Here is a 72,089-nt window from a genome sequence, read left to right as displayed (position 1 = left end):
GGCATACATTCTAATCTCTTACAAAGGTTGAATTTCAATCACAGAATTCCATTTCTGAGGTTTGGAAGCAGTTTATGTTGGGATCACTATAAAACCACGTACATGCTACTTTGGCCCTTGAGATGTGCCAATGACTCGGATGGCTTGCTGTCAGATGCATTTTGATCTTTTTGGGTGTCCAAGGGCTGTGGTCCAGATGATCACACACATTGTCTGCGAGTTTTAGATGCAAAAGTGAAGAAAAGTTTTCAATCACAGCTATTGATTTGTGTTAAAAACAGGGATTTAACTTTGAGTATTGTGTCATAAACCTGTTTTGATAGTAAAACATGCAAAAACTAAGCTCATTCTTCACCCAGAGAGGTGCTGGTGAGTCTCCACAACACTGGTGGCCTTTACCTAAGAGGGTTCCATTTAAATAGGTCTCATTTGTTTTGCTGCCTTTGTACACTGTGTGTACCTAGAAGTGAGTTTCTATACTTGTTCAAGTTCATGCTGTATTGCATCCTAATAAGATGGAAGGAGGAGGTCGGAATTGAAAAAAGTGCTGTAATTGTAGCTCTGCATCACAAAGGCTATTCTAGCAAGGCAATAGTAACAAATTTTGGCCTAACCAAGCCTACAGTAGTGTATACATTGCTCTGGTGCCAGCTCAAGTGTTTGACAATCTGGAAGACCCTGAGTAACACGGTAAAGCAAAGATTAGTTCCTATGTGTACAGAGTAAATGTGAAGAATCCTCCTGCACCTATAATTAATAATAAAGTAAACAATATGTGAGAAGCTCCAACCTTTGTCTCAGCAGAGCAATGCCATTTGTGTGACCATGACTTACATGGATGGATAGAGAGAAGTTGAATTGATTGCAATGGTCCAAGGATTAATCGAGTTTTAAATTTGTAAGCCTTCACTGAATGTTTACTCATTGACATCGTGGAGAACGTATGAAGTCAGTACTGATCAACAATTCAGTTCAATCTGCCAAGAGGCATATTAGTTGTGGGTTGATCTGCAGCAAGACAATGATCTCAGACAGACTTCAAAATATTGCCAATAGTAAGTCAATAGAGGAAAGAAATTTGGGAAACTGAAGAATATGGTCTGGTGAAGTCAGCCGCCTCACTTAAATCCCATCGAATACTTACGGGATGAACTTGAGGAAGGGAGATTAAACACTAATGTCCCATTGAAAACAAGGTTATTAGAGACGGAGCACAAGCTTGGATTAGGGAAGGATGGGGAGGGAAGTCTACTCTGCCCTTTCACAAGAACCATCACGGCATTGGCCTGAAGTGATTTAGGGATATCACAGAAAACCTAAATCAAGATGGCTGGACATGGGTTTGAACCGTTGTCCTCCCGAATGCAAGTCCAGTGTGCTAACCACTGCTCCACCTCACCCACTGGGATGAACATGGCAGAGAGATCAGAGAACTGGCGTCATCTAATGTTGAAAATCTATGGATTACAGATGCATGGGACTGTAATCTCTGCAAAAATATTATCTCCATAATGCCAACAGTCTGCGCAGCTGTTCTTAGCACGAAGGGTACTTAATGACAGAGAGAGAGAGAAAATATTTGTATTGTTAGCCTATTTAGTTTGAAGAGTGTAGTTGTCTATTAAAATAAAGTGCACAGCTTTTTTCATAGGTGATCGAATAATTTTGACCTGTAGTATATACTTAGTAACAACAATAAACAGATATTGAGATCCTTGTCAAGGAAGGTGATTTATTTACTAAACTAGAAAGGTTACAATGAAATGCATACCATTTACTCTGCTGAAAGAAGAAACTGCAACACCCTCAAGGAAATGGTCATTTTGGTCATACAATGTGACATCGCTGTAATTCAGGTCAAATGGAACATGTGTCACAGTGAAGGGTGTCCTGTCACATCACTACAATGCATACCACTCTCTGATGGCAATGCAGGTGTATATTCTGACACATAAAGGTGCCAAATGCCATCCTGTGATACATTGCCCCATAGCATCTTGGGCTGTTTGTTGGCACAATCTTTCATTAACTCACGATATATAGCGAAGTTTTGCTAAAGTTAAAAAGTGATTTTTACTGCTGAGTGTATAGTTTTTGTTTTTTTCAAAGTATGACAACAATTACTGCAAAATGGCCGATACACAGCTCAGTGGAGACATTGTCAATAATAGATCAACTCTACGCATTGTTTGAATAACATTACATACAAGCTACACATTGTAGAGACGACTTTAAAAAAAAAAAAAAAAAAAAACATGTTATTACTATTGATATGGTCATGACTCACAGAATGGATAACATAAACAGTTTGCCTACTGCAAGTTCTGTATCCCATGAAGCAGCATAGAATTAAATTACACTTGCTCAAACAAGTGAAACAGTAAATGAAATACAGAACCTAAATAATCCAGCTGTAGCAACTGACAGTAACATAGAGTTGCAAGATATGGAAAGTGGATCACAAGCAGTAAATTCTCACGATTTACCGGGGGCAGATAATGTTCAAACATTAAATTTCTCACAATTTATCAGTGCAGTCATGCAACAATTTCAGCAGATGAATACAAGTTGACAGAACAATGAGAAACTGTTTCCGGAAAAATTTCAGGAAATAAAGAAAAAACTTGACAGTAATGATGCTAAATTAACCAAAATTGGTACTGACTTGAACAAAAGGATCACTCAAATGGCCACCTAGTTTTCAAAACTAACAGTTTTAGCAAAACATAATGAAATCAATGTCAAACCTTTAAGTAGCACATGATGACAAAAGTAGGAAAGTGCATTACCCCTCATGATGACATCACGAGGCGTGTCACACAAGTAGAGGCAGATTTAGAAACCATGGCCAAGACAATCAAATCAGAGACAGACAGATGTTTTTCTAAAATGAATGAAAATAAACAAACTAATTAATTTCACACCACTTTGGCGAATTGTGCTTGGATGGGGATGAATAGGTGATTATCTGGACAACACAACACCCAGTCCCTGAGTGGAGAAAATCTCTTATCCAGCTGGGGATCAAATGCGGGCCCTTAAGATCGACAGTATGTCACACTCACCACTCAGCTAACGTGGGTGGACAATGATTTAATAGAAACAAGCAGACTGCAAACTGACTTATTCAACAACCTTGGACACTGGAGCCAATAATCAGTCTGTATTTATATGTCCAAAAGTATGTGATCCGTTTGTTTTGTTTACACAATCAATGAGAAACATCAGCTTAAAAAAGTAAAATTGCATCATAGTGTTGTCAGAATTTATTCTCAGTAACTACTCCTTTTCTTTGCTCCCCTTTCATTTTGCAGTCCGTCTATCCCCCCCCCCCCCCCCCCCACACACACACACACACACATCTCCACCATCTTCCCCCTCCCCATATATGCCTATCATGTACAATGCAGTTAGCTTTCAGCTCATACTGACTCCAAATGACCTTTTTTTTCCAGTAAATTGTGTCTTGCTGATTACCGCATCTTCCATCGTTAAGCTCTCAGGTTTTCAAATCTCATCCAGCGCAGGCACCAAGGATCAGTCTTTCCTTCTCATCCTGTCTGGTAAGTCTCCTCTGACCTATGGTTTTGGGCAACTTTTCCATAACTCTCTCCCTTTCTTAAGTCTTGCCAGTCTTCTTTCTTTCCCTTCAAATCTTCTGCTAGAAGGAAGAGCCATTGGCTCTGAAAGCTTCCACATTTCTATATCCTTTGCATATAGTTTCTGCTGCCACCAGTGTGGTGAGTAGATCATCTTATTTATCCAATTATACTGCAGCCATCTTCATGATAGTGCTGGCAACATGGCTGTGGATGAGGTCGTGTTTGGTATGAGAGTCAGCTACCATCTGACATCGGTTTACGAGTACTCAACAAAAAGCTTGTGAGAATTCAATTCCATACAGCTGGAACCAAAAGAAAATTGGTAGTTCATACCAGCACAAGACCATAAATGAAAAAGTTGTTATTAATAATCTGTGTCCCTGACACTCTGTCTACAAGTATGTTAAGTAAGTTTCAATATACCATTTCACACTTAGCACTTATTCTGCTTTTAACACTATTTTACTCAACCCCAGTTGCTTGTGACAAATGGACTGATGCATCAAACAGGCTACAGTACATTTTATTACATGATACATTATTCTCTTTTTCGCAGTTTTGGGAAAATGGTGTACACTGACACTTAAGTAAAATGCTAATCCGTGTGCATGCATAGAACTTTATTGCAGGTTTCCTAATACAAACTACTCTATCAATAATGTATTGGACTGAGTGTAATGGAGCAGCTTGTCTTTTATTGTTAGCCAAAATTAGCAGCAATGGCTTTGTGTACATGGTAGCTCCAAACTGTGACAAGCTTTGAGAGCACTTGCCTGCTAAAGGCAAAGGATCTGAGTTTGAGTCTCAGTTTTAATCTGCCAGGAAGTTTCACATCAGCACACATTCCACTGCAGAGTGAAAATTTCATTCTGTAAACATCCCCCACGCTGTGACAAGCCATGTCTTTGCTATATCCTTTCTTCCAGCATTGCAGGACAGCTTCTCTGAAGTTTGGATGGTAGGAGATGAGGTACTGGAGGAAGTAAAGCTGTGAGGATGGGTCATGAGTCATGCTTAGGTGGCTCAGTTGGTAGAGCACTTTCCCACAGAAGGCAAAGGTACTGAGATAGAGTCTCAGTACAGCACATAGTTTTAAATCTGTGTACACTTTACTGCAGAGAGAAAATTTCATTCTGGAAGCTTTGAGAGGTTGTGTGTTTGGGTGGGAAGGAGTGTTTTACGACTGTGGAACATGTATTGTGATTAGTTGGTTTATGAGCACAGAATAGAACTACTGAAACTAATAAGTTATTGGAGGTAATTTGTCACACTTTTTGTGGATTTTAGAAGCAGAGTGTTAACGACTTTGCAATACAAATATTCCGAATGAATCTCTGAGATTGTATTTACAAGATGACTTGAAGTTCCCTTGATACCATTCAGTAGCAGCAGACCACTTCTGTGGCTGGCCAAATATTTGACAAGTCTCCTTACACATCAGTGTAGCAACTGTGAGGAGAGAAACCTCAAATTGCCAAATTTTTCTATATGTGCTTAATTTTACTGGCTGTGCTCTGGATCTTCCAAGCTCTGACTGGGAAAAATGCTCCTCAGAGAGCACAACTCCCCTTCCCTGGGCTATGTTTTACTCGGGCAACCATTGCTTCCATTTCTGCTATACCCCTTGGAAAAAGTCATGCCTCACTATTCGTATCTCTCTCCCGTGTCAGTGAGGCAGCTTCCTTTTAGCTCTCTGTCACTCTGAAAAACATCAAGATGAACCACTGTCCAAAGGTCTTAAATCCCTAAACAAAATTTTTGTAAGAGTTATGTGTTTGGTGGCATTTAAAAGGCCTAGCTGGGAGTTCACCTGTAAGACAGCAATCTCTGGGACACATCCCAAAGCCAGATTTTCTGCATTTGGCAGTCAATTGCATCTTTCACAAACATTACTTCTCACTCCAACACGTAAAATATTTGTGTGAGTGAACAATGCAGAATGTCTTGACTCTTGTCCATCCACACGGTGGTGCCATTAGGGATCACAAAGACACTTACTGGGCCAGGCTGCCACAGTGAAAGTTTCCCCTCACCGCCGCTTTCCAGACGAGCTCAGCCAGATCCCCTTATTCCCAGCTATTGTACAAATCTGTTTTAAATTACTCTCTAAACTGACTATCACTCAGACATTTAATATCAATACCATGCTTCATTCGTAATTAATTGCACGGCTCAAGGTGGACCTCTACTATGAACTCACAAGAACTTGTGTATGTTGTATGACAGTGTTGAAAAGTTGTCCTGTAACGATTATAATAGCTTCATAGTTAGGTCTACATCATTTTATGGCCACAGAAAGAAAGTTCCTGTTTCAATTGAAATTTTAGCTTGGAATGTGAAATATTTTAAAATGTTGTGTAAATGCCCCATTCCATCACACGAGTCAGTTTAGGTGGTTGTTGGTCACAGTTTGGAAGAGTCCATTCAGGATAGCAGACAGCTGGTCATACGTCGTACCATGCACGAATAGAGTGTAAGGAGATTTGCTAGCTGATTCTCAAGGGAATGAAATATATGGTGGGAACTTGGTATCAGGATGACATACAAATGTACTAGCATATGGTTTAAGTTAAGTGATTAATAGCATACTGTTATTGGAAGCAAACACAAAATTTTGACCACAATATTCTTACTCCTCACATCAAGCTATGATGAAGTGGGCAAAGTTCTGTTGAAAGATGTAGCCAATTTTCACAAAGCCTGTAAATGTTGGTAAGTGAAGTATTCATTTGTTAGCGAGCAATGTAGTCAAATACATTGGGACTGTAATAAAAAACTATGGTTGTGGGATTAGACATGTCTGTTATCCAGCTTGGCAGCAAAATTCTGAGCCCTGTAAGAAACCACGTGTGATTTTAACCGACGCACATCTCGATGAAACATTGTGAGTGAAGCTCTCTGTACTGTGCTGTGTGGGCAAGGTTCAATAAGGGTGCACGCAGTCCTTGTAAGGCCAACTGAGGAGCTACTCGACTGAGAAGTAGCATCGCCGTTGCCAAAAACTGGCAAGGTCCGGGACAGAGGTGTGCTGACCACGTGCCCCTCCAATTAATTTGGTTAGCTGAGGATGACACAGTTGTCAGTCATCACTGTTGAGACGTCCGATGCCTCTTTGCATAGATCTTTTTTTGGGGGGGTTCTAGTCATGGCTGAAAAGTACTGATTGTTATTTAAATTTTTTTTTTATGGAAGAGTAAAATATATGATTATTAAGCTGTTGTTATAAAAGTGTGCTTGTAGTCCATCATATGTACAAAGACTCTCTAAAAGAAGGAGGCTAAAAGACTGACAGTATGCACAGGTTCCTAATATATCTAAACTTCAGCTAATGCTCAGTATTGCTGCATTATTCAGCTTTTCCGTAAATTCACAATGGGGCACTGACTGGCTTATAAATAAAGTTCAAAATTTCATAACGACAAAAATAAATATAGATCAACCCAGAGCACAATCTTTTTTAAATCTTGTCTTCACAAGAAACAAGTAAAGTTGAGTTACACACTGGTTCCAGATGTGGACAACAGCTAGTTATGTCTTTAGATTTTTCTGTTCTCTTCATAGATTAATTCTTAAATTCCATGAGTTTACACCTCTTAAATACAAGAAGTCTCACATTTTTGTAACTTTAAAGTGGAAATTCAGGCAGTGTGTAGCACAGTCGTCATTTCTCTTGAACGACTAACTACACTGCTAGGTTAGGCATGTGGAGGCTGGCTGTCCAGCCACGCCCACTCGTCTGTGTGTCACTCCTCCGACGGCATCTGAGTGAGCTCACCGGAGGAGGGGTTCACAAGTGTTGGACACATTAGGGAAATATTGTTCAGAGCCAGAAAGATAGCCAATATGCACTCAGTAGGTCTGTCAGGGAGCCTCATCCGAGATGGGGCATCTTTGCCTGTGGCTATTGAGCTTGCAGGGTGCAGTCATCTCCGAGGAGTGGCATCAGTTCTGACAGTGCCTTTTGCGAGGTTTCTGAGGTCATCCTCAGTTCATTCAGATGACTGGTGGAGGCTGCTGGCCTCTCATATGGAGTGCAAGAACAGCTCACGATTTGCAGCACAGTTTCCAGAGTTGACTGGGGTCCTAAGGTCTGGAGCCGAGTGGACAATCTCGGCCAGAGGCTTTGTTGAGTCTGACAGTCTTGGCTGGACCTCCATTATTGGGTGGATAATTGTAGGACTCTCCTAGACAGGTCAGGGTACACTACACAAAGGAAGCAGCTACTCAGTTAGGTAAGTACTTGCGGGGTGCACATGGTGGTTTTTAGCCTACATGGTAGTCTGAGATACTCTGATGAACACAAAGCAGTTGACATACAGATAACAAAATCAGACAGCATTCAGAGTGAAGACACTTTGACAAATTTTATCAGTTAACTGTTGTAGTTTTTGCAACAAAATTCCCAAACTTATTTATTTATGGCTTATTTACCCTGACTAGATTAGATGCTTCAGGCGCTAACTTACACATGACCAGGAACAATATTACACAGAAAACAAATAATAACACTAACATTAATAATGTATTATAATAATACGTTAAGACACAACAATCTCAATGCTAATAATTTGGATTATTAATGAAAAGTACACACCCCCCCCCCCCCACCCCAAGAAACATGGACCTTGCCATTGGTGTGGAGGCTTGCGTGCCTCAGCGATACAGATAGCCGTACTGTAGGAGCAACCACAACGGAGGGGTATCTGTTGAGAGGCCCGACAAACATGTGGTTCCTGAAGAGGGGCAGCAGCCTTTTCAGTAGTTGCAGGAGCAACAGTCTGGATGATTGAATGATCTGGTCTTGAAACACTAATCAAAATGGCCCTGCTGTGCTGGTACTGCAAACAGTTGAAAGCAAGGGGAAACTACAGCCATAATTTTTCCTGAGGGCATGCAGCTTTACTGTATGGTTAAATGATGGTGTCTTCTTGGGTAAAATAGTCCCCCATTATAATCTCCAGGAGGGGCCTACTCGAGGATGTCATTATCAGGAGAAAGAAAACTGGCATTCTACGGATCGCAGCGTGTAATGTCAGATCCCTTAATCGGGCAGATATGTAAGAAAATTTAAAAAGAGAAATGGATAGGCTAAAGTTAGATATAGTGAGAATTAGTAAAGTTCGGTGGCAAAAGGAACAAGACTTTTGGTGAGTTGAATACAGGGTTATAAACACAAAATCAAATAGGGGTAATGCAGGAGTAGGTTTAATAATGAATAGGAAAATAGGAATGCGGGTAAGCTACTACAAACAGCATAGTGAACGCTACTACAGTAGTACAAGTTTATATGCCAACTAGCTCTGCACATGATGAAGAAATTGATAAAATGTATGATGAGGTAAAAGAAATTATTCAGGTAGTGAAGGGAGACGAAAATTTAATAGTCATGGGTGAATGGAATTCGGTAGGGAGGAAAGGAAACATTGTAAGACATTTCCAGGGGCAGATGTGGACTCTGACCACAATCTATTGGTTAGGACCTGTAGATTAAAACTGAAGAAACTGCAAAAAGGTGGGAATTTAAGGAGATGGGACCTGGATAAACTGAAAGAACCAGAGGTGGTACAGAGTTTCAGGGAGAGCATAAGGGAACCAATGGGGGAAGGAAATACAGTAGAAGAAGAATGGGTAGCATTGAGGGATGAAACAGTAAAGGCAGCAGAAGATCAAATATGTAAAAAGAAGAGGTCTAGTAGAAACCGTTGGGTAACAGAAGAAATATTGAATTTAATTGATGAAAGGAAAAAACATAAAAATGCAGGCAAAAAGGAATACAAACGTCTCAAAAATGTGATTGTCAGGAAGTGCAAGATGGCTAGAGGACAAATGTAAGGCTGTAGGGGCTGATCTCACTAGGGGTAAGATAGATACTGCCTACAGGAAAATTTGAGAGACCTTTGAAGAAAAGAGAACCACTTGTATGAACATCAAGAGCTCAGATGGAAACCCAGTTCTAAGCAGAAAGGTGGAAGGAGTATATAGAGGGTCTATACAAGGCCAATGTACTTGAGGACAATATTATGGAAATGGAAGAGAATGTAGATGAAAATGAAGTGGGAGATATGATACTGTGTGAAGAGTTTGACAGAGCACTGAAAGACCTGAGTCGAACCAAAGCCCCAGGAGTAGACAACATTACATTAGAACTACTGACGGCCTTGGCAGAGCCAGTCCTGACAGAACTCTACCATCTGGTGAGCAAGGTGTATGAGACAGGCGAAATACCCTCAGACCTCAAGAAGAGTATAATAATTCCAATCCCAAAGAGAGCAAGCGTTGACAGATGAGAAAATTACCAAACTATCAGTTTAATAAGTCACTGCTGCAAAATACTAATGTGAATTCTTTACAGACAAATGGAAAAACTAGTTGAAGCCGACCTTGGGGAAGGTCAGTTTGGATTCCGTAGAAATATTGGAACACGTGAGGCAATACTGACAGTCTGTGGAGATTTCAATTTGAATTTTCAGTTGTCCACTGTCTGTAACTCATATGCAAATAATTTATTAAATTCATTTGGTCTTTATATTACAACCACTGAAATAACAAGGCTTCATTATAAAGGTACTGGTACATGTATTGACAATATATTTGTATCAAATGAGTTAGTGCATCTGAAGTCAGACGTAATTAAGACCTGGGTATCTGGCCACTGACTCAGTGCACATGGCAGGAAAGAGTGTATGTGTGGTCAATTATGATAATCTAAATATGTTTAAGTCTAATATTGATAAAAGTTATTGGTTGCAAGTTTATCGAGAACATGCAATAGGTAGAAAGGTGGAAGAACTCATATCTACTCTTTCTGTATATGCTAAGATGTCGTTTCCCATTAACGTACCAAATAATAAAAAGGCACTAAGAGTAAATAAGGTCAAGAGTGAAAAGGTGTTGGAGATCAAGAGGGAGCGTGATCAACATTATGCCTGTACAAAAGTACAGGTTCTCAAGTATTTAAAGACATGCTCACAGTGAAAAAGGAAAGATTAAGACAGGCCTTAAAGGAAGCTAGGTGTATGAAAAAATGAAGATATAATATCATTAACAGTCAATGCAACAGGAAAATGACTTCACAGGCTGAAGGCAGCAATCTGAATGCTGCACAGTTAAATACATCCTTCACTGAGAAGGTGATTGGCACTTACAATATAGTCACTGACCATAAATACTGCCTGAGAAACACCACAAAACCTGGAAGTACATTTAGCTTTAAATTTGTCAAGGTACAGGATGTTACCTATATACTGAGGAAAATGAAGAACAGTTTTACTGATGACGTTTATGGTTTAAGTTCAGCCATGTTAAATGTGATTCAGTTCAGCTGCCAGAATTGATAACACATGTAGTAAATACATGTATTTTGGAGGCTCAGTTCCCCAGGGCAGTAAAGTAACTCGAAAACACAAAAAAGGCAGCCTCCAAAGTTGTGATAATTTTAGGCCTGTTTCAATTGTGCCAGTCTTGTCTAAAGTGATAGAAGCTATATTAAATAGTAAAATACTTTGAAGGAAACTATATCTTCAGTGATAGACAATTTGGCTCCAGATCAGGGTTAGGAACTGTTAAATCTGCCTTATCACTTTTAACACAGTGTGTGAAGCAACTAGATTCATAATAAACTCTGTGATTTATGAAAAGCTTTTGACACTGTGTCTCATGAAATCTTATTGAACAAAGTGCAATTCTATAGCTTTACATGAAGTGCTCGGGAATTGATAAAATCCTATCTAAGTAATAGAGTGCAGAAGGTGGTTTTTAATGGTACAGAATCAGATTACTTACTTGTGGGCATGTTCTGTACTTGGCCCAATTCTATTTATTATTTATATAAATGACTTATCATGTAACATAGTTGGGCCATCAGCTAGGAGTTACTTATTTGCAGATGATCTTGCAGTCTGTATAACTGCATAAACAGCACAGAAGGTCAAATATTAAGCAGACCAGTGCACTGTCAAAGTTGAAAACTGGTGTAAAGCTAATTCCCTTTGTGTCAAAAAAAAAAAAAAAAAAAAATCAAGACCTGTATGTATCGTGGAATAATAACACTGAACTTGAGCAGAGCTCAAATGCTGTTGATTTCCTAGGAATCTCAATTGATTCAAAAAGGTGGGAAGCAGCATTAGCAAAGGAATATTTTCTCCAAGGAAGCTGTGTCTTTGTTTAAATGTGCCAGTACTTAAAGCAAAAGAAACCACAGTCACATTTACTGTGGGGACATCAAAGCAAGGCAGCTAATGTCTTCAAACTACAAAATAAGGCAATAAGACTGATATGTAGCTTGGCACCCAGAGCTCACTGTAGACCAAGCTTTAAAAAATTACAGATTATGACCCTGCTGTCAATATTTATACCATAGTGTGTAATGCATACCAAGGAAATCTATCCGAAGTATCAACAGTATGACATGCGGCATAATTATAACACAAGAAACAAGCAAGACCTAGTTTCTTTCTGATGTAACTATAAAAAACACAAAAGTGCTCTTTATACAAGCCCATAAAATTTTTTAATGCCATACCCCAACATATCACAGATCTTCCAATAAAAAAAAAGTAAAAGAATTTCTTCTTGAACTCAACATTTATGAAACGGATGAATTTTGAAGGGAGGCAAAGAATATGGTATGACCACACTTTGTGATCAGTTTTTACATTCTTCTATACATGAGTAAGTCTGTAATTGGCTAAAATTACTATGCAATATCAATTTGTACCAGAAGTTTCTCTGTTTTGTAATGCCTCTGAGGTCTCTACAACAATAAAAATCAATCAATTGTAGACTTCCTTGAGAGTTTCATTTGCTTTCTCTTAGAGGAGTTCTCTTGTTTTCTCACTGACTATAATATTGCTGTCATCAGTGAAAAGAATTTTTTCACCATGAGTAACACTACTGGGAAAGTCATTGATGTACATCAGGAATACTATTGGTCCTCATTTGATACCTTGCGGAAACCCCATATTAATGTATTTTTCGCCGGCCGTGGTGGCCGAGCAGTTCAGTCCAGAACCGCACGACTGCTACGGTCGCAGGTTGAAATCCTGCCTCGGGCATGGATGTGTGTAATGTGCTTACATTTGTTCGGGTAAGTGTTTTACTAAATGTTAAGCTCTATTTGAAGTATGTGTTATCACTATTCTTTGTACCCTATCTGCTAGGTATGATCAAAACCAGTCCTTAGCTACCACTCTTTCTCCTAATGCTTCTAATTGATTTAATTGAATCTTGTGGTCGACTGCATCAAAGGGCTTAGAAAGATCATAAAGGAACCCTCTGACAGACTCTTCTTTATCAAGAGCATCAAGTACAACTTTTGTGCATTCTACGACAGCTGACTCCGTATTTTTGCCACATCACAAACAAAACTGTGATTCACTTAAAAGATTGTATTTATTCAGGTAATTCATTAATCTGTTTTTCATTATTGCTTCTATTATTTTTGAGAATGGTGACAGCTTGTAATTTTCTGCATTACCTTTCTTAAACAAAGGCACAACTCTTGCCTGTTTTAACTGCTGTGGAAATGTCCCTGGTGTACAGGATTCATTTATTATGTGTGTTAAGGGACCTTGTACAACCTCTATGCATTGTTTTAGTACACACATTGATACTTCATATAAGCCTACTGGCTTTTTAGTTTTTCAACAGTTTTACTGGCTTCATTATCTGTGATTTGAAGTAACATCACTGTATTTATTGCAACATTTTTTACAGGGGTTATATTTGTTTTGGGGAATTCTTGCCGTAACTTCCCTAAAATACTTGAAAAATGCTCATTTACATACTTTAATAAGTGTTGTGGCTTATTTATTACCTTATCCTCCTCCCTTAGGAATATGTTATTCTGTCTGTCTTTCTTTGCCTCTCTCTGTTCCCGTTCCCGTTTTTATAACATCCCAGACTGCTTTGCTTTTATTCCCTGCATTATATATTACTGTGTCATTAAACGATTTTGTTGCAGCTATCAGCACCTTCCTATGGATCATTGTGACTCTTTTCCATGGAAGTGAGGTATTTAATTGTTTGGGAGGACTTCTTAGTACCTGCTGTTATCCATCTACTTTTGTGTGACGTTGATACAGACATGCATACTTTTGGAAATGCCTTTTCAAAGTTCAATTTAAATAATGTGGATTCTTATTCACATTGGTTTCCCTATACACTTCATACCAGCGTTTTTTTTTTTTTTGTTTTTTTTGCTAGTTCCTTTGAAAAATCTTTTATTTTCATTTCCAATGGATGTCATTTGTAGGCTTGTAGTTTATGGGATGATTTCATGTCTCATATTACTGTTGTTGTTTGACAGAGATGGTCTGATAATCCGAGATCTTTTACAGCTACATCACATTTTTCCCTGCCCATATTTGTGGCAACATGGTCAATTACTGATGAAGTCATTGTAGCAACCCTTGTTGCACTATTGACCAATAGGGAGAGGCCAAAACTTTGAAGTATATTTATGAAGGTGCTGCTGGATTCATTTATGATATTCATGTTGATTTTAATGTCCCCACACAGAATTGTGCTGAGCTTTGTACTTGAGACTTTATATAGAAATTCTGTTAATTTATTGAAAAACAGTGTCCACACTATCTCTGGGAGATCCATACAAACACAAAATTATTAATATCTTGGTGATATCAAGCCCTGTTAATTCAAACTGCTGGAGACACTCTTTAGGCAGGGGAACCTGTTGTCTGGATTTATCCTAAAAAAGACCTACTTCTCATACTGATGACAACAGGTATTTGACCATGTGTGGCCCGAGATCCACCCCCTATACTTTCACGAATCAGCTGTACCAATCTTCCTTTGCCAGTCCTGTTTAGGTATAGGCCACACCCAGTGAAACCCCATCTGTCGATAGTCCCGACGGGCATGTGAGCAAAGTTGGCTTCCCTAACCCCAAATTGATTCGCCTCACATCTCCATCAAGGTGTGGCCAATCGTGACACCGGAACAGCTCAACAAAGTGTACTGCCACAAGTCAGGGAAGCTATCTTGCCCAGGTCACCACCTATGTCATGTGCCCTATCCCTGTGCAAACTGTTTCCTGCCCCACCCACTATCACTACATGGTGGTCTTTTGTAAAGACCTTAAGTCCTCTATCACATGACTTAGCCCTGCATTTGGCTGGAACATACTGGTGGCCTGGTATGTTGCCCCTAAACATTCCTGTAACTCGGGGCCTACAACTCACCCATGCCTACTACCTAGCAGCAGCACTTTCTTCTTCCTAACATTTTGTATATTTCTAAGCTTCTTGGCCTCAGTTGAAGTGTGCTGCACATTTCTTGCTCCGTGTTCTACCAGAGGCTCTGGCAGTGGTAGACACACAGTTTTATCATCAACGCCAAAAACATCAGATCATGTTCTCTTTCTTCTTACCCTCCTACAAGCTGCCAGTTCACAACCACCCTCCTCCTCCCTATCTCTCTTGATCCTTATCAGTTCCTTCCTTGCTTCCTTCAACTGTGCCACAAGGGCACAGATTTTCCTTTCCTGTACCCCAACCAAAATGTTCCTACTGCATACTCTGCAGTTCCAGGAGAGAACCTCTTCTGTTCTCCCAAGATTCTCCCTCCCCCAGTGAAAATATTTCCTACAAGGTTAGCAACAAATCCCTCTACTCACAATGCTATAACAGCTTCCACATTTCCCACTCATGATCAGTTTCAAAAGAATAATTAAGTTTTAAATTTGTCCAGGACACGAGATTGGCTATATGTATGCAAAAATGACATGGAGGTCTTACATGCCATTGTTGTTGTTTTTGTACTGATTTAGAGATACAATGACAGGAGAGTGAATTAGTAATTACTTTGCTTTTAGAGAATTTACTTTAGTGTTTGGTCAGGTTTTAAATTTATACCTAGATCACCTCTAACTAGTGAACAATATGAAATGTGTTAGTTAAATACAATTTAAAAAACTTTTAATTATACTTTTATTGTAACAATAGGCACTGATGAAACTAGTAGCTGCCTTTCTTAAACGAATTTTCCGCTATCAAGAAAATTTTAATACAATTTTTTGTGTTTTGGAATGCAAAATTTCGCATTATGTCACAATTATCGTGACTTCAGATTACACAAAGTTTTTTTTTTTTTTTTTTTTCAAGATTAATCTCTATGGGGACGCAAATATTCAGTTTTGTGACAAGAATGGACACTACAGCAAATATACAAAACAAAGGAAATTTAAATTTGACACTATTTCCTCTCAAATAAGTTCTTTTAGTGGACAAAGAAAACACCTGTGATCTCACTCGCTGGACATCTTGTCTTCCTGTTTGTTTACTTACTGGGCGTGAAGGGTAAGCTTTTGGCTTAAAAAAGGTAGCTGGAGATTCCACACAGCACACCAGGTATGAGATTAATTATGTAATATGCACTATACTGAAATGCCTTGTGAGACGTCTATAAATTCAAATAAGCTCAATGTTACTTTCCTGTTTCAATACACAATGCCTGCATTCTGATTTAGTGTTTACTTATTTGCTTACAGGACCTGTCATTGGGTGTGAGGGATAAGCTTTTGGCATACCATGGCAGCAAGAGCATCCAAACAGCACGCCATATATGCAACTGATTGTGTGTAAGCACAATACTGAAATGCCTTGTGAGTCATCCCTATATTCATATGCCCAATGTTGCTTTCCTCTTCCGATACACAATGCCTTACAGGACTGTCAGTAAATGAGTGTGTTGGAGGCCAGCTCTGTCCATCACTGTGGCTGTCGGATAGAGAGACCAACAGCTGTGCAGGGGCTCCAGGTGCAATTCCTGGCCAATTTGAGAATTTATCCTCTCAGAGTTTGGGTGTTGTGTTGTGCTTATCACCATTTTACCATTTCTTTAGATGCAAAAATAAGCAGTATCAACTGATGTAGACTTGCAGTAGGCAGCCGATTTCTCCTGCATACGATCTCCCGGCCAGAAATGCCATACTGTCATTTCATTTCACGCTACGTATGAAACTGATTCTCTGATATGCACATTATTGAATTGTGAGTCATCTCTTAATTTGTATATGCTCAGTCGGTTTAATATTAATTTGCAGGGCTCTAGAGTAAGCAGTGTGTAGTTGTGTGCACTATGGTGAGTTGTCGTGTCACTTAGCATGGCAATACAACATGTGACTGCAACAGTGCCAACAGCACTGGGTAGTGTTGTCTACTTCACTGCATGAGAAATAGAGCTGTCACGATGGCCAGTCTTACCTCAGTACTACATGTTTGCATGTTCGCCAGTGGATACTTGGAGCAAATCCAGTAATACTCACATATGAAGATTCGTTTATCTTTAACATCACAGAATCATGTTTCTATATCTGCTCCATCCCCATTCCCCAGTGGAAGGGGGTCACAATTATTTTGTGCACATGAGGCTGCTAGCAATTGGATCCTTTCTACTTTTCAAAATTGCATTAACTTTCCCGTGCTCATCCATCCCTGTCCTCAATCCTTTCCCTTGCTTACATTGGCCTGGCTATCTTTTTTTTTGTCGATATCCCTTACAGTATTATTCCTCTTGCTTTACAATTCCCTTTTTGGAAATTTTGGTCCCTCTTTGGGGATTGAACTACTCTACATTTTGTCTCCATGGTGTGAGCCAGCTGTGGAACAACACCATACATGAAGTCTTTGGCATGTGGGCTTACCACCTCTTCCATTTTTTACCGGAAGCCATTGCCCTTTTTGTGCTGTACAGCTAGCACAGTAGTCATTTCGTGTGCTTGGGGTGTTATGTACTCTTTTGATGGAGTCCTCTGAAAACAGGGATGACAGTTCTGATACATGAGCTGCTACCTCCCTGTGTATGCCTAGGAGTAGTGGCTTGTCATTCTGAAGCATTGGAACTCCCAGCAACAGCCCCTATGGCATTGGCCCTTGGTGTGGCTGAGTAGTGCACAAGGGGAGAGCCCCTGATTGGTTTTGGTGCTATTAGGGTCTACACTTTGTATCAAACATATCAGACTTAAAAAACCGGCCGTCTTTGGCTGACCTTTAGTCAGGAACGACTTTTCATGGTACCCCTTTTCAACTTACAACTATCCCCTCATGGGAGGAGGGTCAGACTCGCTTGCTTGGGGTCAAATCTTTTCCCCATTACCTGGTCTGCATCAAGACTGACAAGGACACCTTCCCACCATGAACCCATTATTTTGGTAGAAACTATCAAAGACAAGTTTGGCAAACCATTACTCCTCACTAGCCTTTGAATATGCTTCAGGGTGTCTTTTTCATAGAGACCTCATCTTCCAAACTGGTGAAGCGTGGGCCAGTCTGGAGTGGCAAGGCATTCATTTTGTTCATCATATTCAGAAAGGCACTAAGGACAACCACACTGATAATGACCACTTTATTCTGGTCTTTGAAGGGGATACCCCCAAGACAAGGTCAAGGTTATGGCTTATCACTGTGCACTGTGATGTATGTCCTGCCACTGCTAAAATGTTTTTGGTGTTTATGATTTGTACACATGTATTAATCCTGTATGCAATGAATGAGGATGCCCAGGTGTGCCTTTGTTCTACTGACCACATGTATTCATTGTCACAACTGTCGCTGGATTGTAAGAAGGAAAGAATATATTGGGGTATACGATCAGCTTTGCCTTGTGTCTACAAAAATCTACTATTGACTCTGTTACATCCTTTCCCCCACCTTATCCCAGTGATGCCTCACTCTTCTCTCCCTCTCCCCTGAACTTACATCTTCCTCCCCTCCAACTGTATCTCCTTTCATCCACCAGAGAAGTGCCTCTTCTCTGGTGTCTGCTGCCATTAGGGCCTCCTCTCAGCCCAAGAGTCTGCTGGTACACATTGGCCATGGAACCGTCAGCTCTAGCATCCCCAAGGTTGCCTGGTCTCTCTTTATAGAACTAGCAGAAGCCTCTCTCCCCCCTTACCTCTCTGGCATCTAGCGTGTGTCCTCCTCTACTTCTGAAAGAGAAGAAGGGACATAAGTCCTGGGATGAGGACACTCCATTGCTGAGGAGGATGGCATTCCATAGGGTTCAGTGTTAAGTATCCTTTTCCTCATCACTATTAAAGGACTTGTGACCTCCGTCAAACTGTTGTTGGTCACCCCTGCTCTGCATGTGGATGAATTCTGTGTCTGAGTTATTTAACACTTGGTGGCTTTTGTGAAGTGATAGTTCCAGGGTGCCATGTGGTATGCTTCTGCATGGACCTTCTCACACAGTTTTCAGTTTTCTCCTCTTAAATTGTGGGTGGTGCATTTCTGTCACCATATTGTGTACGATACCTACTGGAGCTCTATCTCGAGACCCAATTTCTGATTGTGGTCCACCACTTCCATTTCTTGGGTCGTCTTATGACATTTACTTGTGTGTGTGTGTGGGGGGGGGGGGGGGGGGAGGGGGAGGGGGGCATGGTAGCCAAATTTAGGGCTCAGTTGCTCCTTCCATACTGATCCTCTTGGAGCAGGTCCACCATTGTGGTATCTATCTGATCATCAGTACCTTTTGCACTAGCCGTGTTGTTTCCTGGTTGAAGCTGGGGTTGTCCCCCACTCACTGCCCTTTTGGTACAACAGTCTAAGCTTCCTGTTTCCTATGCCATCACCATCTTCTCTTTCCCCACACATCCCTTATATTTTATACTTTAGCAGCAGGAAATTGCTCGCTCTTCAGGTGAGTTTAACAGTTGGGCTCCAGCTTGCAGTCCTTTGCCATGATTTTTATCTTCCCTCTTTGTCCTGTTCCCCGTTCTCTCCAAAAACCTCCTCCCCCTTGGTTAGTTCCTTGATCCCAGATTCAGAGGGGTCTGTGTTTCATTGTTTGTTCTGCCAGCTTTTATGGGAGTTTCAGGCTGCTGTTGTGTTTTAATGGAATGGCTCTAGGCTCTAAATCTGCTAATTTCAAGGAATGTGCCTTCTGCTGGCAAGTAACACCATCTCTTACCTGCCCCATGTAGCATGTGTACTGCATAGCTAATGGCCATTTACCAGGTTCTTTAGTATGTTTAACAGTCCTCTCCCACCCACGTTATGTGCAGACTCGATAACTGCCCTTGAGGCTATCAGACAGTGGTTTTCCCTCCCTCTTCTTGGTCTATGACATCTAAGACCACCTTACCAATCTTGACCATGCTGGTTGTTCAGTTGACTTTCTTTGGGTTCCCACTCATGTGGGTATCCCAGGTAATGAACTGCTGATCCTGTGGCTGGAGGGTGTGCCCCTTTTGTGTGACCTCTCTGGTGCTGGGTTTGCAGCCTCATGTCCAATTCCTTTTTGCTCAGCCTTGAGCTGACTCTTGGAGGCCAACCCCCTGCCTAATAAACTTATTGCGATAAGGGGACTCTTGCCACATGGCCCACTGGGGATCTACCATCCTCTGCGAACTTCGTATTGGTCATACAAGGTTGAATCTAAGCCTCTTACTCCATAATGATCTGTAATCCCCACATTTTATGAGACTCCCCTACCTTTTGCACTAAACACACTCTTCCATTCTCCATTATCACAGATGGTAGCATACAACCTTACATAGTTACATCTGTCTTTGGTTTTCATCATAAAAGTGGTTTGTTCCCTAGATTTAAGTACCTGAATTCTCTTCCACAATTGAAGGCTTTCATCATTGCTTTCATGCTGGTCAGGTTTTCCTCTCAATTTTGTGGTGTTTCATCACCACCCCCTCTTCTTGTGTCATCCCCCATTGTGTCGCAATCATGGTATGAAGTGGGAACTGGGGTGGGTTAGCAGTGATTCCAGCACCATGTTACACATAGCACCATTGGGGTGTCTTATGATCTCCCCCTTCCTCCCTCCAGTTCTTTAAACTTCCTGCCACCCCAGTGTTCCATCTTCATTTGCCTGTTTTGCTTCGCCATCAAATAGATTGTGCTGTTGGTTTGCTGCTCCCACAGTCTCTGCCACTTTGGATCTTGGGACAAATGATGTCACTGTTTCGTTCCTCTCCTCATTCAGACAATCAATCAACATCTGCAGCCAGCAGGCAAGCAGTGAGACTTGGTATCTGCTCTCTTAGCATCTGTGTCAGGGTGTTACTAGCATTAATGACAAGTTTGAAATTATTACTTGTTTCCAAATAAAAACAGCCACTTTTGTGCCCTGGTAAATTAGAACTACAAAATTATATGCTTAAATTTAGGAAATAATGGCCCGCTAAAAACAGAAAATTCTGGAATATGAGTTATTTGGTTACAGATAACTTTTCAAAAAGGGGATTTTTTTTAAAAAAAGTAAAATTATACTGCAAATTGGAACCTGAAAGGCTTTCAGTTGGGTTATATTGCTAATTCATAATTACTCATTCCTAATTCCAACTGCATGTGTTTGTACTGATACTGAAATTATTATTTATTCACCAAATTTATTTTTTGGTAAATGAGTTACATTATCAGGAAAATTGATTGTGAACAATCAGATGTTAGTGTATTTTTTGCTAGAATATGAAAATATTTAATCTGTTTAACAGTTGCACTAGTGTTACCCATCTAGCTAGATCAAAAATAAATATATATTACAAGTTGACGATTGCAACTCACTCTGTTGTCACGTTGGGACAGTTGTCAAATGTGTGGCCATCACCAGCAGTGCGCTGAGCCTCAGTCACAGTCATCACTGCCCAGCACGGCTTGGGAGGGGGCTGACCCAGTGATGCCAGCATTCTAGGCTGCTGGCACAAGCCGCAGCAGTTTCTGGTGGTCCCACGTGTCAGCAGAACTGCCGCACCAGAGGCCAGTGAAGAAGGAAGGAATATCGACATCTGACATTCTGTCAACAGTGAGGCCGTCAGAGACAGAGCATAAGCTCTGACTGTTTCAAGGATGGGGGAGAAAATTGGCCTTGGCCTTTCAAAGGAACCATCCCAGAATTTGCCTTGATTGTTCTAGGGAAATAATGGAAAACCTAAAACTGGATGGCAGGACACGGAATAAAGCCATCATGTTCCTGAATGTGAGATCAACACACTAGCTAATGTGTTGTAAACCTTCATCCAGAAGTGTTCACAGTTTCTTCTGTATCAGGAACTGCCATGAGTATGCAGCTTGAGGAATTTGTTTTCTTTGCTCAAAACAGTCTCCTCTGTACTGAAAGTTTTCTCTTGTGACTCCTTTGTGGGCTATTGAAAGAGATGCCACTACTGGCATGAACAGCACCTACACTAGCCTTCAGTGAAGTTACCATTTTGTTGGCCAGCTAAACTTCAGTAACTGAAATACCAGAAACAATTTCTGCCAGTACCTCTGTGTCACAGGAACAAACTGGCTTCAGAATTTTCCTCTCCAACATTCATAAGTAGTACATCTGGTAATTCAGAAATTTCAAACGGTTTTTCTTCTATACTCTCTACTTCATAAACATTATGTATATGCTTGCACGTATTTAACTTAATGCTATAACCAATACATGCATACTAATATCTATTAATTCTTACTTTACAGTCAGTGCACACTAATTTGGAGTTACAGTGGATAATATTTTCTTCCACAAGGTAAACTTCAAGTGATTTTGTGGCTGGTACTTTCCAACCTCTGCCTACCTTTCTAGTTGAGTCCTTATTCATCAAAATACTGGATTCGTGCTTATGGTGGATGTTTTCATTTTGCTTGTTAGTTTTTCTTTCACAATGACAATGAGCCTGTCAAACAGATTTGCTGTTACAAGCAACGTGAATGCAAGTACACCTTTATCCAAATGTTTCACCTGCTTTGCATTACCATGTAGAGTAAGTGGTGGTAATATGCACCCCCCCCCCCCCCCTTAATAATATTTAGCTGAACTCTAGTGGTGTATTAACATACCATTATTGGTTAATACTTAGATGCAACCTACTAAGTATTGGCAACACTTTCAAACAGATTAAAAGTATGGTATTATTGCATTTTTAAGCTGTCTACACTAGTTTACAAGGTGTATGTGACTGTAATGTGGACCCCAGGGTCCATATTATAAGCAGACCGTAAAATGTTTTTATTTCTGTTTTCAGATGCCTAGGACTAATCTGGCACCTAAATGAACCCGTAAAAGGCAGGTGTGGGATAAAAACAAAATGCGAGAGGCAGTGTCTGCTGTTGTAGTAAAAATCATGGGAGTTAAAAAAGCAAACATTGCGCTGTCCCAAAAACAACTCTGTGCCAGTATGTGTATGAGGCTAATACCTGACAGATGTTGAAACTAAAAAGTTTGGAAGAAAACCAGCTGCCCTAGAAAGAGAACTAGTGGTTTACATACACTATATGGAGGCCAAATTCTATGCTTTTACTAGTATGGATGTTAGAAAAATGGCCTACCAACTTGCAGTTGTGAATGGAAGGGCTTGTCTTGGCCATTTTCTTCGACGTCATCAAGATAAGCTTTCGATTAGAAAGCCAACTGGAACATCATATGCTCGAGCAAAACGCTTTTCGCATGAGAGAGTTAACTCATTCTACGACTTGCTATAAGCTGAATTCTGGAAACATAAATATCCAGAAGATCGTGTATGGAACGTTGAGGAAACAGGCCTTAGTGTAGTTCAGACTGATACTGCAAGCAGAGGTAAACGCCAAATTTGTTCTCTGACTGCTGCTGAGTGTGGGTCTCTAGTAATGGTCGTCTGTTTGCTGAGTGCAGGAGGTTCTTATGTTGCCCTGATGTTCGTATTCCCGAGAATGGATGAGGGGAAAGACCATTGTTTCAACTGATTTGCTGTACAAAAAAGAGTTAGAAGTCATTATTAAAGAAAAGAGAGGAAAAGAACTTTGCCAAAGACCCCCTAGTGAGATAAGCTTCTACATCCTTACATTTGTCCTCTAGCCATCCATGTCTGCGCTTCCTGTCGATCTCATTTTTGAGACGTCTGTGTACCTTGTTGGCTGCTTCACTTATTGCATTTTTATATTTTCTCCTTTCATCAATTAAATTCAATATCTCTTCTGTTATCCAAGGATTTCTAATAGCCCTCGTCTTTTTACCTATTTGATCCTCTGCTGCCTTCACTACTTCATCCTTCTACTGTATTTCCTTCCCTTGCCAAAGAAACACACTATATCATAGGATCCAACAAGTTTGCTTTCATGGAGCATCCACTGCCAAATATTCTCGCTGTAGTGAGTCTTAAGTGCACCCATAAATGTACGATCTAGCAGTTGCAGGACTAGAACAATTAGCCTCAATAACTTCGTCATTCTTGGGCGGCAGTTCATAGTTACAATTCGCTGAAACCTGCCAGCTTGGTCACCCAACCTGTTGGCGTCGTCTTTTTTACCTGGTGTGCTAGGTGAAGGCAACTCCAATCGTTCAGCTCCAGATACAATAACCTCTTTATCTGACGGCCTCTCAAGTCCGATGTCAGTTTTGTCTTCCGGGAGGAAATCTGCATCGGTGAACACGGACTGGTCCGTGGGCCATACTCCAGTAGCTTTCAAACCTTTAATAGCAAATAGCATTGTTGCACTTTTGATGAAAAAAGCGTTGAAATTTGAAAGACCACCGCGGCCTGCACATCCCTCGGTCCATACGCGGAGTCCATACGGAGGGGAGAGGCGACAGGTATATATACCACACCGCCCGCCGGCATAGGACGTCAGTCAACAGGAGTAATCTGATGATGATGGCACGCTACGCCGTGACTGGAACACGATAGTGGGAAAAGGAAGAGAAGGAAACGTAGTAGGTGAATATGGATTGGGGTTAAGAAATGAAAGAGGAAGCTGCCTGGTAGAATTTTGCACACAGCACAACTTAATCGTAGCTAACACTTGGTTTCAGAATAATGAAAGGAGGTTGTATACATGGAAGAACCCTGGAGATACTAAAAGGTATCAGATAGATTATATAATGGTAAGGCAGAGATTAAGGAACCAGGTTTTAAATTGTAAGACATTTCCAGGGGCAAATGTGGACTCTGACCACAATCTATTGGTTATGACCAGTAGATTAAAACTGCAAACAGGTGGGAATTTAAGGAGATGGGACCTCGATAAAGAGAAAGAACAAGAGGTTTTACAGAGTTTCAGTGAGAGCATAAAGGAACAATTGACAGTAATGGGGGAAAGAAATACAGTAGAAGAAGAATGGGTAGCTTTCAGAGATGAAATAGTGAAGGCAGCAGAGGATCAAGTAGGTAAAAAGACGAGGGCTAGTAGAAATCCTTGGGTAACAGAAGAGATATTGAATCTAACTGATGAAAGGAGAAAATATGAAAATACAGTAAGTGAAGCAGGCAAAAAGGAATACAAACGTCTCAAAAATGAAATCGACAGGAAGTGCAAAATGGCTAAGCAGGGATGGATAGAGGACAAATGTAAGGATGTAGAGGCTTGTCTCACCAGGGGCACCCAAAATCAGTTGCCTGTTACTTGTCTAGCGGCGTAGATCGGCGTGCAGTGGTGTACAATACGTCGTTTCTGTTCGTGAGATCCTTGTTGCCAGCATCAGTCACTGACATACTTCGGTATCTGGAAGTGCTGGATAACAGCGTTGCATTGCAAGAAAATTGCAGAAGACGAAGAGGAGCTATTTGCGGAGTACATTTCCCCATCATGTTCTAGTTCTGGGTGGAGATTTTAATTTGCCAGATACACCAGGTGACCAAGAAGTCAGTATAAATTTGAAAACTGAATAAATCACGGAATAATGTAGATAGGGAGGTACAAATTGACGCACATGCTTGGAATGACATGGGATTTGATTAGAACAAAAAAAAAAAAAAAATACAAAAGCTCAAAAAATGTCCGACAGGTGGCGCTTCATCAGATCAGAATAGCATGACAAAGCTAAAATGATGTTCGTTACAGGAAATGCTCAATATGTCCACCATCATTCCTCAACAGTAATTGTAATCGAGGAATAATGTTGTGAAAAGCACTGTAAAGCATGTCCGGAGTATGTGGGGAGGCATTGGCGTTGGATGTTGTCTTTCAGCATCCCTAGAGATGTCGCTCGATCACGATACACTTGCGACTTCAGGTAACCCCAAAGCCAACAATAGCACGGACTGAGGTCTGGGGACCTAGGAGGCCAAGTGTGACGAAAGTGGCGGCTCAGCACACGATCATCACCAAACGACGCGCATAAGAGATCTGTCAGACATTTTGTGAATTTGTTTTTTTCTAATAAATCCCCATGTCATTCCAAGCATGTGTCTCAATTTTTAACTCTCTATCTACATTATTCCATGGTTTATCACTTTTTCCAATTTATACTGACTTTTTGATCACCCGTTAGACTGGGAGACTCAAACGTTTATAACGGGTGGCAGTGACAAAGAATCCAGTGAAATTTTTTTAAAGTGCTTTATCTGAAAAACTACCTTGAGCAGTTAAACAGAGAACCGACTCGTGGCAGAAAACCCTAAGAAATTTTGGTCTTATGTCAAAGCAGTAGGTGGAGCAAAACGAAATGTTCAGACACTCTGTGACCAAAATGGTACTGAAGGCCGAACTACTAAATGGCTAATTCACAGAGGAAGACTGCACTGTAGTTCCTTCTCTACACTGTCGCACATATGACAAAATAGTAGATGTCGAAAGAGATGGCAGAGGGATAGAGAAACAATTAAAATCGCTCAAAAGAGGAAAGGCCGCTGGACCTTATGGGATACCAGTTCGATTTTACACAGAGTACGCGAAGGAACTTGCCCCCTTTCTTGCAGCGGTGTAGCGTTCCGAACGATTGGAAAAGGGCACAGGTCATCCACGTTTTCAAGAAGGGACTTCAAACAAATGTGCAGAACTATAGACCTATATCTCTAACGTCAATCAGTTGTAGAATTTTGGAACACGTATTATGTTCGAGTATAATGACTTTTCTGGAGACTAGAAATCTACTCTGTAGGAATCAGCATGGGTTTCGAAACAGACTGTCGTGTGAAACCCAGCTCGCGCTATTCGCCCACGAGACTCAGAGGGCCTTAGACACGGGTTCACAGGTAGATGCCGTGTTTCTTGACTTCCGCAAGGCTTTCGATACAGTTCCCCACAATCGTTTAATGAACAAAGTAAGAGCATACGGACTATCAGACCAATTGTGTGATTGGATTGAAGAGTTCATACATGACAGAACGCAGCATGTCATTCTCAATGGAGAGAAGTCTTCCGAAGTAAGAGTGATTTCAGGTGTGCCGCAGGGGAGTGTAATAGGACCGTTGCTATTGACAATATACATAAATGACCTTGTGGATATCATCGGAAGATCACTGAGGCTTTTTGCGGATGACGCTGTAGTATATCCAGAGGTTTTAACAATGGAAAATTGTACCGAAATGCAGGAGGATCTGCAACGAATTGACGCATGTTGCAGGGAATGGCAATTGAATCTCAATGTGGACAAGTGTAATGTGCTGCGAATACATAGAAAGATAAATCCCTTATCATTTAGCTACAATATAGCAGGTCAGCAACTGGGAGAACGCATTAGGAGTGATTTAAAATGGAATGATCATATGAAGTTGATCGTCGGTAAAGCAGATGCCAGACTGAAATTCATTGGAAGAATCCTAAGGAAATGCAATCCGACAACAAAGGAAGTAGGTTACAGTACCCTTGTTCGCCCACTGCTTCAATACTGCTCAGCAGTGTGGGATCCGCACCAGATAGGGTTGATAGAAGAGATAGAGAAGCTCCAACGGAGAGCCGCGCGCTTCGTTACAGGACGATTTAGTAATCGCGAAAGCGTTACAGAGATGACAGATAAACTCGAAGACTCTGCACGGAGACGCTCAGTAGCTCTGTATGGGCTTCTGTTGAAGTTTCTAGAACATACCTTCACCGAGGAGTCAAGCAGTATATTGCTCCCTCCTACGTAGGTCTCGCGAAGAGACATGAGGATAAAATCAGAGAGATTAGAGGTCACACAGAGGCATACCGACAATCCTTCTTTCCACGAACAATACGAGACTGGAATAGAAGGGACAACTGATAGAGATACTCAAGGTACCCTCCGCCACACACCGTCAGGTAGCTTGCAGAGAATGGATGTAGATGTAGATGTAACGAGCGTTCGATCGTCTGTTATGTTACAGCGTGTGTTAAGGTGACACGAATAGAACTGTTACCCGTTCCAAGCAAAGGGCTCCAATTTATGCAAACGTCTGTCACGCCTAAGGAAGGAACGCAAAAATAAACCGCGTGGTTTACAGGGATCGCCACGAAGGAAAACTAGTAATTTTGGGAGGAAACCCGTCGTCGTAGACAATTTCATAAAATCGATCCTTCCACAAACGATGGAGGGCTTTTACATCAATCTAAAAATAGTGCCGACATTACGGAAACTACAAATTGCCGTGAAACAAAAAAATCCAGTTTTACTCGTAACAGGCTCGCCAAAAGGAATATTTAACTTTTCTAAAATTCCATACTCTTTATGTAAGAAAGATTCTCTAATCTGTTTTTACACAAAACAAATAATCGTTGATGCTACCAAAACACATGTATCCTTTTTGACAGCTGACAATAGAGCAAATAGCCAATGGGTATAACATTGTCCACATACTTTTCACGTACGTTTACGAAGGCAGTGACAAAAAATGTAGTGCAAATCGGACTAGTACAACACAAGAAATTGTAAATTTCTTGTTACTTTTTAAACATTCATCGTGTTGCAAGACCTGTTAAGTTTCAACGCAATCCTTCAAAGAAAACTTCTATCCTTTATTAGAAACACAAAGTGAGAATAATTCTTAAATTCTACCGTTTCATTGCGCTTTATGGGGTAGCAGTAGAGGAACGTACATTCACATGAATAGGCATTCGGTTCCATGTTTGTAGTAAAATCCCGACTTACGTTCATATGTTAATATTATTTACTCTATAGCGTTATGTTTCGGAAGAAGTTATCGTCTTTTGTATTCTTTACGGTACTAAAACACTTGTCTAAAAATTAAAGCTCCCGGGCCGTGTATGCAGACGGCGTCGCCGCGGCAGGGCGGTACTGCGTCGTGAGACAGCCTGTGGAGGCGCCCCGTGACGTGGCTGGGTAGCCAGAGTGGGGACAGACTGTAAACGGGCACAGTGAGGATCCATAAGAAACGCATTGTCGTTGATACAATCTGTCATATTTCAGTGTCAGTTAATAACGTATCTACCATTAAAACTTTCAGTAGGTCAGATTCAATGTATGGCCATTCGACAGTCACAGTCGGTAGAGCGAAATGATGAGGTAGCTGGTAATGTGATTCTTGTTTGCGCCTCAGTGGATCCGAATATTTTTATTACTAGTCTTCGCTTTTTCTGTTAGGATCTGATACTTTCTTTTCAGTGCAATAAAAGTATATTCTCTAATATTCGATGTTACATATGTACGTTCCATCTGAGGATGGAGTTTGTTCGAATGGTTTAATTTACAAGACAGATTGCACTACATGCAGTAAGATATAACAAGAAAGTGTAAAACAATTCTTTTTTATTTCACATGTTGTGAAGATTCTGCTGCTGAATAGGAACAAATATAAAGTAAGACTTTGAATCGCGCTATTTGTTACGGAGCTTCTCTTTCTGCCTTATAACATGTCCGTGGACACTACACGCAGAACAACGTGACTCTCACGTGGACAAGAGAGGAAAGGCGCGTTTTAATAGCGCTAGCTTAAGAATTTTACGCCCATGCATTTTGTAAAGTGGGTGATAGAGAGAAACGTGTGACGAGGGCCTCCCGACCGCTCGCCTGGTGCAGGTCTTTCGACTTGACGCCACTTGCGCGTCCTTGGAGATGAAATGATGACGATTAGGACAACACGACACCCAGTCCCTGAGCAGAGAAAATCTCCAACCCAGCCAGGAATCGAACCCGTCTGTCACGCTGACCACTCAGCTACCGGGGCGGACAACCGGGTGATGTGTGACCCAGATGCTGCCGCTGCGGTCACGTGTACTACGTTGACACGCACATGCTTTATGCACAAGTCAGAGCGTTCGGCAGCACTTTCAACTTGGCACGCTCAAGACTGATGTTCACAACACCGTCCGTGTAGTGACGGCATTACACTTTCCTAAAACAGTGCACGGAGATCGGCGCAAATACTGTTGAGTGGTACTTAAGATAGGGAAATAAATTAGTGAAGTGAAGTAGAAATTTAAAATTAATGAGAAACTTCGTTTAGCTTAGAAGAGTCACACTCTGGCAAACAACGGGCAGAGCAGAAGAGGCAATGACCGCGAAGTCAGCACATTCAGGAGAAGCTATCGTCCTCCCCCACGTAAGCAGAAGCTGTCGATTCAGCCGTCAGGGCATCGCCCGTCCGGCTCACGTGTTTCTCAATTGTCACACGTGATCAAAGGCTCTCGCCTACATTCCGAGAGCCAATGACCGACGTTAAGAAGATTCTTCGCGAAGCTTTTCGACGTGACAAAAAGAGGCAACGACAGCGATGTTGTTCACCTCCAGTGAAGTGAAGTAAATAAGTACGCGAGACGCAGTGGGCCCGACAGGAGTAGCTTTCAGTTCAGTTCCGGTACAGTCGGTGCTCAAGACCGTCATGCAGGAAGATACTACATCGTACACAGAAGCACCGAGTCCGCCGCTGTAATGGAATAGCAAGCAGCAGCCTCGGCGCCAGAAGACAGAAGGTATTTGAGGCCAGATTTTTATGTACCCGAGTGACTCGTGAGGACGGGAAGGAGACAGCGCACATCCGAGTCGTCACCGTCCGATTCACGACTTCTTCCTCAATAATTAAACGGACCACCTCGCGATGCGCGTCTCCAGTCAACTGGGCGAAACGGCGACACGAGATACACACCGCCGTGCGTAATCAGACGCCGTCGCTCACGCAAGCAGAAGGCTTCGCAAACGACACAGTTGCCAGTATCCCAGCCAGAAACCCTTGTACAAAACTTTCAATAAAAGTTATCTTATGTAAAACTGCTGTTTCATTCTACCTCATACCTGAGCCAAGGATGAACCCACCCTGCAAAAATGTTGTTAAGAGAGAAAAAGTAATTTATTTAGTGTTTTTCACCCTGACATAATGCTTTAGAATCAAATGCCCTTTGCAGTAGTGCTCATCCTGACAGATGACCATCACAAACAGAGAAAACCCAGTTACAGTACGGAGTAGAGAGGAGCGGAGAGTATTCGTTGTGAAGGGGTGCCGTCGAGAATAGATACGATGTGTCAGGGGACGAAAAGCAGTTCGCTACAAAATTAACGAAGAATGCCAACAAGTTAGGAATTACTACAATAATAGTGATTGCGATATTTCTCTCGGCAGTTTAAACCGAGTAGGTGAGCGAGTAAGGTAACCAGGAAAATAACAATAGCTACAGTTGTATGCTATAGCATACAATGTAAAGAATTTCAGGCAAATAGTTTCAGATCAAGTAATACTACAGTTAACGGTAACAGTCGAAGACACTAGCAGGAAGATAATTACGGAATTACAGTTACAAGAACAATAGGTAAAGGCACAGAAACAGAGATAGTTGGAGAGTAGATGCAATTTCAAGATAGCATTCAGAGAAGGAGAGATGTTGCAAAAGATTAGTATTAAATTAAGGTGAGAGGTGCTAGGTTTTCGCTTTGGCTCGCATAGTTTCTCTTGATGCTGTTCAGTTCTGACACGTTTCTAAACGCATTCTTTTCAGGGGGGGGGGGCGGTCTTAATTATGCTGCCGCCCAGAGTACATACATTCTGAAGGCCGAAATGGGGTGTGGCGTTGTTTTAAATCCTTAGATGGTCCTTTGTACACTCCTGGAAATGGAAAAAAAAACACATTGACACCGGTGTGTCAGACCCACCATACTTGCTCCGGACACAGCGAGAGGGCTGTACAAGCAATGATCACACGCACGGCACAGCGGACACACCAGCAACCGCGGTGTTGGCCGTCGAATGGCGCTAGCTGCGCAGCATTTGTGCACCGCCGCCTTCAGTGTCAGTCAGTTTGCCGTGGGACACGGAGCTCCATCGCAGTCTTTAACACTGGTAGCATGCCGCGACAGCGTGGACGTGAACCGTATGTGCAGTTGACGGACTTTGAGCGAGGGCGTATAGTGGGCATGCGGGAGGCCGGGTGGACGTACCGCCGAATTGCTCAACACGTGGGGCGTGAGGTCTCCACAGTACATCGATGTTGTCGCCAGTGGTCGGCGGAAGGTGCACGTGCCCGTCGACCTGGGACCGGACCGCAGCGACACACAGATGCACGCCAAGACCGTAGGATCCTACGCAGTGCCGTAGGGGACCGCACCGCCACTTCCCAGCAAATTAGGGACACTGTTGCTCCTGGGGTATCGGCGAGGACCATTCGCAACCGTCTCCATGAAGCTGGGCTACGGTCCCGCACACCGTTAGGCCGTCTTCCGCTCACGCCCCAACATCGTGCAGCCCGCCTCCAGTGGTGTCGCGACATGCGTGAATGGAGGGACGAATGGAGACGTGTCGTCTTCAGCGATGAGAGTCGCTTCTGCCTTGGTGCCAATGATGGTCGTATGCGTGTTTGGCGCCGTGCAGGTGAGCGCCACAATCAGGTCTGCATACGACCGAGGCACACAGGGCCAACACCCAGCATCATGGTGTGGGGAGCGATCTCCTACACTCGTCGTACACCTCTGGTGATCGTCGAGGGGACACTGAATAGTGCATGGTACATCCAAACCGTCATCGAACCCATCGTTCTACCATTCCTAGACCGGCAAGGGAACTTGCTGTTCCAACAGAACAATGCACGTCCGCATGTATCACGTGCTCTAGAAGGTGTAAATGAACTACCCTGGCCAGCAAGATCTCTGGATCTGTCCCCCATTGAGCATGTTTGGGACTGAATGAAGCGTCGTCTCACGCAGTCTGCACGTCCAGCACGAACGCTGGTCCAACTGAGGCGCCAGGTGGAAATGGCTTGGCAAGCCGTTCCACAGGACTACATCCAGCATCTCTACGATCGTCTCCATGGGAGAATAGCAGCCTGCATTGCTGCGAAAGGTGGATATACACTGTACTAGTGCCGACATTGTGCATGCTCTGTTGCCTGTGTCTATGTGCCTGTGGTTCTGTCAGTGTGATCATGTGATGTATCTGACCCCAGGAATGTGTCAATAAAGTTTCCCCTTCCTGGGACAATGAATTCACGGTGTTCTTATTTCAATTTCCAGGAGTGTAAGATCTTGTCTTATTGTAAGCCCTGCCCTTGCTAACTATTTTTTCTCGTGGCTGAAGATCTGCGTCCTTTTTCGGTGTGAGACAAATTTGACAATTATTGGATGAGATTTCGAAGCACCTTATAATCCACGTACCATCCAGTGTCTACCTTACCTATGTCAATGCCTAATATTTCTCGTGCAACCTGTATAATGAGGTCATCTGTGTCTTCCGGCTCATCTCCGCCGCCGGCTATTTTTCCTTTTTATGTAGACTGAAGCGAGGAGAAAGGAAACGGAAGGAACTATTAAGGTAAGCTGCACTGAGACCTTGCGCGGAATCAGCGGCAATGAGAAAAAATGTATGCAACCCTGGAACTCGAACCCGGGGTCCGCTGCTACATGATTCATTGCTCGTAGAGGCGAATCAGTTATATGAAAGCGTGCTGTCCGTTTATTCAAACATGTCACAAAGAACAGACATCGCGTATCCCTAATATTTCGCCTTTACTGCCCTCTCTGAAATTCGTCACACACAAATTATTCTCGGGACCGAGAGCTGTATAAAGCTCTGAAATGTTTAGCGATTCGTGAAACGTGTAACGAAAAGACATGTTAAACGCCACTGATGGGGAAGCGTTTACCGAGGGCGACAAAAATGTTGTTTCTACTCAAGTCGGATTTCAGTGTGGCTGTGAAGTTATCTGGTAACGCACAACAGGTCTAGGTGAAAAGAAGGTAATTGTTGGATGTTATTAACGGCCTCCCGATTCCGTCGAGACAGAGTTATTCAAAGAAAGTCTACGCTCAGTAGTGCGGAAGTACCCAAATCGTGCAGTATTAGTTCCGAGCATAGACAAGGACACCGATGGATTCATTACAAGGTTTCCACATAAGTAGCCTTGCAGAGTACTGTTGAACATGTTTTTTCGAAAACTGTCTTGAGCACCTAGTTCGAGAGAGCACATACAATGGAAATACACACATAAAAAAAAATTGCGTGACCCCGGTTACCAGAACTCGGGAAGATAAACGTTGGCTGTGGATATCGTATCAGATACACAGTCCCTTTGACTTTTTAAAGATGTCACTAAGCCCGACCACAGATGTGAGCAACCGTGTATGAGCAGCGCCTATTAGACAGACGGGGTCCGACAGCCGATCCGTTCCAGTCATTCCACCACGAAGGAGGTACACGGCTCGTGTTGTCTGTAGTTCAACCGTGCCTACACCGTCAATACAGCGGTCCGCATTGTTCGTTTGTGCCAGGAAGGGCTCTCAACAAGTGAATTGTCAAGGCGAGTCGGAGTAAACGAAAGCGATGTCGATGACATGTCTCGCTCAGGATGCCCGGGGGCGACTACGGCAATCGATGACCGCTGCTTGCGGATTATGGCTCGGAGGTACCCCGACAGAAAAGCCAACATGTTGAATAATGCCTTTCGTGCAGCCACAGGACGTCGTGTTAAGACTCAAACAGTGCACAGTAACCTGCACGATGCACGTTTTCACTCCCGACGTCCGTGGCGAGGTCCATCTTCGCAACTACGACACAGTGCAGCGTGGTACCGATGGGCCCAACAACATGCCGGATGGACCTCTCAGCATTGGCATCACGTTCTCTGCACCGATGAGTCTCATATATACCTTCAACCAGACAATCGTCGGAGACGTGCTTGGAGGCAACCCGGTCAGGCTGAAAGCTTTAAATACACTGTCCAGCGAGTGCAGCAACATAGAGGTTCCCTGCTGTTTTGGGGTGGCATTATGTGGGGCCGATGTACTCTCTCGTGGTCATGGAAGGCGACGCAACGGCTGTACAATACGTGAATGCCATCCTCCGACCGATTTTTTAATTTCGTTTTTAGTGCAACGAGATCGGCAGTATACAGTATATGGCCGAGGCATTCGTCTTCATGGACGACAATTCGCGGCCCCATCGTGCACATCTTGTGGCTGACTTCCTTCAGGATAACGACATCGCCCGACTAGTGTGGCCAGCATATTCTCCAGACATGTGCCGGCCGGAGTGGCAGAGCGGTTCTAGGCGCTACAGTCTGGAGCCGGGCGACAGCTACGGTCTCAGGTTCGAATGCTGCCATGGGCATGGATGTGTGTGATGTCCTTAGGCTAGTTAGGTTTAATTAGTTCTAAGTTCTAGGCGACTCATGACCTCGTAAGTCAATTTGCATAGTGCTCAGAGCCATTTGAACCATTTTTCTCCAGACATGTACCCTACCGAACATACCTGGGACAGACTGAAGAGGGCTGTTTATGGCCGACGTGACCCTCCAACCACACTGAGTGATCTACGCCGAATCACCGTTAGGAATGGGACAATCTGCCTTGATGAACTTGTGGATCGTATTCCACGACGAATACAGGCGTGCATTAATTCAAGAGGACGTGGTAGTGGGTATTACAGGTTCCGGTGTGTACACCAATCTGGGCAACCTACTCTGAAGGTCTCGCTATACGGTGGTACAACATGCCATGTGCCATTTTTATGAGCAATAATAAGGGCGGAAACGATGTTTATATCGATCTCTGTACAAAAAATTGGAATAGTTTCCGGAACCAACCGAAGTGATGCTAAACTTTTTTTGATGTAAGTATTTTAGAGCATGTAGCTACAAAGATGCCTGGACTCACCGAGGGTGTCACTACAGAGACAGGCGTTAGTGATAATGACGTTGCCGTAGCGACGATGGTTACTTAAGTTATTAAATCAATCAAGAAAGCTAGGAGAGTAGTTGAGCAGAAAAGCGGTTGTTTGAAATTCTAACAGTGAATGGACATTATTTAGTTCCAGTATGATGGGTGTAGAGTAATTATAAGCCAAGTTTGAACAGATTCTAAATCGTGCTGTGGAAAAGTATGTGCCTAGTAAGCGAATGAAGGATGGAGAAGATACATTGCGGAAAATGATGATGAAGCAGAGACTGTTGCACACTCAGTTCAACAGAGAGCACGCTAACAACAATTCAAGGTTAGTAGAGATTCGTGCGTCTGTGGAAAGATCGAAGCTCGAGCATAAAGCTGCCGCCGTCATACCTCAACAAATTATCTTGAAGAGATCGCGAGACTATTCTGGTCCTGCGTAAAACCGCTGAGTGGGGGGCGAAGCTTCAGCCTGGTGTGCTAGTAGAAAACAACAAAAGGAATGCTCAAGTTTTAAATTTCATGTTTAAGGAATATTTCACGCAGCAGAAACGTAGAAACATGCAGTCCTTACACTCTCGTGTCGACACCACGGTAATGGACATTCCTAGCCTAGAGAAGCAGCTGGAACATTTGGTAGCAAATAAGTCGCCAGGTCCTGACCGAATACTGATTCGGTTTCACAAACAGTACTCTACGGCATTGGCCCCTTACTTAGATTGCATTTATCGTGAATCTCTCGCATAACGCAAAGTCCCAAGTGACTGGAAAAAAGTGACTCCTATGTTCACTAATGGCCATTAAGATTGCTATACTACGAAGATGACCTGCTACACGCGCGAAATATAACCGACAGGAAGAAGATGCTGTGATATGCAAATAATTAGCTTTCCAGAGCATTCACACAACATTGACGCCGGTGGCGACACCTACAACGTGCTGGCATGAGGAAAGTTTTCAACCGATTTCTCATACACAAACAGCAGTTGACCGGCGTTGTCTGGTGAAACGTTGTTGTCATGCCTCGTGTAAGGAGGAGAAATGCGTGCCATCACGTTTCCGACTTTGATAAATGTCGGATTCTAGCCTATCGCGATTGCGGTTTATCGGAGCGCGACACTGCTGCTTGGTCGAGATCCAATGACTGTTAGCAGAATATGGAATCGGTGGGTTCAGGAGCGTAATACGGAATGCCGTGCAGGATCCCAGCGACCTCGTATCACTAGCAGTCTAGGTGACAGACATCTTATCCGCATGGCTGTAACGGACCGTGCAGCCACGTCTCGATCCCTGAGTCAACAGGTGGGGACGTTTCCAAGACAACAACCATCTGCACGAACAGTTTGACGACGTTTGCAGCAGCATGGACTATGAGCTCTGTTACTCTTGACGCTGCATCACAGACAAGAGCGCCTGCGATGGTGTACTCAACGACGAACCTGGCTGCACGAATGGCAAAACGTCATTTTTTCGGATGAATGCAGGTTCTGTTTACAGCATCACGAAAGCGTGTATTCGTCATCGCCATACTGCTGTATCACCCCGCGTGATGGTATGGGGAGCAATTGGTTACAGGTCTCGGTCACCTCTTGTCCGCATTGGCGGCACTTTGAACAGTGGACGTTACATTGCAGATGTGCTACGACGGAAAAAATCGCAACACCACAAGCAGTTGTGAGAGATAAACGAAAGTTGGTAGGCGTGTTTCTACAATTGAAAAATAGTGTCGATTTAAATTTCGCGCCAGTCGCATAAGAATGGTGTTAGTAGGGGGGGGGGGGCACTGTGAGGGTGCAGATCAGGTCTGCTGTAAATACACGCCGTGGCGGTTGTGAGCGTTAGTTACCTTCTAGATTGGACGTGGTGGTTTGATCTTAGCCAAGAATGCCTTTGAGGAGACAGAGACGCCATTACGATCATCTTAACGAGTTTGAACGAGGTCGTGTAATAGGGACACGAGAAGCTGGATGTTCCTCCAGCGATTTCGCAGGAGACTTGGCAAAAATGTAGCACTGTATACTGGCAGCGGTGACCGCGAGAATGTACGGTTGCAAAAAGCTCGGGCTCCGACCGGTCACGTGGCGCTACCAAGAGGGAAGGCAGTCGTGTCTGGCGTACGTCTCTGGCACATCACATTTCTTCTGCAGTAGCAATTCGAACAGCAGTCGACGACATAACGAAATAATAATCGATTACTTCAGGGACAGCCCCGAGCCAAGGCGCCCAGTAGCATGCATTTCAGTGACCCCCAAACCACCGGCATTTGCGACACAAAACTGACATCGCACACCATTACAACACAATGCATGCCCGTTTCAATGTTTGCATTCAACATTCTGATCGTTACATCTGTTATTAACTTACCAGCATGTCACTTTTGCAACGGCTTATTTCGCGCTTACGTTGCCCTGTGATGCTGCAATGTTAATTACTTAAATATCCTACATAGACAGACGTATTCCCGAAATTTCATTACTCTACATGATTTTTTGTTCGTTTGTTGCTGTGATTTTTTTTTTTATCGCCAGTTCATTTGTCCAGTCGCGGAAGCCCTCAGGCTCTGATGCCACCCTGCAACATACCTCTGCCAGGCAGGCTGCATAGAGCATAGCCCCTGTAAATCAGTAACTGCACAGTCCAGCGAGCTAAGAAAGTTGCAGCTCGGTCCGCAGAGGTCCTTCGTGTACACGAGACACTAGAACAGGTGGTGCACGCATCCGCGACAGGGTCACTGCTGCATTCACCGTGACACGTGCGGCCACTGGAGTGTGAGTGTGCCTCCCGGGCAGTCCCGTCGTAGCCGACAATTGGTGCCCACCGCTACGAACCCAGCATCGCCTCCGACTGCACGCCGCCTTCGCTTCCTGTCCACAGTGTTAACTATACAGACGGCGCTTCTACGAAATCGGCAAAAAATCTCGTACACCATTTAAAGAGTATTATGTCTTTGCAGAAAACTACACTGTCAAAAATTCCCTTTAACTAACAGCTAAAATTAAAAACTTTTCCATTTCTGATGATGGTAATTCCGTATCCTTTAACGTAGTTAATTTACTTGTTAACATTCACATTTATGAGACTATTAAAATTACTGATGAGAATCTTCTCCAACACGAAAACCTAATGTACAAGAAATTAAAGATGTCATTAGGTTATTACTTCTGATACTCTCCTACAACTATTTCCAGTTTAACGCTGAAATCTTTTTTACGACCTTAAGCCTTTGCCGTGCCCATTTGTATAACAAGTACGCTTGCCAACAGTTTTGTTAAACATCACAAAAGGCAGTACTTTAAGAAATTGGTGTGACCTGAGCAATTTTCCAGTCTTTAGGTACGGATCTTTCTGTGAGCGGTTGTATATAATTACTAAACATGGACCTATTGTATCAGCACACTCAGAGGAACTTGACTGGTATACAATCTGGAACGGAAACCTTGCCTTTAATAAGTGATTTAAGCTGCTTTGCTACACCGAGGATATATGCTTCTCATTTTGGCACTTTCTGTTGACTGGGCTTCGGGAATGCTTACTTCGTATTCTTTGCTGAAGGAGTTTCGGAAAACCACGTTTCTTAACTCTACTTTAGTGGCACTGTCATCAGTGACTCCACCGTTACTTTCGCGCAGTGAAGGTACTGATTGCGTCTTGACACTGGTGTACTCTATGCATGAAGAGAATCTCTGGGTTTCTCGCCAGATTTCGAAACAGAGTTTTGTTGCGGAAATTATCAAGAGCATCTCGCACTGTAATAACCGCTATATTTAGAACTTCTGCAAAACATTGCCAGTCTTGCGGATTTTGGATTCTTTTAGATTTGGCATGCTTTTTCGTTACTTCTGCAACAGCGATTTCACCCGTTTTGTCCATGGGGGATCAGTACCATCACTTATTAATCTATGTGGTATATATATCTCTCAATTGCAATCGATACTATTTCTCTGAAATCATTCCACACCTTTTCTACGCTTACATGATCAGATCGGAAGGAGTGGAGGCTGTTTCCTTAAAAATCGTTAAGAGCATTGTCAGCTTTTTTTAAACAGATGTACTTTAAGTTTCTTTTTGATGGTTGTAGGTGTTACACTATTCAGTGTACAGGCAACTGACTTGTGGTCGCTAATCCCTGTATTCGTCATGATACTACCTATTCATCCAGGAATATTTGCTGCTATGAGGTCAAGTACGCTTAATTAACCATTTATGCTTCGAGTGGGCTCACGAACTAATAGTTGAAAATACTTTTTTTAGAAAGCATTCAGTACTATTTCAGGTGACGTTTTAAGCCTGCCGCCGGCTTTAAACGTGTAAATTTTCCACCATATCGAGGATACATTGAAATCACCACCGACTATAATTGTGTGAGTGGGGTACCTTTTGAAATGAGACTCACGTTTTCTTTGAACTGTTCAGCAACTATATCCTCTCACTCGGGGGTCGGTAAAACGATCCAGTTTAGTCCGATTGACAAGTACAGCCTCTACCCAAACTATTTCGCAGGAACTATCTACTTCAGTTTCACTACAAGGTAAACTACTTCTGACAGCAATAAATACTCCAGCACCAACTATGTTTAATCTATCCCTTCTGAACGTTGTTAGGTCGTTTGAAAAAATTTCGGCTTAACATATTTCCGGCTTTAGCCAGGTTTCCGTACCTATAACTGTTTGAGCTTCAGTGCTTTCTATTAGGGCCTGGAGCTCTGGTTCTTTCCCAACACAGCTACGATAATTTACAACACCGATCGTTTCTACAATCTCCTTACTGTGTGTTACCTGCCCCCTTTTAGACAGACGCCATTTCTATGTTTTCCTGAGACCCTCTAACCTAAAAATGCACCCCAGCCGCCCCCACTACCCGTGTAGTGGACTCCTGACCTATTAAGCGGAATCCAGAAACCCACTACCCTATGGCACAAGTCAAGGACTCTGAGGCCTACACAGTCACATAACCGCCTGAGCCTATGATTCATACCTTCCACTCGGCTCTGCACCGAAGGACCACAGTCGGTTCTGTCGATGATGCTGCAGATGGTGAGCTCCGCTTTAATCTCGCAAGCAAGACTGGCAGTCTTTACCATTTCCGCTAAACAAAAGGAGAGAGAATCTCCTCCAATCCAAAGCGACACAAGCCATTGGCACCGACTGGGGCCACCACCTGCAGTTGGGTGCACCCTGTACTCTTCATGGCATCCGGAAGCACTCTTTAGAAATCAGGACTGACTCCCCCACCTTGTGCACACTGCCATCCTTCCACACCTTGGCAGCCATGTTACTAAGGGGGCCCAATTACGCGCCTATTATTGGAGTTCCGAACCACCAGCAAACTCACCTTCTGTGAACACCACGAATTTGCGTTCCAAGAAGGTTCCTCTGGAGGCCCTACGATCGGCCCCTCGCAAAGTCTTTCGCTGCCTGCCATACTTTGGAATGATCTCTCACTCGACCACAGGTGAGGGATCAACCTCAGCGCTGCAGACCAACATAAATGTAGGATAATGACATCACTGCTGCTCAAAAATCTGCAGTCAGAGAAGACAACTCCAAATGCAAGGGGAAAAGACACAAGAATGCTATAAGTAAATATCAGAAACTTATCTATTATAAAGAACATTCCTAGATGTTGAAAGCGACCGAAATTGTTAATTCTACTTACGATGTTTTAAAAGAATTAACTTATATGGTAAAATAAACCAAGTCTGCTTTTCTTCATGGTTACGTGACGTTACGTATATATCTGTTTTGAATTTTTATTCGTCAATGCCTTTCGTTTAAGCACTCACTCAAGCTAAACAGGTCTCTGCTGCCAAGTCATTATCAATTGTCATCGATGAAGGGTGAAAGCAAAGGAAAGAGTATTCACTTTCTTTTGCCTGATGGCGGATTTAGGGAGTTGGGATGCATGGCAAAAGCGCATTCTTACGCGACTTTTATTTTTACCAAAGTACTTTTATACCGTAACAGCGTTGTGTACGTTGATTATGACTCTATGATCATACTGATATACTAAAAAGGACAACCAAACCAGCATCCACTGCAACGTGGATAGTAGTACGAATAGATTTGTTTTTACTTTTTAGACATTACTCCTGACTAGAAAATTCGAAGCGCAAGGGACCGTTAAAATCGAGTCTGCACAATTCGAAGTTCGAATAATTAATTCTATTTAACTCGACTTTAGATGAAATCAGGAAAAATCGAAATAAAAATTTTATTTTCTTTTTACTAACGTATTTCCAGTTTTCTTACATGTTATTTGCTTTAGTATTTGAAATGGAAGGTACACACAAATGTTCGAAAATACATACATTCAGCTTCATTCATTTTTCAATACTGAACAAACTGTTACGAATGGATGCATTTTGTGAACTAAATTTCTTATAAACCACCTTATGCCTTTGGATTTAGCGTGTCACTTCTTATTTGTATCTGAGACTTCGGTTCCCAGACTAACCGTTAATGATTTAGCGTTCCGTTAAGCTATAACCTCCGACAAATACCTTTTGTACCCTGCATTGAGTAAGGCAATACTATAAACTTTCGCCTCGCCCGGTCTGCTTGCTCCCGCTTTTTAATACTTATGAGCAACATTATCTTTCCGCTCGATGATCGTTTGCAGCTTGGATGGTGGAATCCCGAAACAATTCGTTACCTGCTACTTCTCGTTGCATTCCACAGCGTCGAAACTCGTTTCTGTTTTACGAATGTCGGAAACTTCCTGGAAAATATCCTAAAGTGAAAAACGTCTATTTTCTCCGTGGTCGAAGTTCCTTGTGTGACAAAATGGCGTCAGATTTGAATCACTATTAATTACGAGACTGACAGTGCGCAAACAAAGGTTAAGTCCACGTGGTTGTCACTTATTGCCTGTATTGGCATATGCGGGTCATTGTTAGGAATCATCTTTATGTAAAATTATAAACTGGTGAAGCTGTTAGCTAGGATTCTCATTTGTGTGTCATTGCGATGAACAGCTTAGGGAGCGCCGCTAGGAGTAACAGAAAATAAAAATATTCGCTGGAATATAAACGAAAATCTATATTGAGTTTAAACCTACGACACATAGGAAGAGTTCGTCTCAGGACTTGTAAATATGCTCTAAATTACAGAAAACGTGAGAAAAGCCCTCCCAGAAGCCTAAATAGGGCAGCGCTGAGGGAAGGTGACAGCTCCCTCAGAGTCGGAAAAAAAGGAAGAAATTGCGCAACGCGATAACGTATTGAAAGGCTATATCGTACCCCAGCCACTGAAAAGTCCAAAATTGTGAGTGTGACCACTGTAATAAAGATATTGTTAACTAAATTTCATATTAATATGAAACACATGTTACGATTTTATCCCGACGTTTTCACGAAAACTCTACGGCCCAGACCTGAACTGCACTGCACACACAGATATTTATTTGCAACGGATTAATAATATGCTGTGGTATTTCGTGCACTGTTAAAACAACTGATGAAACAGACAGAATTATCTGGTGTAAGCTAGGCGTTGACTTGTAATTATAGAATGTCTGCGGGTCGTTTTCATATGACAGTCGCCTCGATTAGTGAAGAAGTTGCTTCGGTTTTCTCGAGGCATTTGGGAACAGGTTGAAACAAACGATTAACAACCGTCGACTGCATACAGTCGCAAAGGCTGATTTCAAATGTCTTTGGTAACTGTAAAGCTACTTCACCTGGGTAGGGGGGACAGCTACTAGTCGGAGGTAAACACTTCCCCCTCACAGCGTTCTAATGTTGCCGGCTACACTATGCCACTCAGCGTCCAATGTAAACACAGCCGACAACAGGAAGTGTGACAGGACTACCAGACCGAGTTCAGAGCAGGAAACGGCCGGGGTCCCCGGTGGTCTAGTGGTAAGGGGGGTCTGGAACGTTCCAGCGCCTCGGCTGGGGCTATTCGCCCCAGCCGGGCCGGGGTTCAATCCCCGGCCGGCGCTGGAATTTTCAGATTTCCGAACACTAGCCTCCACCTCTGCCCTGGCATGTGGCGCATGCCGGGCACCCCCGTGGGGTCCGTGCTTCGGGTCCCACGTGGAGCTCACTCCCACACTACAAACTAAACCTGATTATGCTGGTGCAAGCATTTTAAATTTTAATTCACACACTTTCTTCACCAGACCACATCTACATATATTTTAAGGTACTTAATATATCTCACTGTGGTATCAGTAATATTTGTAGGAAACTATGAAACAAAAACCTTACCAAAAAAATGATTTTGTTATCCTTCGTGTGCTGAATACTTCTGAGGTACCCAAACATCTGCCATTTTCTTGTAGTTAACAATGAATATTCGAAAAAAGTTACATAATGTATTTTACTCATTCTCAGTGTTGAAAAAGCAGTAATTATTTCAAAGTCATAAAAAAATGCAAAATATTGTATCACAAGCCAACAAGGTGTTCTTTTTAGTATCATGATTTACTATGCGATTAATAAATTCTGTATAATAAATCGTTTCGTAACAATTGACAATACCTTTTAAAAATACATTGTTTTCACTTATTGCATTTTCAAAAACTAAAACAGGCCTTTTTTCTCAAATTATTCTAGTGTCAAAATGAGATGTTTGATATTACACAGGTCACTAATGACATAAACTGTTTTTTTTATAAAAACGATATTTCTCGTGGTTTTTGTGAGCTGAATGCTGAATCAAACAGATAACACTTAAAATTAATAAGAGGAATTTCTTGGTGATTTTACTAACACGCCCATATAGTTCATATAATATTTCGATTAATAGTTACATGACTACCTCTCTGCCTCTACTTTTTGTAAAAGTATCTTGTAGATCAGAGAAAAAATTGTATTACTACCTCTCCAGGTTAAGTGCAGTTCAATGAAAGAGATTTTAAAGGCCGTGCCGAAGATGCAGAATATTACGTTCTCTGCAAGGCATTTGCCATCAGTAATGAGTGAAACTGTAAAATAGAAAAAAGGGCTGACAAACGCCTATTACTGTTGTACTATTATATCACTAACGTTGCATTGCATAAACTTACTTACAGTTCTCGTTGCTGTTCAATATTCTTTAACTCACTATACCGTACGATTATGTTGTTAACATTTAATGTAACAGTAGTCCTGTTTCGAGCCACATATCCATTTTTAATGCTTAAAAGTGTGGACAAAACTATTAGTAATACTAAATTACGAAGAGGGAATGATGAATGTAACATGCTGCGTACGTTAATGTCGCTCGAGATGTAGTTTGCATTATATGTTACCAGAACAGAATTATTTTGTAATGTGTGAAATACACAAAAATACGGTAACAGACTAACCGAGCAGTGATGCCGTAATCTGTTTTGTAATAATAGTGTAAAGGAAGAAATAAACAGCAACTAGACATTTAAGTCACTCAATATTCGCGGCCATTTTGCTGTTCATCACTTCGCTGCTAGATGTCGCTACTAGTTCCTCACACACTCAGTTGTCTGTAGTGCAGGGCTTCGCCACCAGAAGGCTCTATCAGCACCGGCGAGGACTCATTCTATCGACGTTTGCTGCTTCACTCCTCAACATCTATGCTAACTGACGTGACTGCTAAATTTTCAGACTAAACGAAAAAAATAACACCAACACCAAATAAGGCAAATAGTGATAATTGCGGATACTATCGAACCATCACTTTCATACGTCCTGGCTGAAAATACTGATCCAAAATATTTACACAGGAATTAGAGGAGACGAGCTAGAGGAAAATCGATTTTGAGAGAACACACTAGCCGCTAGAGATCGGTTGAAGAAATTCAACCCATATTTATAACATCTATAGATGTTACAAAATAACTTCTGACAATTTTGAGCAAAATATACAGTTTGAATTTAAGATGATGCAACCAGCGATAAAATACAGTGAGCGGCATGTTATCTAGAGCTCTGCCAGAAATCAGACAGCAGTTTTAAGACTTAAAAGACATAAAGGAAAGCTGGCAGTTGATAGTTGAGAAGAGAGAGTGAGAGAATGAAAGTGAGAGAATGAGAGAGAGAGAGAGAGAGAGAGAGAGAGAGAGAGAGAGAGAGAGAGAGAGAGAGAGAGAGAGAGAGAGAGAGAGAGAAATGATGAAAATTGTCTCCATATCAAAAAGTATTAGGTACTGAGACGGTGCTTGGTTTTAATGATAACAATATACAGGAAAATTCAGCCATGTTTCTGCGAAGTTGCATTACGCCGAAATTCTGAAATACATCCGTATATTTCGAATGTCGTACAACAGCTGTAGGTAGGAGACGGGGTACTGCAGAAGTAAAGCTGTTTAGACGGGGCGTGAGTCGTGTTTGGGTAGCTCAGATGGTAGAGCACTCGCCCACGAAAGGCAAAGGTCCCGAATTCGAGTCTCGGTCCCGCACACAGTTTTAATCTGCCGGGAAGTTTCATATCGGCGCACACTCCACTGCAGAGGTATCTAATTCTGGAAAGAACTGTATAGTTAGTGGAGAGATACAGGATGTTGCAAAATTCCCGTTAAAAACTTCTAGGGAACTGAGTGACGATATTTTGAAGAGGAGCCCATGTATGGAAAGGTATATCCGTGCTACAGCCGTATAAATACACCTTCGCTAATGTGGTATGCAACAGGGTTATAATCACTGGAGGGGGGGGTTACTTACGTCTGATCCTATGCTGTCATTTGACGGCTGTCTCCTCTCTGACCTGGATCGAGTCTCGTTCATGTGTCTGTGAGTGTTAGAGCAACATTTCTGAGCACACTTTTGCCGAATACACCGACACGAGTATTCTGTGTGGCCAAAGCGCACAGTACTGGAAGAGCTGCTGGTCGCCTTTATCAAGATCGTTGTCCACAACGTCTGACTCCTCCCCACACGCTTTTCGTTAGCATTGCGCAACGTCTTCGAGTAAGGGTGCCTTCACCGTCAGCAGGTGCGTCTGTGGTGCCCCGTGGAGACGCAGCGCACGCGAATTGGAAAATATATTTATATGGATATTGTGTCTGTTCTTCCGGACATGTGCGAAAGGACGCTACGAATGTAGTGTGTGGACATACAAAGGTGAGAATGTGGGTCTCGCGGGAGGCGTGCGCGAGACAGTCCCTGTAGTCTCACTATCCTCTGTGCCGTCGGTGGCTCAGATGGATAGAGCGAATGCCATGTAAGCAGGAGATACCTGGTTCAAGTTCCGGTCGGGGCACACATTTTCACCTGTCTTCGTTGATATCTATCAACGCCCATCAGCAGCTGAAGGAAATAATATCATTCTAATTTCAAATTGGAAAACGCCCTCCTGTAAAACCAGTGTCTCTGAAGACCGATTTTTTTGATTCTTTGGTTATTAAAGAGTGAAACTGTAGAACAATAGATGTACTCGGCCACATCTACACTGAAATGCCAAAGAAACTATTATAATAATGCGTATTCAAATACAGAGATATGTAAACAGGCTTAATATGGTGCTGCCGCCGGCAACGCCTATGTAAGACATGTGTCTACCGTAGTTGTTAGATCGGTTACTGCTGCTACAATGGCAGGTTATCAAGATTTAAGTGACTTTGAACGTGGTTTTATACTTGGCGCAAGACCGATGGGACACAGCATCTACGAGGTAGCGATGAAGTGGGGATTTTCCTGTACGACCATTTCACGAGGGCACCCTGAATATCAGCAATCCAGTAAAACAATAAATCTCCAACATCTCTGTGGCCAGAAAAAAATCTGAAGAGAATCGTTCAGAGTGGCGATAGTGCAACCCTTCCGAAAATAACTGAAAATTTCAATGCTTGACCATCAACAAGTATCAGCATGCGAACCATTCATGGAAACATCATCTACATGGGCTTTCAGAGCCGAAGGCCCACTCGTGTACCCTTGCTGGCTGCACAGCACAAAGCTTTACGCCTCATTTGGGCCCATCGGTACGAACATTGGACTGTTGATGACTCGAAACATAATCCCTGGTTGGACGTGTCTCATTTCAAAATGTATATACAGTATGGACGTGTATGGGTATGAAGACAACATCATGACTCCATGGACCCCGCATGTCAACTGCGGACTGTTCAATCTGGTGGAGGCTCTGTGACGTTGTAGAGCGTGCGCATTCGGAGTGATGTGGGATCCCTGATACGTCTAGATACATCCTGTCTGATCACCTGCATCCATTCGTGTCCATTGTGGATTCCGACGGAAGTGGGTAATTCCAGCAGGACAATGGAGAGGCCCACACAACCACAGTTGCTACAGAGTGGCTGCAGGAACACTCTTCCGAGCCTAAACACTTTCGCTGGCCACCAGAACTCCCCAAACATACTGTACGTTTCTAGGAAATTTTATAGCATTAACTAGCATATTTGGAATGCCTTGCAACGTGTTGATCAGAAGAGATCTCTGCTCCCTCTTACCGTTACGGATTTATGGGCAGCTCTGCAGGTTTCATGGTGTCAGTTCCCTGCTGCGCGACTTCAGCCATCAGTAGAGTCCATGCCACGGCGTGTTGAGGCACTTCTGCGTGCTCGCGGGGACCATAAACGATATTTCTTTGGCTCCTCAATGTAACAAATTACTTGTCAAAGTGACAGCGTTACCAACATGTTTTCAAGTGGTTCTAGTATACGGTACGTCTCGGGAGACAGGTTACAATTTAAAATATGAGTATTATGTATTCAGTCCCCTCTACAAGTTGTAGCAGGTAGCAACTAGTGTTGCCAGAGGTGTCTCTTTTTAGAGATTCTACGACTCGCCCCACGTAAGCTTTAACAGGAAGACCAAATGCTCCAACTTCTGGCCTCTGCTAACATTTCGAAATACACTATCCTATCAGTGAGTGTACAGACACCTATTAGTGGACATTAATATGCAGTGCGTCCACCCTTTGTCTTTATGGCGGCTTGAACTCTGCTCGGGACACTAAGTGAGGTGCCTACCGACAATTTACGCACCACACTCGGATATCGTACCTACGTGTTTGTACACGCAAGGCAATACATTGCTCAGCAAGATCGCCATATCTCTCACCAATTTTCAACATCTGGAGCACAATGGGCAGGTTCTTTAAAGCAGGTCGCGATTTTGAGGATGTAACGAACCAACTGAACTGAATTTGGTACGATATCCGTCAGAAGGGTATCCACTAACTTTATCAGTGAATGTCAAGCTAGTAACTGCCCGCGGAAAGGCCAGAGGTGGCCCAACACGTTATCGACTTATCAATTTGTGAAGCTCTTTGTCTTGAATTAATCATCCAGTTTTTCTTCAACTCTAATCATTCATTTGCCCCTACACGTACAGTCATGCTCAAAACTATCCTAACGCCCGAATTGAATTTCGCCTGATTCACATGCAACCCACATAACGCAACTGTCTAGCAGGTCCCCTTATCGCTCCTTGGTACAGTCGTTTGACTATTGAAAATGGTTCCAACAAATCACCACCAGAAAACACTGTTCTGTATCGCAATAACTCAAGATGTAAAGTAATACCACGATACTACAAATATCACGGAACACCTTATCACAGATAAGACTGCCCTTAAGGCTTGTAGCTCACATTTATTACAATAAATTACATACCTGACATTTTACCACTCTCATTATTACGTCAGATAGGTAATACACGTAGTAAATTCGTCGTATTCATGATTTACTCTTCAAAGTAACATACCGTACTTATCATTGAACACAAAATGAGATTAAAAATTGAAGTTATTCACGGGCAACCAGTTGAGAATATGTATGAACTTCAAATGACACGACGAACCGTCTCGTTTTGCATATGGATTCAAACCCAGGTCATGCAGACTAAGCAAAGATTTCGTGCCTGACGGAAAATAACAATCACTCCTGATTAGGCATACAGAGAGTGAAAATACCTCGATTTTAGAGAGAGCCAGTTTGCAAATACCAACTTTAAATTACAAAGCGCAAGCATTTTTGCCGGACGCGAATTCCTACCAAGCACCTATTGTCCCTGTTAACGAACGACGAGAGATGTTGAATCTTGGTTCTTGACAAGTAACTTACTTGAATTGCCGTGAGGTAAGGCTTTGTGTTGGACAGGGGTTCGAACTCAGAACTTAATCGGATAGATATCGACGCACAATCAACTGTGACATTTCGGATTTTCTCGGCAGTAGCTAGATGTTTTAACTGAAATGACGAGACGAAACATACATTTTTTTCCTTCCCAAGACTCCAACCCGGCATCTATCGCTGTTATATTCTAGAGAAAACGAACGTTAAATATGGGTTTGTTGCACCAGCAGCGACATGTGAGCGTGTTTCAACTAGAAATAATATGACGAAGAGTTCAGTGCTCACTGGGAATACAGCTCCACACATCATATCGCTTTTGACTACACACAAAGATACGTCAGCTTCCGAATTTTTGTCCAGCTCGGACTAACATCTTGAACTTACAGTGATCTCGCAAATAGTCCTGTGTCTCACTGGGTGTCAAAACGTCACATATCGTTAGTGTTGACAACGAATGAAATTACATTAAACATTAAAATAATTATCCACCAGCAGATAGGTGTTCTCATGCTAGAGCTTGATAATACATAATGAAATCTATAGTGCCGGGCCAGGATTCGAACCCATTCACGCGCAGTATGTGGAGATGTTGAGGAATCTGCAGTTCTGAACAAACAACAAATAGTAGCCGTGCTGTATTCTCACGAAGGGATCAAATTCAGCGTTAAGTACGGTCTAAGTTGCATTCCCAGTTTAGAACCGATTTTATCGACATACAGAATCTCAGATAAAATACTGACTTAATGTCCTTTGAGCGTTATTTAAGCATCACAAGACTGCACATACATGCAATCGATTTCGAGGTGCAAAGTGTTTATCTTACTTTGGTGACAGGTGGGCATAAGAGATTTCCAAAAACTTTTTATCGTACTGAAATAATCTTTTGTCGGAAAGAAACAAGTTAAGTGTTTTATTTGTATATATTTTGTAGGAAACTGTAATCGTGATGGAAGATTATACACCTTAATGTTTGACACAACTGCTAGGAGAAAACGCTGCATCCTAACCAAACCCTGCGGTTCCTCTCCATATCCCCGTAAGACACGAGCAGGGGATTCTCCACGCATACCGCTACACAGCTGTTCCTAGCACACCTGAGATTTGGCAACATCGTCACAAACATTAGGCAACACTGTGACAGTGCAATCACTTCCGCCTATGGTACTGAATTGGCTCACTAAATTTACTTGATATTACCTTTCCATTTGAATGGCTCATGCTGTATAATCCTTACGTAAACTAAGATACTGAGGCAGAAAATTCAATTTTTTGGCTAAAGAAATGCTATTCTTCACATAAGTGGCAACTTTTATTATCTTTCACGATGCGTTATGAGGCTGAGCGACCAATACCATGATGAGAGTGGTGCAAAGGTAGCAGTGTGTCTGTAACCCGGTGGTACCGCCCATGTCTCGTGTCAGAACGGCTCAATCAGTCGTCAGTTCCAACTGAGGTAGGGACCATCGTGTGCGAGCTTTTTTTTTTAAGGAGCTGCGAATTTCCAGAAAAAATTCTGTATCGAAATCGGAAGAAAACCTTTACACATCAAATCTGCTTGGTAGCTCGACTCAGTAAGTTGTGTTAATCGTCATAGATCATGGCGTTCTGACTTCCAAGCTGCTTCGCAATACCAGCGTCTCTGAAGAAATTCGAATCGACCATCAACGATACGAATTTCAATATTGTTCTTCACTTAAGACTCACATGCCAGGGTGATAAGTATGAAGGAAATGAGCCTCTTGATTACTCTATGCTAAACTTCCCTGCAGACATGTGCTGACAGTGTCTCTAGCAACTTACTTTTTCTCTGGGTAGCTTCAAATATGGGCAATTTTTTCGCCTTAAATCCAATTGAATATTCTTAATATCATTTGTGAACAGCGTTCACTTCTCCATTAATTAATTTATGGACCTCAAAACAATCAATTTGCCTTAGTAGCTATAGAGCAGGTTCTGATAGGTATTGACGCAATCTTTTTCATCCATTTACCATAGAAAATCAAAGAAAGAAACCAAACACATTACATTGCATTTACTCCCTGTGCCTTGAGTAACACACATGAATCCATGACAATAATAGATTATTTGAAGAATCTCCTGTGCAAGGAAAAGAACAGAATGTGACGCTTTAATTATAGCGCACTGGATCAGAAACAATGAAATTAATTCTGTGTCACATTGATGTACTGCATTCTAATGTAATAAAGTAATCATCAAATAAAAACGGTTTTGTGCCTCCTTTGCTATGAAGAGTGAAACACAAATCGTAGGCAGATTTTATGGGTCACTACTCAACAACATTAAAGCATTTTACATGGTTGAGAGTGTGGAGTGGAGCAGATGTTGTCGGCAGAAGGCAGCGCAGTGCCTCAGCCCCCGCCGGTAGGCAGCAAACGGGTCCCAGAGAACTCAGACGCATGCGGTGTTCAGAGGCAGATGCTCGGTAAAGAAATCTTTCGCTAAAACATTGTTGAACCAAACTATTATTACCAGTGTGACACAAAGCGAAATATATTGTAGATTCGCTTGAATTACACGCATAGCTTCAGCACCGAGAGGAAAGGGGCGATAAAAATTTTGTCGTTGTCTGCTTCCGGTCGCCAGACGTCATATTAGCTAGTCTCGCGTTTTACCTCAAGACTACGGCCTTAGTCAAGAATAATGTACTAAGACTGAACTCAAGACTTCCTCTGGGAAGTGCCGCAGTCTACAATGTTGCAGATCGAGCTTACTGCCGGACACAGGATCCTGAGAGGAGCACGACTGTGTTGTCCACCTTATGTGGACGGCTCGGCGGTCAATGTTTTGCTCTAAGGCTGTATCTACAACACATATTGCATCCTGAACACCTAGAAGAATTAAAAAAACAAAAGTAGTTTATGAGAGCAACGTTAACTATGGCGTTCGAAGTATTCATAGTGTTGTGTACGTGTGTGCAAAAGCCTTCCAATGCCAACTCAAGGAGGACAAGGATGCAAAGTCTAGCTTCAGTATTATAAATTCGCTACAGTCTGCGGATGAACTCAGACTTAGGTTGATAATTAATTTGAATATTTAGCAATACTATACCCATTGGTGTTAAACTCGTTATTAACCAATGATTCCCAAAGCTACAGGGACACTACTTGTGATACTTAGGCAGTGCTATTAGACGAAAAGATCAACCTGACACAAACTGTGGGAAGTTTGTTTTACAAACTTCGTACCAGGATAATGAGCTTTTACGTGTTTGGGATGTCTGTGAACGTTGCTGCTTGAGACGATTTAAGACGAAAGTAAATTCCTTTAGCAACGACAATGTTTGAAGAAATCGTCTTAACGGGACTAAATCGTGATTTGTAAATCGTTTACCGGCCGTACTCTACCGCATTTCGCTGATTGGAAGGCAAATAGATTACGGAAAAATGTCACAGAAGGAAAAGGGAGAACGAAATGTCTCCCACTGGAAGGTCATGTTGTCTTATTTAAATGATTACAAAATCAGGTAAAACGACCAGTCAGATTGTCAGTATAAGAACATTACTGTTGTCAGTATGATGTAGCACTGTCCAGGGCCTGTAACGATAAAGGGCCCGTTTAGGTCAGTCATATTGTATACAGAAGTGGGAGAGAGAGCACCGCTAAATTCTACAATCCGTATGCATTGCAGACACAAAGAAATTACTGTTACAGTGTACTAATGGAGCCCAATTAATGAGTGAACTGCGTATTTTCCGGTGAGAGAGAGCACTGGCAAATAGTCTTCGCTATATTAGGTTACTTAATCTGGTGTCAGTCTGAGCCAGAATTTATGGCCGGTGGCTGAGTGTAAGGTCAGTGGGCCGGATCCGAGTTTTGCATGTGCGAAATACTTTCCTACATTATAGAACCGAATATTTAACTGGAACTAATATTCCAAAAATTTTGAACTTGGATAGCTTAGAATGAAAATCTTTTTCTTTATTGCAAAGGAAAACAATTGATTTTCTAAAACATTCTCTGTCATACACAACTTGAAATAGGTCACGTCGACCAAATCTAATGGAAAAATTGACAGCGTCGTATATCGGCAAACAGTAAGATCTCTTGGCTTTTGGTTTGGCAGTACTCGACAGCCATTTCTAGGCGCAAGTAATAGAAGAAAGGCAGCGCGTTTTTGTTATCAAGTAACGTCTTCATCGATTGCTTTAGTTTTAATGTAATCTATGAGTAATTACTGATGTTTGATATTAACATGAAAAGAATTCTGTAGACAGAGAAAGAACCTCTTCTTGGGAAACTACTTGTATAGTGACCAAAAGGCACGAACTGATATTCAAGTACAGTGTTCCAGCAGCGGCAAGAAGAAAATGATAGTAATAATGACGGTAACAATCCAATTATCCGGTAACTTCACACTTCCCAGTGGATCTTCACGAACTAAGAAAATATCTGAATTTGTGAACATTTCAAAATGGCTTCACATCGAGCCTATGATGCCTACAAGGGTCTTTACATCCTGCTGACATGAGAATAGCATAATCTCCGCGTCAGAAGCTTGTTTCTACTTAAACATTTAATAGACTCGCGTTTTATCCACCGTGACTACTTTTGTAAGCTCAGCACATCATCCGTTGCAGCTCACTCCTGGGGCTGGGAAATATGGGCACAGTGGCCTGGTGGAACTATCACAGGAGCAATGCGTGGGTTCAGACATTTACTTTTAAGAAGCACAAACAGATTTACTTTGCGTCTGGTAACCTCAAGAGAAAGACGTTATAATCCAGAATTCGCAATACAAATCACGTTCCATCATTACCAACTGGGCAGAGCCAGGTTACGTTGGGAAATGACATAGCGGAAGTCATCGTAAACAGAAATACAGTCGCCAGTAAACTTACTTACATTAGAAAATTTTATTTTATTTTATGAATCGATAGCCATTTAAAGGATGGGCTCTTATTTTACTTGTAATTTATTGAACTAGAGACGTTGAAAAATTTGGTGCTGGACTGTGATTCGAATTCGTTTCTCCTCTTTCGAGGATCTGAATCTCTCGGAACATTATAGTTCAACCATTTCGTTCCTTTTTGCAAGACTGCAACCTTCTCTAGGTCTCCTCCAAAGGTAAGTATGTGGGTCCGAATCCTGATCCAATACCAAAATATTCATAGTTTCAGTTCAAGCCCTATAACGTGCACACCGTCCCGCTAGTGAAAACCAACGTACGCTTTTAATGTCTATTCATGTGCTGCCAGCAATCGCAATAGTTGTCATTATTTCTGGTCAAACACGCACACACCTTACCGTTGGTGAGTAAGCAACTGATATTTAAGTTATATTTGTGGATGCACGGTAGGCGTGCAGTTAGATTGTCGCTTAGGTACAAAAGTTTGTATCCTTAGTTTAGATTAAAACACCTAGCAGCTGGTAAGAAAAACCGACACGTAACATTTGATTTTACTTAATTAACAATACGATTACGTGTTGGGTTCGTATCTCCGTCATATAACTTCACATCATGCACTTAATCTTTAAATGCATGCGCTCTTTGTTACTTGAGCATGGAGGTATATCAGACATCTTTCGTGGTTAGTTAACAGGGCCGAAAGGGTCTTGTTAGGAGTCCCGGTTTATTAAAAAAATTGTCCTCTTTTATTTTCAAGTTTAGATTTCATTACTGGTATTGGCAAAAATTTTGGTAATTCATGACTCTTCATGGATAGCCATCAATATGATATGATTAGATTACATTAGATCAATTCTTGTTTCATAGATCACGAATACGATATTTCGTAATGATGTGTAACGTGTCATTTTAATGAAAGATTTCTTTACATACCATGATTCAATTTCTTTACAACAATTTCTTACTCTCTCTCTCTCTCTCTCTCTATCATACACACACACATTCTTTTTTTCTTTATTTGTTTGTTTTGTTCGACTATCGGCGAGGCATGAAAACGTCTCTGAATGAGGTTCTTAGTTTTTAGTACAAATACGAAATAAATATAAAAACAACTGTGAGAGTTACTGATATATGATGCTTAGTTTTCAGTCAGTTCCGAGTATTATTAGTAACCACGCTCCCTAAACCTAGTTACAGAAATGCGAATCAGACGCATTACGTATTCCAGGCCGTAGCAGCCGCGACTTGGAGACACCAGCTATGGTCACTTCCCAGCCCGCTGTACGATCACATCGGTTCGTCTTCTTTCTGCTGGTACTGTAACTGAGATTTGACAACAAGGCAACGTATCTTTGGCAACTCTGTGATCGACGAGTTCCTTCCTGGTGCGCACGGAATTTATCCTCAAAGTTCACTTGATTTTACCTGTCATTTCCATTGAATAATCTGATTTATTATCACGTGGTTGTTGTTGTTGTCTTCAGTCCTGAGACTGGTTTGATGCAGCTCTCCATGCTACTCTATCCTGTGCAAGCTGCTTCATCTCCCAGTACCTACTGCAACCTACATCCTTCTGAATCTGCTTAGTGTACTCATCTCTCGGTCTCCCTCTACGATTTTTACCCTCCACGCTGCCCTCCAATGCTAAATTTGTGATCCCTTGATGCCTCAAAACATGTCCTACCAACCGATCCCTTCTTCTAGTCAAGTTGTGCCACAAACTTCTCTTCTCCCCAATCCTATTCAATACCTCCTCATTAGTTACGTGATCTATCCACCTTATCTTCAGTATTCTTCTGTAGCACCACATTTCGAAAGCTTCTATTCTCTTCTTGTCCAAACTAGTTATCGTCCATGTTTCACTTCCATACATGGCTACACTCCAAACAAATACTTTCAGAAACGACTTCCTGATACATAAATCTATATTCGAAGTTAACAAATTTCTCTTCTTCAGAAACGCTTTCCTTGCCATTGCCAGTCTACATTTTATATCCTCTCTACTTCCACCATCATCAGTTATTTTACTTCCTAAATAGCAAAACTCCTTTACTACTTTAAGTGTCTCATTTCCTAATCTAATTCCCTCAGCATCACCCGATTTAATTTGACTACATTCCATTATCCTCGTTTTGCTTTTGTTAATGTTCATCTTATATCCTCCTTTCAAGACACTGTCCAGTCCGTTCAACTGCTCTTCCAAGTCCTTTGCCGTCTCTGACAGAATTACAATGTCATCGGCGAACCTCAAAGTTTTTACTTCGTCTCCATGAATTTTAATACCTACTCCAAATTTTTCTTTTGTTTCCTTTACTGCTTGCTCAATATACAGATTGAATAACATCGGGGAGAGGCTACAGCCCTGTCTCACTCCTTTCCCAACCACTGCTTCTGTTTCATGCCCCTCGACTCTTATTACTGCCATCTGGTTTCTGTACAAATTATAAATAGCCTTTCGCTCCCTGTATTTTACCCCTGCCACCTTTAGAATTTGAAAAAGAGTATTCCAGTCAATATTGTCAAAAGCTTTCTCTAAGTCTACAAATGCTAGAAACGTAGGTTTGCCTTTTCTTAATCTTTCTTCTAAGATAAGTCGTAAGGTCAGTATTGCCTCACGTGTTCCAACATTTCGACGGAATCCAAACTGATCCTCCCCGAGGTCTGCATCTACCAGTTTTTCCATTCGTCTGTAAAGAATTCGCGTTAGTATTTTGCAGCCGTGGCTTATTAAACTGATAGTTCGGTAATTTTCACATCTGTCAGCACCTGCTTTCTTTGGGATTGGAATTATTATATTCTTCTTGAAGTCTGAGGGTATTTCGCCTGTCTCATACATCTTGCTCACCAGCTGGTAGAGTTTTGTCATGACTGGCTCTCCCAAGGCCGTCAGTAGTTCTAATGGAATGTTGTCTACTCCGGGGGCCTTGTTTCGACTCAGGTCTTTCAGTGCTCTGTCAAACTCTTCACGCAGTATCGTATCTCCCATTTCGTCTTCATCTACATCCTCTTCTATTTCCATAATATTGTCCTCAAGTACATCGCCCTTGTATAAACCTTCTATATACTCCTTCCACCTTTCTGCCTTCCCTTCTTTGCTTAGAACTGGGCTGCCATCTGAGCTCTTGATATTCATACACGTGGTTCTCTTCTCTCCAAAGGTCTCTTTAATTTTCCTGTAGGCAGTATCTATCTTACCCCTAGTGAGATAAGCTTCTACATCCTTACATTTGTCCTCTAGCCATCCCTATTTAGCCACGTTAGGTGTAACAAAAGATTGTAAATTTACGGTTTTCAGCCCAGGAAAGTCGTTGCACGTGGAAATCGCAACTAATCTCGTCCTTCAAAAAGCGGTTTACGAGTGCTAGACATTATCGAACTCGTAAGAGTAAGCTAAGACACGTACTTCTACGCCAGCTCTATGGTAATGCGCTGACCTGAGAAATAGCATCTGTTATGGTTCGCACTTCCAGTCTCACTGACTGTAACGTTTTTATCCCTTCTGTGAAAGAGCTACAAGCAGTCAGATAAAATATCGATAACGAAATCGCAAAAAAATACTTTCGGCTCATAGTGCAATGGTGAAAACTTACAATGCTGCACAACAGGTAACTCCTCTTCCCGCCGCTGACAAGAAAATTTTGGGTTTCTAGGAATACAAAACTTTACTTATGAAATGCGACATTTGCACTGCACGACGTTTTCAACAAAGAGATGGCGCAATACAGTAGTTCAAGTGGAAAGAAACACTTCCTATTTAAATTTGCGCATCCTAGACTGTTGGCTGTTCTGTGTAGGTGGCAGGTACGTGATTTTATTTCGGTGATTACAAAATAAAGTCGAATGTATGCACTGGGTAGTCGAGGCAGCTAGTTCATTGTGATTCGGTCAACCAAGTAAATGAATTTACTGAACCTGCTGCAAATTACTACAGGAAGCCTGTGTGTCAGAATTCTCATCCAGTGTGGTGCAACGGCGTTACGATAGAAAAATGAGCCACATACTTATGATATGCTTGTATATCTATGGACTGGGTTCGATTCCAACTTCTGTCAATGATTTTAGATAAGGAGATTCCATTCTCTTCTGGCTACACCAAGTGAAGAAGATATAATGACATTGTGGTCTGAAATTAATATGAAAAATGATATTCCTTTTCTACAAAGTAGACGTTAGGATGAATCACAATTAGACTGGAGCGGCGACACGTAGAAACCTTTCTTATACTTGTTATTTATTTCTAGTGACGAAACAAATGCTATGTAGGCTCACAGGACATTTAGTCCATATTTTATCTGAGCTTCTGTATGTCGGTAAAATCGGTTCTGATCTTGGAATGCAACTTAGTCCGTACTTAACGCTCAATTTGATCCCTTCGTGAGAATACAGCACGGCTACTATTTGTTGTTTGTTCAGAACTGCAGATTCCTCAACATCTCCACATACTGCGCGTGAATGGATTCGAATCCTGGCCCGGCACTATAGATTTCATTATGTATTATCAAGCTCTAGCATGAGAACACCTATCTGCTGGTGGATAATTATTTTAATGTTTAATGTATGTGACGTTTTAGACACCCAGTGAGACACAGAACTATTTGCGAGATCACTGTAAGTTCAAGATGTTAGTCCGAGCTGTACAAAAATTCGGAAGCTGACGTATCTTTGTGTGTAGTAAAAAGCGATATGATGTGTGGAGCTGTATTCCCAGTGAGCACTGAACTCTTCGTCATATTATTTCTAGATCAAACACGCTCACATGTCGCTGCTGGTGCAACAAACCCATATTTAACGTTCTTTTTCTCTAGAATATAACAGCGACAGATGCCGGGTTGGAGTCTTGGGAAGGAAAAAAATTTATGTTTCGTCTCGTCATTTCAGTTAAAACATCTAGCTACTGCCGAGAAAATCCGAAATGTCACAGTGATTGTGCGTCGATATCTATCCGATTAAGTTCTGAGTTCGAATCCCTGCCCAATACAATGCCTTACCTCACGGCAATTCAAGTAAGTTACTTGTTAAGAACCAAGATTCAACATCTCTCGTCGTTCGTTAACAGGGACAATAGGTGCTGGGTAGGAATTCGCGTCCGGCAAAAATACTTGCGATATGTAATTTAAAGTTGAAATTTGCAAACAGGCTCTGTCTAAAATCGAGGTATATCACTCTCTGTATGCCTAATCAGGAGTGACAGTTAGTATCCGTCAGGCACGAAATCATTGCTTAGTCTGCATGACCTGAGTTTGCATCCATATGCAGAACGAGACGGTTCGTCGTGTCATTTTAAGTTCATAAATTTTCTCAATTAGCTGCTCGTGAATACCTTTAATTTTTAATCTTATTTTGTGTTAAATAATAAGTACGGTATGTTACTTTGAAGGGTAAATCATGAATACGACGAATTTACTACGTGCATTACCTATCTGACGTAATAATGAGAGTGGTAAAATGTCTATTGTAATAAATGTGAGCTACAAGCCTTAAGGGCAGTCTTATCTGTGATAAGGTGTTCCGTGATATTTGTAGTATCGTGGTATTACTTTGCATCTTGAGTTATTGCGATACAGAACAGTTTTTTCTCGTGGTGACTTGTTGGAACCACTTTCAATAGTCAAACGACTGTACCAAGGAGCGATAAGGAGACCTGCTAGACAGTTGCGTTATGTGCGTTGCATGTGAATCAGGCGAAATTCAATTCAGGTCGTTCGGTACTATTGGGCATGAATGAACATCACGTGTATCGATTTCCATCGCGCTGGTGTAAGTCCTCCGGGATACGTTTATTCTCCTTAGTGTGTAAATATATTTGGAGCATGTCATTCAAAAACGTTTGAAACGACATAGACTGGATCGGGTTGTTGTTAGGAGAGCAGAATGTATTAGACTCGCGGATCATGTGGTGTTATTGGCAGAGAGCGAAAGAAGTAGGAATGACATGTTAAAAGAATTCAACAAGAGACGTGAGTAAATTGGAATGAGTAATAATAAGAAAAACGCAAAATGTCCGGTGATAGGTGCAAGAAAAGCAAGAACAACTATAATGATAGGCAGGACGATACACAACAATTTAGTGTTTTTAGATAACTGCGACGTGCTATTATGGACGACATTGGAAGTAATAAGGAGGTGAAAATACGTATAGCGATTGCCAATGAGACGCTTCATAACAGGAGGCTTTTATGTGGGTCCGTTGATAGGGGATAAAATAGGCAGGCACAGTGAGAAATGAGGTGGTGTTGAGTGGGAGAACAGAGAGAAATTTTAAACGTAGCAGGATGAGCAAATACAATTGGCGTGGACACTGAATGAGAAGAGATTGTTTATTGATGGTATGGAGGAAATGGTGAATACAAGAAGAAGAAGAAGAAGAAGAAGAAGAAGAAGAAGAAGAAGAAGAAGACGCAGAACATACCAGCTGGCGGACAGCGTAAGAACAGAAAATAATTGTGAGAAAACAAGAGGGTAACAAATGATGGGACTGCATGGAGAGCTACATGTGAAGACCTGCCTTAGGGCAGAACACTCATGGTGGTGGTGGTGGTGAAGAGGAGACTTATGTAGGACATTTTGCAAAACGCCCATTTTCTTGTAATCCAATTTTAAACAAAACATAGGCAGCTTATAATTTGTAGTCTATAAACGACCGTGAATTGCGTGACAGATGGAACTTGCCAGTATACCAGTTATTAGGACTTATTCCCACTCCACTGACGTATGGAGCGTGCGATCTGTGGCTGCTTAAAAGCCTCTGTGCGTGCTGTGCTTAGTCTCTTCTGGTCTTCACGCTTCCTACAGTTACAATACGTAGGCGGTTTCAGTATATTCCATTCCTAGTTTCATCATGTAACGTCAGTTCTAGAAACTTTCTAATTAGGTCTCCTCGAGATACTTTACTCTTCCACAGGATAGTCTGTGTCTACCATGAACTGTCCGTTAGTCAGTAAGTGGAATAACTGGTTTTCCGGCACATGTCGCCATGTAACTGTCGCTCTGTCTCCACGTCAGAGAGACGGAAATTCTGTGTGCCACATTTGAAGATGAGTCTGTAAAGGTTACAAAACTAGTTAATGGAATTACAAATACTTCAAAAAGTGAGTTTTTGCAGTTTTCCGTATTTACATTCAATGCACTAGTCACAGGCACTGGGCGATCCTTAGGGGATATGCTTCATCGGTTGAGAGCATGATGTGTCCCTCCGAGATTAATTTCACCTGGGCTTTAAGCGACTCACCGGTCAGCATTTACAGAGCTGCCAACTACATCTCACACCGGGAATATTACCAGGATTAGTTTGCATCGCAGCCTACGGAAGAGAACGCAAATCGAACGAGCATTCGCAGTCATTACCTCCATTGACTACCATTCGCCTATATTCAACAGTTAAGGATTCCTCCGGAAATATTCCAAGTAGACTTTCTCTGGATATTTTACGTTTGTTTCCAAGCGCCTGCCTGTTCAATTTGATCAGAAACTGTGTGACATTTTCCAACGGGTCAAAAAACCTGTGACCATTCGTGCCGCCCTTCTCTGTATACATTCAGTATCGCCGGGCAGTTGTATCTGATTAGGATCCAAGAATCTCGAGCAATATTGGGGGATGGGTCGCAAGCGTGATTTGTAAGCAATTTCTTTTGTACACTGATTGTATTTTCCTAGAATTCTACCAACGAATTGCAGCCATCCACCGTATTTCCCTAAGACTGCGACTATGTGACGGTTCCATTTCAAATCTCTAGAAATTTTTACACCCAGGTATTCATGTGGGTTGAGCGATAGCGAATTTGACTCGCTGCACTATACTCGTAGGATAAGGTTATATCGTTTTGTGAACCGAACAATTTTACATTTCGGGAACATTTAAACTAAGTTGTCATGCTTTGCATTACACTGAAATCTTATGAGGGCGTGGCTTCTTTCAAACAGAACTTTATTACAGGCAACAGCATCATTTGCGGAAACACTGAAGTTCCAAATAGACCGCGTAACCACCGCCCCCTTCTCCTCTCCAAATTGCTGTCTGAAAACGGAAAGTCCCATATGTAAACCACCTTCAGAAGTTCGTTCACTTTCCGTATCAGTTAATGTGTTAAAAACTTGACCTGAAGAAACATAACCCTTTGCAGTTGAAGACGCTCTGTTGTAAGAGAAGCTAGTTTTTCGAAAACGTCTCAATATTTATGTACTGAACTAGGTGTTGTACAATTCTATAATTTTCAGGTGCATTCGGCGACGTATGTGGATACTGTCTGACAAATGTGTTGCGAATAAAGTGAGTAGTAAAGAAGTAATAAAGTGAAACATCAAGCCTGATGCTGACACCTTACTGCACGAACAGCGAAAATGTAGAAGTGATAAAAGTCTTTTTCCTTTCATCATTCTGTCAGGGATGTCAGAGGGAAAAAAAGTTTCGCCAAGTTTCGAAATTATGTGTGAAGTTTGTTGGAAGTCGCCACGTGCTGCCTTTCACAAATGCTCGGTGAATATAGTCTCGATAATTTGCGCGCCATGAAATTATGCTGCCTTAGACGAGTACGCAGTTTTTAACTTTTAACGCCCGACTTATTGCGTAAACCTATGCCTTTAAATGAAGGACGGAAGGAGGATTGCATTTAATGTGCTATCAATGTCGAGGTCATTAGAGACGGAGCAGGAGTTGGCACTGCGTCAGGGAAGGGTAAAAGAAGTCCGCCGTTCCCTTTCAAAGGAACCATCCCAGCATTTGCGTGGAGCGATTCAGGAAAGTTACGGAAAACGTATCAAGATGGCCGGATGCGGATTTAAACGTCATTCTCCCGAATGCGAGTCTAGTGTACTAGTTGACAGCTCGTCGTGTAGAAGCTAGCGTTGCTGGTGATGGGATTCCGGGTTCGATTCACGGCTGGGTTGCTTTCTCCGCCCGGGAAGTAGGTCTCTGTGGTGCCATCATTTCATCATCATTCGTGAAGGTGGCGGAACTGGACTGTGTAAAGGTTGGGGCTTTGTACAGGCGCTGATAAACGTGCAGTTGAGCGCCCCACAAACCAAACATCATCACCATCATCATACCATGTACTAACCACTGCGGCAGCTCGTTCGGTATACATTTAAATGAGCAGATTAAGTCAGCATTTTTAGTATTTACATTGACTTCGTTCTTCATAAATGAAAGAAGGAACTACGACAAGACAAAGGAACTGGGATAACGAATGAGAAATACCTGATTCTGCTTCTGCTTGTAGATGACATGATTCACGTTCACGAAATGACCTCCAAAGATCTATATACCACCTGAACGAAACATGCAATGAATACAACTTTAAAATTTCTAGTAATAAAACGAAAATAAGTGCACTCCGAGGAAAATACTCAGTCAGTTTAAAACTAGTTTTGGATAATCCTGCATTAGAACTGGTCTCTTAATCTTTCATTTAGGCTACGCTGTAAGATCTGATTTTTACTCTGATACTTAAAATAAATTACACAAATTCTAAGCTGTCTGTGACACTATTATCTGAATATTGGGCAATAAAGTACAAAAAGATTGTCCCGAAATTCTATAACGTGGTCGCGGTTCCTGTATTACGCTATGAAAGCGAAAACATGGTTAAAAAAAAAGCAAAAAAAAATCACACGGCAGAGATGAGGTTCCTAAGAAATTCGAAGAGATGCACAACAAGAAATGATTAGGAATGAAGATACTAGAGAAAAGTTAAGTATTTTCAACAGAAACTAAAAAATACAAAAATATCGTGAAGACTGGTGAGAATGCTACGTCCCAGACTTCCCCAAAATATTCTGAACTACAAGCGGAATGGAAGACGTGATATTGAAAGGCCTCGGACGTGGGAGCAATTTCGTTTGAGAGACTATCCCGCGCGGCGACTACTGAAGTACTTATACATTATAGAATTCTTAAGTTATACAACCAAAATAGTAAGTTTTAATGTAGTTTACGTTCACTGATGCAAAAAAAAAAATATTTCTTGCTTTTTAAAGTGGGCTATGTTCTTTCTCAGGGTTCAAACTGTCTCCATGGAACAATATCTGTTAAGCGGTTTGGACTAACAGCGACTAACTCTCCACCACCGGTTGCATGCAATCTATCCTTTCTACCTGTCTGTACCTTTGTAAAAATTTCGGCAGAATTTCTCTCTGGTTTCAGCCAGCTTTCTGTACCTATAACGATTTCAGCTTCGGTACTTTCTATCAGCGCTTGAAGTTCCGGTACTTTACCAACGCAGCTTCGACAGTTTACCATTACAATACCGATTGCTGCTTGGTCCCCGCATGTCCTGCTTTGCCCCGAACTCATTGAAGCTGCCGCCCTTTCTGTACTTGCCCAATGCCATCTAACCTAAAAAACCGCCCAGCCCACGCCACACAATCCCTGCTACCCTTGTAGCCGCTTGTTGCGTGTATTGGACTCCTGACCTATCCAGCGGAACCCGAAACCCCACCACCCTATGGCTCAAGTCGAGGAATCTGCAGCCCACACGGTCGCAGAACAATCTCAGCCTCTGATTCAGACCCTTTACTCAGCTCTTTACCAAAGGTCCGCAGTCAGTCCTGTCGACGATGCTGCAGATGGTGAGCGGTGAGCTAAGCTTTCATCCGGCTAGCGAGACTGGCAGTCTTCACCAAATCAGATAGCCAGGGAGGGTTTCCTCCGATCCATAGCGACACACATCATTGGTGCCGACATGAGCGACCACCTGCAAATGGGTGCAACCTGTACCCTTCATGGCATCCAGAGGGACCCTTTCCACATCTGGAATGACTCACCCCGGTATGCACACGGATTGCACATTGGTTTTCTTCCCCTCTCTTGCTGCCATATCCCTAAGGGGCCCCATTACGCGCCTGACGTTGGAGCTCCCAACTACCAGTAAGACCACCCTCTGCGACTGCTCGGATCTTGCAGACTGAGGGGCAACACCTGGAACAGGACAAGCAGCCACGTCAGGCCGAAGATCAGTATCGGCCTGAGACAGCCCCGGACTTGCGCCCTACTGAGCTCAGCTTGATTCCTGACGTGAAGGTAGCGTTCTCGCTTTCCGCGTCTGGGTTCCCGGGTTCGATTCACGGCGGGGTCAGGGATTTTGTCTGCCTCGTGATGGCTGGGTGTTTTGTGATGTCCTTAGGTTAGTTAGGTTTAAGTAGTTCTAAGTTCTAGGGGACTGATGACCATAGATGTTAAGACCCATAGTGCTCAGAGCCATTTGAACCATTCGTCGAACTTTGGGGTATTCGGTTCGGAGCTGTTATGGAGATACGTCAGACAATAGACCGCTCCATTCGAACTACCTATACAACTGCCGTAGTTAGGGTTATCTTGCTCTTTCGACATCACTGGCGATGGCTTATATACATGAGCTGTTCAAAACATATCCGACCTTTTTTAATTGTTGAAATCAACAATGGTGTCAGGGCCCGCATGCGTTCATGTTTTCAGGCATATTTAGCACACATACCTGATTTTCTCCACTACTTCGGAACACTTGCAAGTCGTACACGTTGGATTTAGTATTCTGAGCAAAATGACGTCTATACATCACATTTGGCTCCAAGCTTGGCGATTCTCAAGTTGAAACCATCGTGTGTTTGTGGACAAAGTAATGGGTACAGCAGGGCTAAAGGAGTGGTAGCCGCTAATCAATGAAGACAGAAGCCAGTTAAGGTACGCCCGCAATATCCGCAAATCAGGTCATTACTGATCCCGCAATATTGCTGGTGAAGCAGAATGGACGAATCACTATCAGAGAAGTTACAGTCTAATCTAAAAGCCGTAAAGTCAACTAACTAACTAGGTGTTACAATAACTAACGTCCGCCCGCGGTAGCTGAGTGGTCAGCACGACAGACTGTTAATCCTAAAAGACCAGGTTAGATTCCCGGCTGGGTCGCAGATTTTCTCCGCTCAGGGACTGGGTGTTGTGTTGTACTAATCATCATTTCATCCCCATCGACGCGCAAGTCGCCGAAGTGGCGTCAAATCGAAAGACTTGCACCAGGCGATCGGTCTACCCGATGGGAGGCCCTCGTCACACGCCATTATTATTATACAATAACGAACAACTTAAATTGGAAAGAACACATAGAAAATGTTGCGGTTAGGGCTAACCAAAGACTGCGTTTTATTTGCACGACACTTAGAAAACGTAACAGACCTACAAAGGAGACTGCCTACACTACGCTTGTCCGTCCTCTTTTATAATACTGCTGGAAGATGTGGGATCCTTACAAGATAGGACTGACGGAGTAGATCGAAAAAGTCCAAAGAAAGGCAGCACGTTTTCTATTATCGCGAAATATGTCACACAAATGATACAGGATTTGGGCTGGACATCATTAAAAGGAAAGCGTTTTTCGTTGCGACGGAATCTTCTCACGAAATCCCAATCACCAACTTTTTCCTAAGAATGCGAAAATATTTTGTTGACAACGACCTACGTAGGGAGAAACGATAACGATAAAATAAGGGAAGTCAGAGCTCGTATGGAAAGACACAAGTGATCATTCTTTCCTTGTGCTGTGCGAGATTGGAATAATAGAGACTTGTGAAGGTGGTTCGATGAACAATCTGCCAGGCACTTAAATGTGATTTGCAGAGTATCCATGTAGATGCAAGTATAGGTGGTCACATTTTTCATTTCCCCTGTATGTGCATATCGCTTCACACGAACTTTTTTACCTCAATGTCGATATCTGCATCATTTTCGAAATATGTGAGCTTACTTATATTATCTGTAATGTTAATATACAACATGAACAGTAAGGCTCCCAACACACTTGCCTCTGGCACAAGTGGTTACTTTTACACGTATAGATGAACTCTCCATTCAGGATGAGATGATGTGTCCTCCCTACAAAAATATTTAATTGGCCGTACTTTATACGGTGCTGGTAAACCGTCAACTACAATTGCTGTTTACTGTGCGGTAACCTCTAGCGTATCAGAAGCAGTTTAGGAACATTTTTTCAAATGAGTATACGTACTTGTATTTCGGCAGGTGCACAGTTTTGCCATTTCAATTTTTGCATGTTTCGCAGATACCTTTTCGAAAATTTCGAGCAAAACAAATCGAAATCTTTATTACATCATGAAACAATGAAGAAGCAAATGAGGGTTTGTTCTCAAGCCCGAAGCAACATCTGGTACAAGAATCAAGGATTTTAATAAAGTAGCTGTCGATAGGTTTTTTTCGTTGCTAACAAATGTGACAATCACAAACTAATGACTTCTCAAATAACTAATTGTGATGAAACAGGCGTCTCGGTTAATCCTAAAAACCAATCGAACATCTCAGCTTGCAAAGGGAACCGTCCAGTGTGATCGTTAACATCTGCAGAAACGGGCGAAACTGCAACCATTCTCATTAGTACGTCAGCAAGCGGAGCTGACATTCCTCCTACGATTATTTTTCCACGAAAGAAGAAGCAGAAAGAATTTGAGTTAGGACTGGCAGCAGGAGGTTGCGCTAAGGTCCACAGCACCGCATGGATGGCCACAGAGTCATTCTTTGTATGGTTTTCACAATATGTGGTATTTTCTAAGGCATCAAAGCACGTCCCAGTTCTCCTTATATCAGATGGCCACTCAGCTCATACCACGAACACTGACGTTATGGACTACGCGAAGGAGAGTGGCGTTTCTTCACCACCACATTGCTCTCACAGACTTCAGCCGCTTGATGTTTGTTTTATAAATCCTCGTTATAGTGATTAACTTCGAAAATGGCTGCGGAGCCACGCAGGAAAAGTCGTAACTACCTTTCAAATTTCAACGCTTTTTGGTTCAGCTTTCGTCTAAAGCGCAACAATGAAAACCGCTATTAAAGGTTTCGAAGCTACTGCAATATGGCCCACGGACCCATCCATATTCACGACGCACACTTCCTCCCGGCAGACACAACTGACAGCGGACGTGATAGGCCGTCAGATAAAGAGGTTATTACATCTGATTAATTGGAATTGCCTTCACCTAGCACACCAGCTGAAAAAGACGACTCAAACTGGCTGGATAATCAAGGGGACGAGGTTTCAGCGAATTGTTACAATGAACTGCCGCCTAAGAATAACAAAGTTATTGGGGCTAATTGTTCTAATCTTGGGTGCTCTTGGATGACAACTGACAACACAACCTCCTCAATTCATATTTCACCTGAGATTCTGATTTTCTTGTCAAAAGTTAACGAAATCAAGAAAAGAGCGAGACTGAAAAGGGGGAACAACGTTGTTTTAACTGATTCGCCGTACAAAAAAAAAGAGTTAAAAGACATTAATGGGAGAAACAGAAGAAGAACTTTGACAAAGAAGAAAGAGCAAAAAGAAAATTTTTTGCGAAAGAGAATAAAATTAAGAACTCAAAAACGAGAGAAAGAGCCTGAAGATAAATGGAAAAAAGGAGAAATAATACTATACTAACGAGAGTGATTATGAGGAAAGTTCTGACTGTCAATGTGTATATTGTGGTGGGTTATATTCAAAATCAGTTGAAGGTTGGGTCGCTTGTTCCACGTGCAAAAAATGGACACACGATTCTTGTGCAGGAATAGATAGCGAAGATGATGAGTGTCTCCCCGTGTGTGAATTTTGTAAACAGCCTCAAGAAAAGGATACGATACATGAAAACTGTAGTTTGACATTAATACTCACTTTAAACTAAAAAATATACCGAGCAAGCCAATATTTTCTGCATTTCCGATAATTTTATACGTTTTTGTAATCACTTGTATTTACCACCCCATTCTGCCGCGTGCAAATGATATAAATTTCTGTTTTTGAGTGAGAAAATATTGTTGTTTTATTTTATGGCAATGTTCTTGTATTTTTGTGATTAATACATCATAATGTGTTCATATAAAGATTTGTAACTCTCTTATTTATCAATTTTATACATTTAATCAAAGTTTTCAACTGTGTACCCCATTATACCTTGGATACCGCAACGTGTCGGATAAGAAAGATAAAAATACAATCACTACTCGTTTCTTCAACGACAATTTAAGCTGTGTTCTGTGGTTCCACCCAGAGTTCATCACGATATATTCCGAAAAAAATCATAGTTAACGAACATTATAAATTGATCTAGAAACGAAGGCAATCACAGTTAACAGTTAATAAGGCCGCTGGTATCCTTCGAAATGCAAACAAATCACCGTCATGCAGAACGTCGAGGGTCACAGCGGATGGGTGGAATCGAAATATGACATTTACCCACGATCGCTTCTTTTTGTCAATTTGTGCCATTAATTTCTCTGCTCCCTAATCTGATTTCGTATCTCCCCATCAGCTATTCGATCAAAACTTTTTTAGCATTCTTCTACATCACCACATTTCGGAAGTTTCGAATCGTCTCCTCTTTGGGGAACCAGGCATGTTAACTACTGATTCGCAATATATTTATTCCGAAAGGCAAAAGGATCCCCGAAAACAATGAAAATAATTTTGTTTATTGGTGATTGTACCAGTTTGATTTACACTTAGTGCGAATATGAAAGTATTTTAGTCCAAATCCTTATTTGAAGGTCCTAAATGTCGGTTTAAATGGCAGCTTGCTATGTAAGACATGCCCACTTGTTTCTCTGTGCCAGCTCTTCTTTGAGATGATAAGCCTAGGGACATTTTACCCGTAGCTTTGAGCTTTCACATATTGAATACATTTTTTCTTGTCTCGTAGTCAGTTGTTTTCTACAGTAATAACGTTTCTGAACAAAACAAATGCCAAGATCTACGCACAAAGTTTTCGAGAGAAGTTCTAGAAGACTTGCAAAAAATTAAAAAAGTTAATATCATGAAACAAATTTTATGTTTATGTACAGCATGCGTACTATTGGAAAGTGAAAGAAACTATGAATTTAAATGAGTGCATGTACGACGTTAAGTGCAATACAACTTTAAATTTTCCGTAACTTTTCTAACTAACTGTACCTTTCCTCTCAAACCATTTATCCAAGAACCATGGAAATCTAACGGTCAGTTTTCTTACTCGAGGGCATGAAGAGTCGAGGGATATGAAAGGGAAGCAGTGGTTGGGAAGAGAGTGAGACAGGGTTGTAGCCTATCCCCGATGTTATTCAATCTGTTTGCTGAGCAAGCAGTAAAGGAAACAAAAGAAAACTTCGGAGTAGGAATTAAAAACCATGGAGAAGTTGTATTATAAAGAACACTATCGTCTTTTCATTTTTAAATTTGCCCGCAAAACCTGTCTTTCAAAATTTTTCTAAAAATTTCACTATTAATATATTATTCATGAAAAATATTCAGCTTGTTGGAAAATAGTGAAAATGCATGTAAAAATGTTTTGTGTTTTAAAGTTAATATAACACAACTTAGGATAAGGATCATATAAATAGATCAGTTTAACATGGTGGAGATAGAAGATACGTTCTCCCCGTGAAAATTGTGTTAAAAACAAATGAATATTTCCAAATCAACTTTTCATTTCATGAAGTCATTACTAGAAACGTGAATAATCTCCACAAAAATTGGTAAGTTAATTACTTTGGTGGAAGAAAGTCTCCATCTTTAAAGAGAACGATGTTTTCAATAACTTGCCGGCAGCCATAAAAAGCTTTACTACTGACAGATTTCAGTTTACGAGGGGCCTAAAGGATTTCTTGCTAACGATCTCTTCAGACACCATTAATGAATTGAATTTTTTAGTAGAACTAGCGCGCGCGATTGAGAGTGGGTAATTGTGTGTGTGTGTGTGTGTGTGTGTGTGTGTGAGAGAGAGAGAGAGAGAGAGAGAGAGAGAGAGAGAGAGAGAGAGAGAGAGAGAGAGAGAGAGGGGGGGGGGGGTCAAATAATACGAGTACAATCAGAAGTGTGACTAAATTTTCATTCCTCGTTCATGATCAGTCCACTGGCGATCTGTGGAAAGTAAATTAGCATATCATTTTCCCATTGAGTATCTCCCCATTATGGATTAATTTCAATGGAAAGTACATGTAATATAATCTTACCCTCTTGTCTGTCCCACTTCTGTTGGAGGTTACACACCAGACAAATACCTTAATGTTGTTGTTGTTGTGGTCTTCAGTCCAGAGACTGGTTTGATGCAGCTCTCCATGCTACTGTATCGTGTGGAAGCTTCATCTCCCAGTACCCACTGCAACCTACATCCTTGTGAATCTGCTTAGTGTATTCATCTCCTGGTCTCCGTCCTCGATTTGTATCCTCCACGCTGCCCTCCAATATTAAACTGGTGATCCCTTGATGCCTAAGAACGTGTCCTACCAACCGACCCCTTCTTCTAGTCAAGTTGTGCCACAAAGTTCTCTTCTCCCATATCCTATTCAATACCTCCACATTAGTTACGTGATCTACCCATCTAATCTTCAGCATTCTTCTGTAGCACCACATTTCGAAAGCTTCTATTCTCTTCTTGTCCAAACTATTTATTGTTCATTATTCACTTCAATACGCGGCTACACTCCATACAAATACTCTGAGAAAAGACTTCCTGATACCTAAAGCTATACTCGATGTTAACAAATTTTTCTTCTTTAGAAACACTTTCCTTACCATTGACAGTCTACATTTTATATTCTCTTTACTTCGACCGTCATCAGTTATTTTGCTCCCTAAATAGCAAAACTCCTTTTCTACTTTAAACGTCTCATTTCCAAATCTAATTCCCTCAGCATCACCCACCTTAATTCGACTACATTCCATTATCCTCGTTTTGCTTTTATTGATGCTGATCTTATATCATCCTTTCAGGACACTCCATTCTGTTCAGCTACTCTTCTAGAATCTTTGCTGTCTCTGACAGAATTACGTCATCGGCAAACCTCAAGGTTTTAGTTTCTTATCCATGGATTTTAATTTCTACTCAGAATTTTTCATTTATTTCCTTTACTGCTTGCTCAATAAACAGATTGAATAACATTGGGGATAGTCTACAACCCTGTCTCATTCCCGCCGGCCGCG

The sequence above is a fragment of the Schistocerca gregaria genome, unplaced genomic scaffold (assembly GCF_023897955.1).
Source record: "Schistocerca gregaria isolate iqSchGreg1 unplaced genomic scaffold, iqSchGreg1.2 ptg000405l, whole genome shotgun sequence".
Classification (NCBI taxonomy): domain Eukaryota; kingdom Metazoa; phylum Arthropoda; class Insecta; order Orthoptera; family Acrididae; genus Schistocerca; species Schistocerca gregaria.
Note: the sequence above shows the minus strand (reverse complement) of the source record.